Source organism: Gymnodraco acuticeps, unplaced genomic scaffold, assembly GCF_902827175.1.
Source record: "Gymnodraco acuticeps unplaced genomic scaffold, fGymAcu1.1, whole genome shotgun sequence".
Classification (NCBI taxonomy): Eukaryota; Metazoa; Chordata; class Actinopteri; order Perciformes; family Bathydraconidae; genus Gymnodraco; species Gymnodraco acuticeps.
The window spans coordinates 1-50,515 of record NW_022991360.1 but is presented as its reverse complement, the minus strand read 5'-3'; the positions used below and the strand labels follow the sequence as shown (position 1 = coordinate 50,515).

General features: G+C 40.6%; 1 protein-coding gene across 1 annotated transcript; it reads right to left on the bottom strand.

Moving 5' to 3' along the window:
* Nucleotides 1-3,813: 3,813 nt before the first annotated feature.
* Nucleotides 3,814-39,032, bottom strand: LOC117562796 (low-density lipoprotein receptor-related protein 1-like). The gene is made up of 6 exons (XM_034240694.1): nt 38,439-39,032; nt 21,617-21,739; nt 9,607-9,744; nt 4,969-5,088; nt 4,307-4,435; nt 3,814-4,196 (listed from the first exon to the last, which is right to left on the bottom strand). The coding sequence occupies exons 1-6, from the start codon at nt 38,533-38,535 to the stop codon at nt 3,829-3,831; spliced, it is 975 nt and encodes a 324-aa protein (XP_034096585.1). The 5' UTR covers nt 38,536-39,032; the 3' UTR covers nt 3,814-3,828.
* Nucleotides 39,033-50,515: the final 11,483 nt, after the last annotated feature.

Here is a 50,515-nt window from a genome sequence, read left to right as displayed (position 1 = left end):
AGAGAGAGAGAGAGAGAGAGAGAGAGAGCTGTTTGAGGCTGAGCAAAGTGTTGAATGGAGGAATGGAGAGAAGATTTGAAAATGTGCTGACTGGCTTGCCTTTTACCAGCACATGACCTCTTAAGGAGATTTCAGGCCAGTAGCTGTGCTAAGCAGCGCTCTGTAGCTCACTGTGCAAAGGGAGCAGGTACTGTAGCTCTCACAGTACAAGCAGGGGAGGAAGGCTTAGTGACAGCTCTGGGATCAGCCCTACTGTGCATAATGTGGAGCATCAGCATGTACAGTACTCCTGCGCTTAATCTATCTCCGTTTTATTTCCAAGTTTCACACCGGAAGAGCTCCAAGCACCCATTTCTAACTATGCCTGATGCAGTATCTATTAAGGCTGTTTGCCAAATAATACAATACACAGTTAATACAGAACATGATTAATGTAATAGAAAATGAAGAGGAAACGTTGTGAGGAAACGCAAATTACATAAACGCTTTATGTGCCAGATTCCCTCAACACATGTTTAAATGTATTGTGTTGAATAAAATCCAATTGAGCCTGTTCTTTAGCCATAGCTCGGACTATCGAATGGATTGCCATTTTATTTGTCCACGTTACCATCACGATGAATTGCAATGACTTTAGTAACCCCTCAAAATTGTATCTGTGTGATATAGTGACTGGTATAATGATAACAACACTGTCAAATATAGGATAGGATTCAGTGTATGTGTGTATCATGATATTTGGAAGAGGAAAGTGGGACCTAAGAAAGAGGGACAGTGTGAGAGCGGGTGGAGAAAGACACATCTGGACAACTCATCTGTGGAATACTGAGGTCATGAGTCACTCCAACCACATGCGCATCATTTCCTGTATGTTCACCCCTGCCATTGGTTACTGCTGGCCTCTGCCATGTTGACTGTAAACATAAACCTTCTCCTCCTTTTCTGTCACTCTCACGCTGGCTGTCCAAAAGAGCAACTCCGCTGTCAAGCCAGTCCCTCCAGATTATGGACTTGAACAAAAATCTCCCCTTTGCTATTGTATTTGTTTGTGCTGACGCTAAGAATCTGCAGTCAGATTTACATATTCCTGACATCATTTGTCATCATAAACATAAAGATTTATATTTTTTGTTTCATATCCAGCACCTATCTATGCCATATAAATGGTCCTATTAACAATACAAGTCCTTCAAAAAGCATCTCTGCTGCAATAAACAATTATTTTATATGCTGATTATTTTCTTTATAAACCTTATTTATTATAAAATGTAAACAAAAACAATTGAAAATGTCCATCCCAGTTACTCAAGTATCAAAGTGATGTTATTTGTGTCAGTCCAAAACCCAAGGGATTCAGTTAATATGAAAAGCAGGACATCTCCATATTGAAAAGGCTGTTTCTTTGTCATTGATGCATGCAAAAATTGCTTTGACCATTCATCGTTTGTTTTTTTTATAGTTAGGGCTTATTTTTCTGTTGGTCGACTAATCAATTTGTCATTTCAGATCTACAATATCTACTAATATTGTGACTCTGTATTTGCAGTGCCCCTTTCATTGCTTCCTGATTTCAGCAATTCACCCGTTATCCTTCATCATCAGTAATGCACTTCCTGTCCGTGCTCCACATGTGTGTATAAGGATGTGTGTGTATAAGGATGTGTGTGCTCGAGCGCTGCAGTGTGTATGTGCGCCGGGAGACAACCCAGCTGAAGCTGCTGGAATTTCCGGGAAATTCTTCTGGTCCTTAATGTCCGATCCAATGTGAGCTGAGGTTATGGTTAGAGCTGCATGGTTATAGAAACACATGTGGTTCCTAGTCTTTCAGTAATTCTGATCACAATTATTAAGCACAAATACATGTGTCTAATAGGAAATCTTCATATCAGGGTGGCACTGTTTCTGTTATTTTGAGGAAGGTGTTATGTCTTTTTTTTGGGAGCAATAGCCTTTATATTGTGCTAAGAACCGATGTGGGGTTAGCAAGGCGACGAGAGGTGCATCAGGTTTTATCTTCCTCTTATTGAGATGAGGGAAGTCGAAATGTCTCATGCATAATTATCATGGTTCGGAGCTTGCCTGATATCATCTGGTTTGAAATGAACATATTTCCAGATGACAGCCACACCGCGCTGAGCCAGCATGTGGAGGACACATTATTTGGCCTTTTCGCTTTCTATGATGGCCTGTGCTGAGAAAGTCATTTCTGTCATGTTAATACATTCTTTAGTCCCATGGAAAAGGGAAGTGAACGGAGGCGATCTGCTGCATAGCGAGTGGAAGTGATCGGTCACAAAGCATGCTTGCGAGCACAAATCAAAGATAGAGAAAGAACAACGCTGACCTAAATGATTCCATACAATTTAAGTGTGTCTGCATTTTTATAATTTACTTGTACAGATTAATAGTGGAGTGAATCTGAAGGGAATCAGGAAGGACAAGGCAGATAATATGAATAACTGATGTTGTTTTATTTCAAGGCAAAGTCCTTTGAATATTGTTTGCTGAAAAAGTATGACAATGCCAACTCTCTAAAATAATACATAGAGACAATGACAAATTCCTGCTGGCTTTGTGTGAATACATGTATTGTTTTTGTGACTAATTTCCCACTGATTTGCAGTGAAGACCAGCTGCCTGAAAACACAGCTAGGAACTGAAGGGAAAAAAGTGACAACCGGAGTGAGGAGAAGCGGGTGTGTGTGTGTGTGAAGGCTTTTGACCCGTAGGTTGTCTACACTGTGGAGCAAGCACGTACACAACGCAGGATTCTTCCTGAAACGAAACTCAAGCCATGGAAAAACACAGCTGTTATAAATAAGCTGCCACAATATCTCTGACTCACAGACTGTGTATAATCATGAAGGCATTGATGCTCATCACTTCAGTTTTGGCCACATTTCTGGAAATCTTTTCTCCACCTGTTTATATTTGACTTTAAAAGTAAAACACATTTGAATCATTCAGATCTAGAGGCCCAGCCAAAACGCCATCTGAAAATAATGTTAACCAGAAAAACAAAATAATTCAAGGTGAGGGTCAGCCAAGGCAAGTTTAGCCGAAGGTAAGGCTTTTCTATTGAGAGTATCGAAGGCCAAAGGTGAATCAGGATGATGTAATATTCAGATCCTTCAGATAATCGTTACAGGCAACTGATTCTAATTGCATTCATTTCCAGATAGGAATAAGACCAAAAACAACCTTGAGGCTTGGTGTGTTTGTTTTTGTGTGTGAGAAAACAAACTTTGATTCTTCAAGAGTTTCATGATCCACTTGCTTGAGGAGCTGTTGGCGATGTGGATGTCTGCAGTTCTATTTTTTTCTGTATTTCAGTTTTTTACGCATCTACTGTGCTAATAAGTAAGTGCTTTATTTTAGCCTGATCTGCATGAAAAATGGAATCAAACTTTCTGTCTAAAATTCTTCATAAATATATTCTTCATCCATTCTATATGAAGCAAGAGAACACATTTGTGATTGCTTTTCATACAGGATCCAAGCAGGATCTCCTTGGAACGAGACACGGGTTGTGAATTGTATTTCCAAACATATTTTTTGTAGAGTAGAGCAGGTCTGTATTTTTACACTGTGAGCCCACTACAAAACTAAAAAATGTATCTGCAAAAATGTATGAGAAGTCTGACAGATGGCCAGCAGCCACAGGTGGTGTTCACTGTTTCATCAGTTATTGCCACAGAAGCCGCAGTGAACATTCACCTTATATGTCGCCTCCGAAATATTTTTAAAAATCACAATACACACAAAAGGACAAACTTTTCCTTCTGCCATTGTGTGGAAACTTTTTCTGAGGTTGTATTATATGGTATGTTATGTGTGAATAACTTCACTGTGTGTACTCCGGCCTGTGCAGATCATGCTGTACTTTGTAAATGTACCAGGGGGAAGGGGCTTTTTGCTGCTGATGTACTCACGGTGCAGGCTGAGGGAGATGTTGATGATTCTCTCCTCTGTGAAGCTCTTCAGATTGGGGATCTTGGCACATTTGAGGTGTGTGGAGGAGGGGGCGTCTCCTACGTGGATCCAGCAGACACTCTCCTGGGCGTAGATGAAGTCCATGGCTGTGGTTTGTTTGGTGCTGGTGGACAGCAGGCTGTGGACCGTGGTGCCGCTCAGGGAGGTGGCTTGGATGTTCTGGGAGTTGGCAATCAGCAGGACAGGCAGCCGGTCTACTGGTACTGTAGAGTGACATGAACATAACTAATGTTTAACAGGAGGAACATGAACAGAACATCCACACAGTCTCAGTCAAAACTAGATTACATTCAGTCCTGCTGCTGTTACTTACCATTCTTGGCTTTGCATGAGCGGTTGTCTGGCTGGGACAAGTACCCCTCCACACAGGAGCAGGCGTAGGAGCCTTCAGTGTTGGTACAGGACTGACTGCAGGTCCCATACACACTGCACTCGTCAAAATCTGAATCACAGAAACCAAAAATAGTCTTATTAGGATTAGCAAATAAATTCAAGGTGAGAAATGAGTAGAAAAACAATCCTGTGTCTACCGCTCAGTTGTAGTCTGCCGGACTAAGTGCGTGATTCATTTAAGATGGCGTGTTGGACAAAACAACCATTACACCAGTCAGGTTACCAAGAGTTGCTCATTATGTGACTCCTCTATAATCCCAATGGCTGCTTGGATACAAATGTTTTTCTGGGAAATGCTCGGCACTCCAAGGGGCCTTGAACTACCCACTGTGTGTTCTCCACTTGATTCAGCTCCTCCAAAAGCTGAGTAAATACTGGATCAGCTTTGGACTGTAAGAGAACTTCTTAAGGCAAGCACATAAATGTACGTTTTTTGCTGATGCAACATAGTCATCACGTCATTTCTGTCCTTCTGACATTTTGGGGAGGAAAAAAATGATTTCAAAGCTCTACTATTTTTCCTGACACTTGAGCCACATGCTCAACAGCAGGTATCACAGACAGTTGCTTAGAGGAACTCACCTTTGCATGTCTTTCCATCCGGGCTGATCTCAAAACCACTTTTACAAAAACAAGCAGGGCCTGATGGAGTCACCGCACAGCTCTCCTGACAACCCTGGAGCGAACAGTTGGACACAAACACTGAGGGGAGACAAAGGAGGGAGGGAGGACAGAAGACAGGAGTAAGCTTTTGGAGTAATGTGCGTGGTAAAACAGGAAGACAACATTACATTGTGTAAAGAAGCGACTTAAGACTTAAGTTGTTGATTCATGTTTCTTTGCCGTTACTGACATTGTCATTAGGCTGAGAACACTGCATCAGTCATTCTAAAAGGAGGTGGATTTGTGCATAATTCTGTAATAATCCATTTAACATACCACTAAACCCACATATTATACTCTCATAACTCGTTTCATTCATCCTGCCAGGTACTGTTTATCAGAGGACCCAGACAGACGTGCCTGGAGGTGACTGCTGAAGCTGCTGTTTTACACTTTGTGGGGAATATTAACAGCTCAGCAGGGTGCTGAAGTGCATAAACACTTGATGTGACTGGCTTAATTGTTGAACTGCATTATGACTCGGGCCCTCCTCCTGACAATAAGGCACATATAATAAGAACAAAACACTCAGTCAGCTCAGTTTCCCATCAGCTCATCGGTATTACAATTGGCTAAGGGATGTTATCTACATTGTGGTTAAATGAAGAAGTGTGACCACTGTTCATGTCAGCGTTTCATACAAGGACTGCCTCTCATATGAGTGTATCTTCATCTGTCCCTGAAAACATAAAAACATCCATTAAACCTGAACGTCACAGATGAGAGGAATACATTGAGAATTAAAAGACACATTTAAGCCGGTATGCAACACTCAGCTCAGTACATAAGTAGCAGAAAGACAAAAGGACAACATCAAGTGCTGGTAATGTGAACAATCAAGCTAATGCATCATCACACTCATCAACAACGTTTTCCTTTCTAGAAACCATTTCCCCTAAATGTGTTTTTCATAATAAGAACTACTGGTCGACTTCAGCTCATCTGAAGGAATAACAAAAGCAATATTTGCCACTGTTAGTGCTTACTGCTGTACCAATTGGTAACTGATATTAAAGTGGGTCATGACTCAGTTGGACATTTGCATTTGCTAAATGTCATCATATTGCAAATATATTTGATTCTCATTTAACAACAAAATCCACTTTTCACTTTCATGTTTAGGTTAAGGTTGATAATTACTCTTAGTAAAACAATTATAAGATGTAAAACCTGTATATAGAAGGCCAGAGATGCAACAGAAATCTACAAATACTTGAGCCCTGCCATCACGATCAATACCTCCAGCCCAGACCATCTCCAAGGCGACACACACATCAAATATAGAAGGGCACAAACATGCAACTATCACACCTTCCAGTCAGCTGACCGATGCATAATGGAATCTCAACTGAGTTTCTAGCAGTGCACTGTACATCCTGGGAGATATAAATCAAGAGACAGTGAGTCATAGTCAAACACACACAGTCCTGTCAAACCAGGCTGAGATCTATCAGTCACAAGTGATTCACTTCACACTAGCATAACACCTCCGGAGAGCAAGAGGAGGGATCAAGAATCTCACCACACTTTCAAGATTAAAGAAAAAAAGCCCATGGGTTTGGTGCATTACTGTACTGTGCCTCTTGCATTGTGGCACTACATGAATTTTTCAAATCAATAACCAAGGTAAACATGAACAGCTTCAAACTGCTGAGCAAGAGAAACTAAACCATGCAAATCAGCAGATTTCTCTCACTGCATTTTCAGCAATTACTCCTCATTTTGAATCTTCTCTGCATGATAATAAACACCAGATGAGTTACTCCATATTACCAGTGGCCTCCTGCTATCTCAATACAATGCATTGAATATTACAGACACACACACAACTCTTCCTGCTGCTCTCCAGAGGCTTTCTGGGACAACCACAGTTCAAATTACAGACATGCCGGGAATTTTCCAAAACATGTCCAAGCATCGAACAACCAAGATGTGTTTATAAAACCAACATGGGCAACAATGTAAACAACCAACTGTGACACATACCACCAAATATTTAAGTAAAGAACACTTCTATATTTGGTTCAGAGTGCAAACCACTCATACCACTCATATGGGGTTTTTTAAATCAACACTTAAAACTCACTTTTTCTCTCTGGCTTTTGTTTAATTATTTATTTATTTATTCATTCATTTAGTTCTTTATTTTAATATTTATAACATAACATAGGATTTCATAAAGTATTTTTAAAATAGTTTATACATTATTCGAATATAGGAATATAGGATTACTTAAAATATAGTACCTTATATTTCATCTTTTTTCCCTTTAGACCCTTGCGGTTTATTCTTAAAAACCCTTACCCACCCCCCATTTTCCCTCTGCTGGTCTATGGCCTTGTAGAGGGTAACGAGGTACAGAGTCGCTTAGATACGCGGAGGAGTGCATCTGACGAAGAGATAGGTTGTTGTGCTCCCTATCTCTGTTTCTTATCCTATATCTAATAGAACTGCTCGGGTCTTGATATATTGAGTGGGGAAGTTCATGAGATCTTTCTAGAGGGTTATCAAGAATAACTTTTATCCAATGACCTTTTCCCTCTCTGTCTGTGTCTGTGTATTCTCTTGTTCCGATTAACCCAGCCAAATCTTTTTTCTTGTTTTGTATCTATATCTACGCCGGGATCCGGAGTCGAGGCTGATCCTCTTGCTGTAGTCCTGTGTCCTGGATCCTCTATCCTGAGTTCTGGATTAAGTCGTGGACTTCGGGTCGTGGCTGAACCTGTCTCTGCGGTCCTGCCTTGGGTCTCGTCATGCTGCTTCCCTGATGGCTTCCACAGGATTGTAGCTGACATCCTCGTGGATTCATCTTCTTATTACAGACACATGCATTTCCTAACATTCGGTCTATATGCTGTAAAATGTATTATCTCTTCGATGTACACACGGCATCTATTGCACGTCTGTCCGTCCTGGGAGAGGGATCCCTCCTCTGTTGCTCTCCCTGAGGTTTCTCCCATTTTTCCCTTTAAACTGTGGGTTTTCTCTGGAAGTTTTTCCTTGTACGATGTGAGGGTCTAAGGACAGAGGGTGTCATATTGTCATACTGATATTCTGAACAATGTGTGCTGTTGTATTTGCTGTAAAGTGTCTCTACTGTAGGCTATTTTTATTATATGTACAGCACTTTGGCTCGACCAAACATCGTTTATAAATGTGCTATATAAATAAAACTTGATTTGATATCAAGGATGACCCCTGAATCGAACACATAACCCCTAAGAAAAGAAAAATATATCAACGAGAGATATTTATGAAAACGACACAAATATTCACAACAACCTCCAACAGATTAACCTAATGCAAACCTTAAACCTAAAGTTAAACCAAGAAATAAGCAGCCATTTTGTCCCCAGAAAGAAGAAAAAAAAACCATTAGACATATATCTGCACACACACACACACACACACACACACACACACACACACACACACACACACACACACACACACACACACACACACACACACACACACACACACACACACACACACACACACACACACACACACACACACACACACACACACACACACACACACCACACACACACACACACACACACAACACACACACCACACACACACACACACACACACACACACACACACACACACACACACACACACACACACACACACACACACACACACCTCAAAGCACAGCCAGCCTGAAAGTGCATGAAAATGTAATGCCCTTCCCGGAGCCTCTTTCCATGTTTCTTTTATTAATAATTAATAATTTCTCATTTTCTTGACCGAAGGTGTAGAGTGGAGATGATTTATTTATTTATTTTTGAGAAAAGAGCGGAGGAAAATATAATGAGGCTAGATATTTCATTCTGCACACTGGGCCAGTCAAAACCTTGGAGGTGCCTTGGATAAAATAACTATTTCATATTTGGTTCAGATTCTTAGTTTTTTTATTTTGTAAAGGTTGCAGTTGAGACATTTTGGCTATTTCTATAGATTACTGATTGAGCAGTAATGATGCATGTTCCTCTACTTCCCTTTGGACCCTAGATGAGGAAGTCATCAGTTCCCTTTATACCTTTGTCATATCCTAAAAATCCATCAATACAGTAGAAATATGTTGGTCTTTTGCACAATCAAGCGTTATCATTACTCACCGTCGTCTACTTTTCGTCACATTCCTGTAAACTTTAAAGGACCTGACATTTTTAAGACTCATAATAAACTGCTTCCCAGTTTTAGGTTTCCAAATGACAACCTCCTTAATTTACGGTGATAAAAGAGGAAATAATGCCATTCTCAAGATGTCAAACTAAATTGGTTTTGTCTACTTGGCATAGAGAAACGCAACAAAAAAGACACACTATATTCTCATTACTATGGCAAATCAATCTGTTACTGTGACTTTCTGTGAGTATTTTGAGAACGAAAGATAAGATAGTCGACAAATAGAAATGAAATCGCACTCCCTACTCCCCATTCTTTAACACAGTCAGGACGCACTACCACAATAATTCTGTTATTTATCTGCACTCCACGTTGCATACACCAAAAAGCATGTGTGTGTGAGAGACAGTGGTATACCTCTGCAGTGTGGTCCCTCGTCCCAGCCGTCAGTACAGTCTGAAGCCCCGTTGCACAGTTTGCTCATGTGGATGCATAGCTCCGTCCCGCCACACTGGAACTCGTTAGGGGGGCACCGCGATACGGTACTGTGCGGACCTGAGGAAACACATACAATTTTGGTTTACTGAAAAGCAGAAAGATAATCGTTTGTAATTGATTGTAGTCTTTTTTTGCTACTCTATATCAAAATTCAGCCTAGTTCCAGGTCATGAAACCCTCAGCAACTCTACAAAAACAGTACATCTGAGACAATATATGTATATATTTGTGTATATTTTAATGTTTAACCTTTAAAAAGTCTACTTGAACATTGGTTCTGTTATTGTCTCCAATTCCCTCGAATTAGAGACAACATAAATAATAAGATAATCCAACATAAAAACATACACAGGCCTGCATGTAATTCCTGCAGAAGGTTTAGACCTAAATATATTAAATCAACCAAAACACCAAGATACACTGTAATGGTGACAACATTTAGGGTTCAATCAAACCATTAATGTAACCAAAATATAGTACTTCTCAGTTGCAATATTACCTTTTGATTCGTATATTGAATGTGTAATTCAATATCCCTCCATCAACTAAAGCCAAAATACTTATTATTGTTTTGCTTTGGTTTACAATAAGAAGCATTCTCATCAGGCCGAGACACAGGGGCAATGTCATGCAAAAACACCACTATTACTCTGCACCACCTTATCTTAGTACAGCAGTACATGCATTTCCTAAGATTGATCTAACTCTGGGATCTTTGTCATATGCCCTCTTCGTTTATCACTTTCATCAATTTTGTCTCAACTATAAACTGTTCAGTAAAGCAGAAACGCTTTCAAATCAATCTTTATAAAACACTGCCCTTTATTGCTGCCACTGGATGACAGATGTTCTAAAGGAGAGCGGACGTGTGTGTCTGAATGACATTGTATTTGTCAAACTCGAACAACACAGAAATGTTTCCCAACCATCTATCCCCCATTGAGTGCCCATCTATCCATCTGTTCCTTCATGTCTGGGGATGTTTCACAGCAATCAGGCTATGATTGCACAAAGAACAGATCTTCCAAAGATCCCTCATGCTCACCTGCATTCAAAAATAAATCTGCCACCTTTGTTCTGTCATAAGAACAAGAACAATCCTCAACTATTGTCAAACATTATGGAACAACACGGAACACCATGTGACAATCAAAGATGCTGCAGGTCTCAAAGCCCTTCATGTTCCACAGATGAACCTTGAGGGCCATATTAAATGAATGAGGCCTTCAATTCGTGACTAAATGCACAAATGATGTCAGGATCTGTGTGACTCAGCAAAATGTTTGAGCAATTACACTGATTGCACGCTTGCAGTAATTAATCAGAGCCCTGTTTCATAATGTTGGGACAAAAGAGAAAACTTTGTTCAAGTTAGGAAACACTTTGTGAGCTCCTCTTTTACCATTTCTGCAAGCATGTTTTTGAAACTAGTATGTTTTCATAAACCTACTCTGAAAGAACATTACAAAGGCAACTTAATCTCCGTGTCTCAGACCAAGTTCTTTGTTCAAGAATCTATTTTTGCCATAAGCTAGCTGTCTTGTTCCTTTACTATGTTTCCCAACACTTCAGCCTTACCCTTCTCATCCATCATGTATTTACATTTGTTTTCTCCTCCTGCCAACTTAGCAGACTCAACCACAAGGCAGACATTCAAAGAACCATTGTGGCAGCAAGAGATGGCCACGAGAGAAAACTAGCCGGAACTAGAAACACACCATTATCCCAGATGGAACTGGCCAAATGACTACCATCACTACATTTACACTGTACACACATCCATCCCAGAGGCAACACACCAACAATAAGCACACTGGCAGTAAAGTGACATGCAGGGCAGGCCTGTTATAGGAGCATGTGCTAAAAGAGGATTATGGGTTCCCTAGGAAAGAAAACATATTCGTCTGGAGTGCATATGAGTTTGGCCAAAGCTGCCTCCTTCACTAAATCTATGCAGCTTAACTTGATGTAGAGTTGTATGTTCTGCAAAAACAACTAGACAAGCAGCCAAGGCTTTTCTACTTAATGACCTTTCTTTTTACTGAACTCTTTTTCTTGGATGGTGTTTTTGCCTTGTGACTCTGACCAGTGTTTTATTTTCCCAACGAGAAAAAATTCTGTTTCTCAAGTCTAACAAGTCCATGTGTTGCCAACAACTTTGTCCATGGGCTGAACAAAAATATAAACGCAACACTTTTGTTTTTGCTCCCATTTTTCATGAGATGAACTCAAAGATCTAAAACATTTTCTATACAGTATACACAAAATAACCATTTATCTCAAATATTGTTCACAAATCTGAAAAAAAACAAAAAAACAGTCAGTATCTGGTGTGAGGGTAGGGGTAGGGGTAGGGTTAGGGTTAGGGTAATGTTGTGAATCGAGTGGCCTGTGTTCGTCGTCCATAACATACGCCTGCCCATACCATAACCCCACCACCACCATGGGCCACTCGATTCACAACATTACCCTAACCCTACCCCTCACACCAGATACTGACTGGTTTTCGGACCCCCCCCCCAGACCCCCCCAATAAAGCAAAACTGCACATCTCAGAGTGGCCTTTTATTGTGGCCAGCCTAAGGCACACCTGTGCAATAATCATGCTGTCTAATCAGCATCTTGATATGCCACACCTGTGAGGTGGGATGGATTATCTCGGCAAAGGAGAAGTGCTCACTATCACAGATTTTTCAGATTTGTGAAGAATATTTGAGAGAAATGGTTATTTTGTGTATATAGAACATGTTTTAGATCTTTGAGTTCATCTCATGAAAAATGGGAGCAAAAACAAAAGTGTTGCGTTTATATTTTTGTTCAGTGTATATTCCCTTCAGAGAGAGTGTCTGTATTTTTGCATAATAATTCAATCATGCAGTTATCTAGGTCCTATAATCTTCTTACAGTTCTTTCTAAATCTTGTTAATGAACAGATTGTTTCTCATGTATTTAATTAATGACCAAACTGAAATGTACAAAAAAGAACTTCTGTTTCTCTGATGGTCTAAACGCTTATTGATACAACTCTTTATTTTATTGTCCAACTGATTATTTAATAACAATTCAACAAAGATGCATGAACTTCTCTTTTCCTTTAATTTTCTATTTTTACGATGCACTATTTGAAACGGATCACTCCTCTTTAGGGCTCAGCGTATGTGCAAAGTCAAACACTTCCCACTCTCCTGCTTTTTACCATTTTTCTTCTTCAACATCTGTTGACCCATTTACAGTAAGTGTTTAAATGGGAGAGCAGTGAGTGGAAAACCAACAAAGTGAGGAATAATGATTACAAAAGAGAAAGTAGACAGTGAGGACCGAGGGGAGCACCTCATCCACAGGAAGTGGACAGAGCCCCACAAGGCCTCATTCTTGGGCGAGCTGGCAGCGGTCGGCGAGGCCACGGTGGAAAAGGCATTGCTAATTTGAATTAAACAGGGTCTATTATTCAACATTCCTCTGCTGCGAGTGAGCCAGGTTAACAGGCCCAAACTTTTTTCTTTGAGAAGTTTCTGTTTGCTCTGTTTAATAGTTTAGTAAAAAATCGACACAGGCTGGCTGGTACCGCTTCAACTACTATGTTCTGTAGCTCAATTAAGGCACCCAAGGAAAAGGAAAAATATCCTGGTGTTCCCATCATCGACCCATACAGACCTTGTGACAGGGCCAGAGGGTGAAAACCAAGGCTGGAGATTTGACAATTATGTTCCTATGGAGAGCTGGAGATTGTTCCGAGGCTTCACTTCACTGCCACAGACGCCACAGAGTCGTAAGCAGATACCATTACTGATTTCACTTCCTCCATAGGTCAACAAATGTGTCTAAGAAGCTAACGTCTTTAGCCTTGTTAAAAACTGGATTGCAATACCAGAATAGAAGCAATATTAACATGTGATACTTTTCCAAGTCACAAAGTCATAACGAAGCCTTTTTTCTTTAAGCATCTACCAAAACAAGAGTGCCACATGCTGGAATTTAGACACCGCATGCACGAGTGGAGTACTTAAGCCGCTACACATAGAGGTAGATCACATGCACTTTTTCAGTGCTAGGGAGGTCATAGAGGGTGGTGAAGGGGGGGTAGAAAACTAAGGCTATTGTTTGGATCACACAAATCGGCTGTGACCCCCGACAAAGCTGAGCCGCAGTGCTGTAAGCAGCGTCACGTGCTAAGCTTGATCTGAACTGTGGGGGGGTGGCAATGACCATGGAGACACAGTGGTGAAAGGGGAGCTGGCACTTCACAAATATGTGCTGTTTTTGGATACATATTTTAACACATTTATCTTGATAAGACTGCCAATAATCTTCAGTTTCTCCTTTTACAAGTTATTAGAATTAGAATAGATTATTCAACTAATCCATTAATCCACAAAGTGCTGTTCACAGCCTTTCAAATATGGATTTCCTGCTCTTCTACATTTTGTATCATAACAATAACTAACATTTGTTTGGGACTGACGAAACAAGACACCACCTTAAAGAGACATCACTTTGGACTTTAAATGACAGGGTTTTACTCAATTTTCTGACAATGTTGTATACCAGAAAAGTTTTTGGATCAATTGAGAAAAAGCAGACTAATAGATGATAAAGAATAATCTGTTTATTGCAGACCTTCAAGTAACAGGCTTGTAGAATTATTTTATTTAGAAATTGTCTCACAATCTGTGTTTGGTCTCCAGTGGTAGAAAAGAAGCCCAGCCGACTGAGAAGGAGTCCGGATCTGGGTCTGGATCAGGCTGTCCCCGAGCCCAAAGCTTGTTAGGCTTTGGGGATTTTCCATTCACTAGCTCATGCTTCCCCTTGGCATGCTATTCAACACAATGCTTATTCAACCAATAACAAACACACAAACAAATAATAAGCAGTGCTAAAAACATAAAAGGGACTTTATGTGGGCCAGAATGAGGCCAACAAGCAACAAGGCAGCCTTGAGTTTCTTATACATACTACAAACACTTCAGCTTGTGAAACAATGAAAAAAAACACACATAGGGCCTAGATACCCTTCTAACAAGTAAGATAATTAAAATATAATTGGGCTACTCTTCATGGACATCAACCGTCCCGATAAAGCTGAATAATTTAACATGTTGATTGATCCATAAATATAGCTCATGAATAAATAGTGTTGCACCAGTTTACTGCTAGCAGCTCGTGGTGACATACTAATACTAGGTTTCTCTGGCCACTAGTAGCCGTGTCCCCACAAACCGGATGGCCCTCCCTGTGATGCTCTTGGCCCTCATGACACATTCTTGGACGGAGCACCCTGATCTTGACCAAGCAGCCCCGAGGCACCCCTTAACCTCCCTCCTTCGTCTGCCCTGCCAAGGAAACAAAACTCCAAACATTTAGGACACGGCACCGAAAAACAAGACGCAACAACACCAGAGCTTCAGACTGAGGGAGGAATCAGACACAGGCTTGTCAAAGAAATCATGGGCAGAAAAAGTGCAGCAACAGCTAGCCACAGACTGCTGTGTGCAATAATACCACTGTTTATTTCTGACAGCTCTCCTCTAAACACTTCACTCTGCAGGTGAAAAACAACACATTATCTGCCACTCTAACTGTACCTGTGACTGCCTAACTAATACTAAAGCAAGTTTATTTTCAGCTACATGAATTTCCTTTGTCGAGGCAATCGCATATTTCAGTTTAACAATGTTTTTATATTGCAATTATTGTTATAACCACCCCTGTCTTCCAAGCTGTTGGCAGACAGTGTGCCCTCTCTGCACCCTGCACTTGATGGATGGATCTTTAGTGTCTGGCTGTGTCTCCTTACCGCTTACCTTGCAAGATATCAACTCCACATTTTAATTCCATCATGGGAGGGGGGGCTGGCAGAGCGACAAGCAAAGCAGGAAGGATAAATCCAGAAAGCACAACAAACTAAGCCTTCTCCAAACACCACTGCTCCTCAGGGCACAGAAACGACTAGGCAAACAGTTTTATCGGCAAAGTAAATTGCAATTCAGACAGGACAACACTACAACATACCCCATCCAAAGAAGTAGACTGAACCTCTATCGGAATCGGATATGAAAGAGTAAAAGTAAGCAAATACACACAAAGTAAATCAATGGTGAAACTTTGAGAAGTTATGTCATTCACTCGTTCACGCATTCACTTAAGCTTATGTATAAAAGGACAGATAATAGAAGTTCAAATCTTTCCCTTTTTTCTCTCCCAAACACAGAGAGGAAAGAATAAAAATAGATCTACTGCCCAGAGAATAAGGTTCTTACGTAGCGACTCTACTTCTGAGATTTAAAGGACTCATAATTTGATTCATTCGCGTCTTATTTCTTCACAGTGGACCTAAGATTAACTTAAAACTATTAGTATTGTGCAAGGCTTTCTTTCAAAGAGCACTGAGGGCCATACTGCTGCCCCAAAATGACTGAATATTTGAAATGCATTTGGTCTGTTTTTGGCTTAGAGTTCTTAAGCAAAATACTTGAATCATCCCATATTAAGCACCAAGCCTTTTCCACAGTCATTTCCATTTGTTGCGTTGAGCATTACGAAACTAATTCAAAGGACAGACGGCTAATTACCGTGTGGAAAAACATCTATGCAAATGACAGGAAAGACCCAAGGGGGTGGAAAGAAGGATCAGAGTAATCGTCACTGTAAGAGCCAAAAGACCCGAAGGGACCAAAGTTAAACAAACCAAAGCAGGAGCCGAGCTGTATGTTCAATAAGGTAATTTCATATACAGGATGTAGTCAGGTATTACCGCTACTAATCAGACACAAGGTAGTTTTCGGTACAGATAGAACAGCCACGAGGCAAAGCCAGATGTTGAGCATCTGTGAGTCCATACCTTCAAGTATCAGGTTATTAATGTATGGCTCTAATTCTCCTGCATTATAAACGCCCCGCTATCTCTCTTCTTGTCTCATGTTTGCTCTCTGTCCCCCTACCCCTCCCTAATGGGGGCTGCTGTCCTGCCCCACCTCCTTCTTCAGAGAGCCCTACTGAGATTACATAATGGTCTTTATAACATTTAAAACCCCTGACACGCTTTTCTTGTCCTTCTTCGAGGGGCCAGCTTTGCCCACTCTGCTGCCCAAGCCTCAAGTCCTCATGTAAAAATGGCCAACTGGTGGCCTGTGGATCACATCCGGCTCACCGCACCCTTAAATAGAGCATGTTTATATATATTATTTATGCAGTTTCTCTACATGTCTTTGCTGTTACTGTTGCACTAGCTCTGTGTGTAGTCACTAGTTGTGGGCCCTTTTTGAATCTTCAGCAAGCATGAGCATGTAAACATCATTATTGTAATCTACTCCTATCTTTGTAAGATGAAGTCATAAGTGACAAAAGATCTTACAAATATTTGAAACTAGATAATAAGGGGGCTTTGGATTTTTAGGTTGAGTAGTAAATCATCTTAATTATTCATCAATTAAGTGTTGTGCACTGTAATATCTGGGGTGACCTCAATAATCTAATAAACCAAAGTTAAACAATGGAAAAAAATAATTATGTGAAATGTCAAAGTGTTCCTCGAATGGATAAACCAACAGATTTATCCCCTGCAACTGCAACTCTATGGAGCATTTTAGCATTTTTAAGGTCATTGTTTGAATGATGATCATCACATTGCAGTTTATCTGCTTTCAGTAGTTTCTAGTCGTGACAGATAGCATGTCAAAGCTATAAGCTAGCTGCTAGTGAGCCAAATACTTCCCTCGGGTGTTGATGGTACGTTAGCAGAGCTAAAACGGGAGATAATGTGAAACAAAACACAAAAACCATGTAAATGTTTCCCTGCGTCTGCTGAATGTAAATAGGCAACTGTTTTGTAGCAAGGTGTCCCTATGCGATAATAGGTCAGATCACAGCTTACCCTCAAGAATAACAAATACATATATTTTTAGGTTGGAGGTTTTTGAATTGACTTGAAACATTCTGGGCTAAAAGACCACGTGTGCTTAGTGACTAGTGGGGAGCACCATTTTAAGAACACAATGTGAAGCATCTTTGAACTTATTTTAGAAAGGTTTGCTTTATTGTGTGCATGGAGGAATTAATTGTGGGTATGTGTGTAGAGGAGAGCAGATTGTCTCACACCTGCTGCAGGTAGGAACACGGTGCTGCAAGGCGACAGACTCTTTCATGTTGAGCAAACGCTGTTTCCCTTGACATGTTGATGGCTATCTGGACCGAGTGGTGGCTGCTTTTAGGAGACAGTAGCAGGATCAAACAGATTTCCTCCACATCTAAATCTGAACAATATAACACTTGGGTAAACTGCTTTGTAAATGACAAAATGTATCAAATAAACACCAAACAATAACCCCCTTATTGTGGTCTAGAATATTATAAATAAAATATTTCATTTATTTTCAAGACAGTCTTTCATTTATTTGTTAGGAGTCAGTGAGACGCACATTACATCATGAACTATTGTGTTTTCCATTCTGAAAGTGGCTGTTACAAAAGTGCTCCTTTTCCTAAAGAGCTAATTGCAGCCTAGGTGTGAACTGTCTGTAAAACTGCCCTTATTACAGGCCAGGGGCCGGGGACGTCATTTCAGCGTTACACACTTCCTGTGTTTGCAGGGCACACTCACTGCACGTGGGAATATTTTAGGAGCCCAATTAAGTCTACAACCTGAGTATATGATAGCTCTACGCGAGTCTCCTCCTTACCTGAAGGCTATCCAGACAAACAACATTCACATTTATCATCGTTGCATGTCTTTCAGTTGTTCACTGATTGGGGGAGCAGATCAAAGCTCTGTATAAAAAGGTCATATGCTCAGACAACCATTTTGTTTTTGTCTTAGTCTTTCGGTATCCCTCTATGCCAGTCTGACCCAGCACCCCGGGGTACAAAGAACAGCATTGTGGGGGTTACACAGCAGGGCAGCTGCACTGGACAGCGGCTGACTTCACTGGCAATAGCCAACACACTAACAAAGGCCACTGTGAAGCCCCATCCACATGAGTGAATACATAAACCTCTCTCGTGCATCTTTTCATCTAGAAGCATCTGCAAAAGCACCTTAACAAAGAACACATTTATCACAACAATTAAACCATAAATGCTACTCAGTGTACATGGTGAACATACGGTTTGGAATACATGCTCATAAAACATGACATTTCATTTTCAAATCTTGTGACAACTTCTATTTGTTCTATACACTATAAACATCTAACGAGCGACAAATTGTTAATCAGCCTTACAGTATTCAACTGGGCTGATATTCATTATGCTGCACAGCTTCGACACCTAACATCTGGTATGCACCAAACATTGACAACATTGAATTGAATGATGGATGTTGTGGTTACATTTAAGAGTACATGTTTGGAAATGTGTCACAAATATATACTTCAAAAAGTGTTACTCAAACAGGAGTAGATAAGGCATTTGTTGGGAACTCAGCCAATCACAGATGTGGTGCATTAGCAACTATTTAAGGGGTATGTGGGAATGACACAAACAAACAGCCCATGTTTCTCGTAACAAGAAATATGTCACCCACTTCAACTCTGTGGCTCATTGATGTACTTTCTTTTTACAACCTAAGAAGTCCGAACCTCTGTGGAATACATTAAATCAGATTTCCTGTCCTTGCTAATACAGCTCAGGATACATTTTTTGATGGTTTTGATCTTCATATGTTGTTTGACAAAAAGAAAACTACAGAACATCACCAACAAAAAGACAACTCCAAAAAGCCCCCTGACAGACTATTTAACCTTCTATTTTCTCTAAAGAAAATGGTACTTAAAGTAGCAGATAAAAGTGTTTATTTCAACCATAATGATGTACTTGTTCTTGCCACCAATATGACCTTAGACAAAAGACCTAAGAAGGGTTAAGATGAGAATGAGCAATTATTTTGTCTCTCTGAATCACTTTTTTCCACCATGACACTGTGAAAACTTGGGTCCTTCTGCAGCATAGATCCAATAACTGTTGTTGTTGAGAGAGTTTGGCATAAGCTAGAGGGAGTAGCAGGAGACAGAAGATGGAGTCACTGTTGTTTCTGTCCCAGATAGAGACACTGAAGGAGGCTGGCCCACAGATGAGAAGGGGGGAAAAGAGCAGGTTGTGAAAAACAGCAGGTTTCTCCATTGCTCTGGGCGAGTCTCTAATGACTTCCAGACCTGCGCTCATACAGTCTCTGCGTCTAGACTGCAGCTACAGCACTCTGGCCTGGCCTCACTCACTCTCTCCCAGGCCAAACGCCACTCAAAAAAGCAACATGCGCACACACAGACACACACACACACTCACACACACACTGTCCCCCCTCTCACCGAAAGCCCTCTGTCCTCTTAGAAATCTACAGGCGTTTCAGGCTGAGAGGCTGACCAAAAGGACACTGCTGCTTTCATTCCCCCCCCCTGGGATTCAGCCTCAAAGCATCTCCACTCCTAATGAAGACTTTGAAACGACGGCTGTCTTTTTTGAGCATTACTTTTGGTTTGTCTCATGACTGCATCCTCTGTGGCTCTGAATGCAAAAGGAAATCCCATCCATCAAAAAAAGACAAACTTTGTAAATCTCCTAATTGGGCACGACAGGACTGCTTAAAGGCAGAATGGCCTCTCTCACTCGCTGATAAAACATCACATTACTTTCTCCAGCTTGGCTACCTTTAGCCAAATAAATCAAATAGGCCAACAATCTCACTCTGTTAGACGACAACTTTTCAAATGTATCTGAAGGTATCAAATGCTACAGTGACAAATTAGCATACCTTTGCTGTTACAAATGTTTATTTTGAAGGGCAGCATAGCAGGTTTAAGATCCATTTCAGAGGTTTTTTAACAATTGGAGACTGCCTCTGTTGAACAGTATTCATGTCGAATCAATCTACATATTTCACACAATTTCCAAAAGAACATCTCCTGTACAGATAGGTTGAAAATGTTAGATAAATAGGATCATGGCAAACATAAAGGGTGTTTTTCTACACCCACTTCCACACAGTTAATAAACTTGAATGGACAAAAAGAAATACTTCATGATGTGAAAACAGTGTCCTCAACCAGGGGGGTCCAAACTTTTTTCACTGAGGGCCACATGAAAAACATACATAGGGCTGGGCTACGAAGTAGAGTTATGTTACCACATAAATTAAGTTATAAGTTAGCAAAATCAATCAAATGTAGGTCAATTATGCTTAATACTTTAATATGCTTTAAGAAAAAAAACAGCCTACATCATCTCTCCATAGGGTTTCATTTATTGTGTTACCCTAAGTGTTGGCAACTCATTCCTTAAAACAGAAGCCTCACCTTAGCCTCCATAAGAAGAAATATGATGGGTATATTTAAAGCTTGTTATGTAAATAAGTAATTGGACTTTTAGTTTCAAAGATTAGTTTGAAAATATTCTCAACTTTAATTGACTGAATTTATTTTTAAAAGTGGGCTTATATTAACACATGAATACTATACTGTGCAATATACAGCTCTAAAAAATGAAGAGACCACTCCAAAAAAAAAAAAATCTCTACATGTACAGTATGGCAGCCATTCCATTACAGTGTCTGTTGAATTCCAATATGGAAACATTTGGTCAGTAGTATAAAGAATACAATTTAAAACGGCTAATTTTACTCAAACACTACTTATAAATAGTAAAACCAGAGAAACTGATAAGGCTGCAGTGGTTTCTTAATTTTTTTCAGAGCTCTATTTTTACATATATATTTAAGAAGTCCAATATAAGACAAGCACAAGTTTCATGGTTCATATTCCATTATACTTTTAAAATTTGCTGCGGGGCAATTAAAAACGGGCCGTGGGCCGCAGTTGGAACCAACTTGGCAGGGGGTGCATTACATTATATAATACACACAGAGATCTTCATGAGCGGTAAAGCATTTCCTTATTGATATTATATATAGGATTTTTTAAACTCTGTATTTTTCCAGACTCACAAACATCAGGCTCCTCATCAGAGCCGTCGGGGCAGTCCTTCTCTCTGTCGCAGCGCCAGCCTTTAGAGATACACGTCACCCCGTCCTTGCACACAAACTGCTTCGGGCTGCAAGTCTTTGGAGCTGAAAAAAAGACAAAGGAAAAAGTGAATTAATTAAAAGATTCCTGAATGAAGCTCTTTTTGTGTCAGTGATCTTTATTTCCGAGGTCTCATTAGCAAGCGGGTCTGTTGTTCAGAGTCAATAGGGGCCCTCTCTGGTCCTAATTAGGTGCTGGAAAGATGCTACTTGATGGAGGGGTTAGAGAATGGATGCACAAAACCCAAACACACATTCAAGCAGGCTTTGGTAAACTTGCTGCTCATAAATATCCAGGTCAGTGTTCCCAGGCAAAAAGCAGTGATGCAACATGTCTGGAGGATGTCAAAGAACATCTTGTTCTGTGGGTTGCTCCCCTATCGTCCATTTCCCCTTCAATCCAACCTTCCAAAGCAAGAAAAAGCATCCCACTCCTGCCATGAACCCACAATAATTCAAGTCTTCTCAGAACATCACATAAACACTTTGACAACACACATACAAGCAACTAAGCTGAGTCACCCGGGGGCATTCAGGGGAAGCTCTGAGTTGATTCAACAACTGCTGTGCTGCTGAGTGGGAAATACATAGGGAAACATGAAAGGCAGTGGGGTACCTAACTATATGAGTATGCAACTAAAACATAAAAAAGGTTATATATCAGTATCTGGAATTTTACAAACTCTTTTTGAACATGTAAGAGCTGACCTCATTTTGAAGCAGTCTTTCTTACAGGGTTTTCAATCCGAAAACAAGAATTAATGAATTTACTTCTTGGATTGTGCTATTCATAATATCCTGGTTTCATAAACAAGCCTTCTATTTTCAGGCCCTCTATTACTTTGTACAAAATAATTAACTATGTTTAACAAGCTCTTGTTCAGTTCTAAATCAGTTTTATTATTTTCGGTGTTGGACAAGTTCCGTGTACGTTAAGGGAACAAAATCAGTCATTACATACATTTCTTAATTATTCATCAGCAACAAAAATAGAACGTAATGTCTAAGGTGCCAACAAATGCCTTTACAGATACACACAATGGGAATTTATTTTGGTTTATGACACATTCAAGTCATACTGTTTAAACTTGAACTAAGAACAGCCTCTCACTTATTATTAAGGGGCTAAGATATTACATTACATGTCATTCAATCCCCACAGGAGCAATTTGGGGTGAAGTGTTTTGCCCAGGGACACACGACATGCTGACTGCAGTGGGACTCGAACTTGCTATCCCCTGATTCGAAGTCCAGCACTCACCCCACTGAGCCACAGCGACCCCTTCACTTATCTTGAATTGTATGCACTGACAATATCTTCCATTGGTGGTGAAAAGACATAACTTGTCATCAAACTGTTGGCAAAATGGCTTATAATGCAGCAAAGTTGGCAATCACACTAAAACATCATCACTCAAAGAAACAATTCAGCTGATTTTAAAATGTTAAATATTTACCACCTGGCTTTGATTAAACTGATGTTTTGAATTATCTTGGCTCCTCTTTCTCTCTGAAAAGTCCTTTTATACGCATTGCCCTTTCATTTCTTTGAGCCACCATGTATAACATCAAGTGTGGTGACTGGACGTCAACATCAACCCTGCAGATACCTTTTCATCTGCTTTGCTCAGAATATAAAGCACCAATTGGAAACGGTGATGTTATGATGCCTCCGACTCCAGCGGTGAAGGGGATCTTGAAATGGAGCTCAACCTAAATACCATGAATTCAACCTGACATATTCAGTAGCGTGGCGTGGGGAAAAATGTAGGGGAAGCCCATTTTTTGGGTCGGGGGGCGGTCAATAACGTAACCAGATGAGTGATTACAGCGCCCGGTATCATTTTACACACATTTGTATCACACAGATGCAGGACTTGCACACGCCTGTTATCTAACCGACAGGTCCGCACGCACTCTCCAGCTGAAACTCTCTTCTTATTAATTTAAGCATTTTACTTATTAATGTATGCAGACAATCACACAATCTATGTGATTTTTGGATTTACCGTGCCTCTCAATTGCCCGTGACAGGTTGGCAAGGTCGATGAATCCTGAAGTTGCCCAAGGATTGTTCAGGGAGCACGAATCCTTGTCAAAAAGAAGACATGGCCAGCCAAATAGACGCTGAAGTTTAGCGCTTCCAGTTAGCCACTCCGTGCGGACATAATTGTCCTCATTGAACGTCCGATTCTCTCCCTTTTTCCTCTGTGTACACACAGCTCGAGTGCGGGCATTGGCCTGTCATCTGATTTAATTTTCAGTTGCTGCTGTAGCGGAAGTTTAGTAAAGTTATGTTTGATTAAGTACGCCAAATCTCCACCCTCCATAATGCTTCATTTGCTTGATAATTTCTAACGGCGGTGATGACAGTTACAGTATTAAAACTGATGTTGATGTGATTTGATTGGATGGCAGTGTCCAATCAAATCGCCAGCCGCCAGCCGCCCCTGAAGGGAAGCTAGAGGCGGCTGGCTTCCCTTGGCATGGCCCTGACCAATCACAGGTTGGCAGGGGCATCACGTGGGCCTCATCTGATTGGTCAATCCCTCCATTTTTTTTCACCAAAGGAAGCCAGATTCGGCTGGCCTCCTCTCGCAACAGAGAGTGCAATCTACTGTTTCACCATAACATCTAGAGGGGCGCTGTTTCACTCTTTGTAAAGTACTCAATGAGAATGGGGGAGAGCCGGCCGGCAGCAACACACAGCAAAGGAGAATTATCGAAACAAAACAAAGTGTTTTTATTTATTTATTTAAATTATAACTACAATCCGAAAAAACAGGGGAAGCCTGGCTTCCCTTGGCCTCCGGGAGAAAACGCCACTGGACATATTGCTTTGTCACCAATCCTGTTTGTAATATACATGGATCGGATTTCGAGGCGTAGTCATGGGGGAGGGGGTCTGCAGTTCGGTGGACTAAGGATTGCACCACTGCTTTTTGCAGATGATGTGGTTCTAATGGCTTCATCGGTCTGCGACCTTCAGCACTCACTGGATCGGTTCGCAACCGAGTGTGAAGCGGCTGGGATGAGGATCAGCACCTCCAAATCTGAGGCCATGGTTCTCAGCAGGAAACCGATGGACTGTCCACTTCAAGTAGGGAATGAGTCCTTACCCCAAGTGAAGGAGTTCAAGTATCTCGGGGTCTTGTTCTCGAGTGAGGGAACAATGGAGCGTGAGATGGGCCGGAGAATCGGAGCAGCGGGAGCGGTACTGCAGTCGCTTTACCGCACCGTTGTGACGAAAAGGGAGCTGAGCCAGAAGGAAAAGCTCTCTGTCTACCGGGCCATTTTCGTTCCTACCCTCACCTATGGTCATGAAGGATGGGTCATGACCGAAAGAACGAGATCGCGGATACAAGCGGCCGAGATGGGTTTTCTCCGCAGGGTGGCTGGTGTCTCCCTTAGGGATAAGGTGAGAAGTTCGGTCATCAGGGAGGGACTCGGAGTTGAGCCGCTCCTCCTTCGCGTCGAAAGGAGCCAGTTGAGGTGGTTCGGGCACCTAGTTAGGATGCCACCTGGGCGCCTCACTAGGGAGGTGTTCCAGGCACGTCCAGCTGGGAAGAGACCAAGGGGTAGACCTAGGACCAGGTGGAGGGATTATATCTCTTCGCTGGCCTGGGAGCGCCTTGGGATCCCCCAGTCAGAGCTGGTTGATGTCGCCAGGGAAAAGAAAGTTTGGGGCTCTCTGCTGGAACTGCTACCCCCGCGACCCGACCACGGATAAGCGGAAGAAGATGGATGGATGGATGGATATTGCTGCACACATTCACAGACACCGTGTGTGTGTGTGTGTGTGTGTGTGTGTGTGTGTGTGTGTGTGTGTGTGTGTGTGTGTGTGTGTGTGTGTGTGTGTGTGTGTGTGTGTGTGTGTGTGTGTGTGTGTGTGTGTGTGTGTGTGTGTGTGTGTGTGTGTGTGTGTGTGTGTGTGTGTGTGTGTGCATCTTCTTTCTCTCTCAGAACTTACAAGGGTTTGAATTATTCATGAAATACATCCAGGCTTGTGTTAAAGCGTTTCCTTTATGCTCCTCATCCCTTTTATTTTGTGCTTGTTTATTTGTTTAGAGGTGTCAACACAGCCATAGCAGGCAGCTAGTTGCAGTGTGTCTGTCATTGTTTATTAGACAAACTTAACTCCACTTGCTGTTAACCAGGCTTCCACTAATGGCTGTGGGACGAGATCACATCCGACGCAACCACAAGATGCTGCTGACAGAAACAGATCACAGGAAGTAGGTCAGGAGGTTAGTTAGCTGAGGGTGAAGGCAAGCAGCGATAAAGGTTACTGCTCCGCTAGATGGTTAGAAAGCAGAAAAGGGTGTGTAGACAAAGGCCAGCCAGTTTAAACATAAACTGCTAAAAAACTGAAAACTGCCCTACACTGTGTCGAGATCAGCTCAACTACATACACTGAATGCACACAATAATGATGTTTGTATAAACATACTTTTGTATGAATTCCTTTTTACATTTCATTGTATTGATATTCTGTGGTCGTGGCCACAGAATATCACAGAATATAGCCACTAAGCCATAAGGTTGCCGGTGACTGAATTAAAAAGAGATCAATAGATAGTACAAATCTAATTTTTGCTGGATTAGAAGACTCTACTGCAATTTTAGACTTAATTAATATGTATTTTATAAATAAAGGATCAAAGGAAAACATTCTGGAAAAATTAAGAAATTATGTTTTTTTTCATTTGTTAATCAGAATTAAAGTTAACACAGATCCAATAATTGAAACTCGATGGTCATAAAAATACAACATTTAAGTGGAAGTAATGCTATATATATATATACACATTAGCAACCGTATATTAATCCAGCTCCTTTTTGGTCTACTATCTTTTGTTTACCTGGTGAATGTAATTGGTTTGGGTAGGTGGTATGGAATATGGAAATATTGCATAAATAGTGAGTTTTAAGTTTTGAAACGAAAAAAAAGACGATATACAGATGGATATGAAACAGGATGTCATAAGAGAACAAGCTGCAGTTATGAGAGCAAAGAGAGAGGTAAGGATCTGAGTCTGAGTCAAAGGGGGGGGCGGGCTCTCACAGCTGGAGGCAGACCTAGAGGTCTGAAAACAGACTGAGCTGGGCTGGGATACTAAGATGAGATGGAGGAATGTCACACATGCTATCAATGAGCTGCCTGTGTGTTTACCAAAGCAGAGGCTGAGGGAAAATGCTTTGGGTCATCGCCATTTGGGCCGCATTACAATCCACTTCCCTCTGCCCCCGTTGCTGTCTGATGGTCCTCCAGGAAGAGTTCACTCTTGGGAGGAAGAGTCCTCGTCTTAGGCAAAGACAAGCCTAACCCCCAGCCATAGCCCCATTTCCTCCGACACCCACAGTGGTGCTATAAATAAGTTGGAGGACTGCCCTCTGAGATCAACCAGGGCACTACAAAGCTCCAGCAGACAGTGAGACTGCCGCCTCATCATGCACCACTCACCAGAGGTGGAGGTGAAGGCGGACCTAAGGGCTGTCAACAGTGGTACTGAAAGGGAGCTTGAGCAGTGTGGAGTCCATTCTTTAGTGCCGGCCATGTAATGTATTGCCCCCTTAACTGGACAGCTAAGTGCCCTTGAGCAAGACAATCTGCACTAGCTCCAGGGCTGCTGTTTTACTTTTCCAGTGCTCTGACCTCACGGGAGAGAAACAGCTTTCTGCCTCATTTTAGTTTAGCAGGTTAGAATGCTAACATTGGCAAGAGTACAGCTGAGGCTAATATGATTTGTTTTGCAGGTATTGGACAACCTAAAATATGACCTGATGGTGGTACTAAATATAAATTCAGGGAATAGCTTAAGCGTTTACAAGCCCTCCTGAGAGGAATAGCTCACACTAGTTATATATAGACATTTGACTTCATGACACAAATGTCAGCCTCATCGATCTGCTAAAGGAGAAGTAAGATAACCAACCCATGTACCAAAAGTGGAGGATAAGGCAACAAACCAACAGACAGACATTGCCATCAATATAACCGAGCTGCTATAGTTAAAAAAGATAATTCAATACTCTTTTGTAGTGTGTGCACTAGGGCTGTGCAATTAATCGTATTTTAATCGCGATTACGATTATGGCTTGCGACGATTATGAAAACAGCATAATTGACAAAATACGATTATTTTGCTGGGTGCGCTTTCGCCCCTCCCTAAAAGCCCACTCGGCCACGTGGGAGTTACATGTGTTGTGAGTGTTCAGCGCGAGCGAAGATGTCAGAACAAGAGCAGCAACTCGTTAAAAAGAAGGGTACAACTATTTCCACTATTTGCAAGTACTTTGCCATTACATTTCACATCGCTAAAGATATGTGCCCAGTTAGCACTGTTAGCAACCAGGGCTTTAAGCAACTTGTCAACACGTTGGACAAGCGTTACGCGATGCCGTCTCGGTATTATTTCAGCAGGTCTGCGCTGCCTGCGCTATGTGACAAATGCCGTGGGGAAGTTGAGAGAGATGTGGCTTCAGCTGACTACTTTGCGACCACAACAGACCTATGGTCTAGCCCAGGGGTGCCCAACCAGTCGATCGCGAGATGTGTCTAAAAATAGAACAACAATATTCTGTTTTATCGTTAATGTCCTGTAACATAATCTTCCTGTGTCAGAATAATGCACATGAACGCATCAAAGCTTTGTGATTGGCCGGCGTCACCCATGTGTCGGGGCGTGGCTGAGGGTCTTCAGTACAGGTGGCAATATCGTCACCTGCCTGCGCTCATCTCTGAAACCAGACCATGTAAACAGCCTGGTGTTTCTTGCTAAGCATCTTTAAGAGATGACATGAGCAGCCCAACCAGCATTTGCCATGGTGGCCAAAACATTTTTATTTGGTCTTAAATTGTAGTTCAACATTTATTTCCTGTTACTTCTGGACCATGACGGTTGGCCAGCCTTCAACGTTTAACTGAGTGGAATATGTTGAATATGTTTTACCAACATGTTGGCTATATGTTAAGGAGTTTTCAGTAGGTTGTGACATTGCACTGCATCATGTTTGATTTCATTTAGTTTGGTCTAATTTATTTTTATTTATCATATTAATAATATATGTTTAGTATTGTTTTGGAAGTGCGCTCCAACATATTTGTTGATCTTGTTTATTGGTAAAATATTATTTGTTTTAAAGTTCAATAAATGGTCAATGAATAATCGTCAAAATAATCGTGATATCAATTATTGACCAAATAATCGTGATTATGATTTTTGCCATAATCGCACAGCCCTAGTGTGCACTATGAAAGATCTGTTACCTTTGTTAAGTCTCATTTTATAACCCTGGAGTCTACCTAGCACTGTGAGATAACAAACATGCTTGAAATGAAGTTACTCACATGCATACCTTGAATATGTCAGTATGACTGTTAGAGATTGATAAGAATGGGAGTGGACGAAGGGAAGTGGAGAAATACAACATAGGCACAGAAATATTTGCATGTAGATAAAGTTAATTATTTTACATGCAGCTGCTTTCCTATATTACATGAATGAGGTGATCGTTCACTGATGCATCTGAATTAGAATAATAAAGCTGGCAGGTCTCAGAAAAAGTTCAACGTTGGTGTGTTATTGTTTCTTTACATATTACAGAGACGTTTGCAATGTTTTTTCTGGGAGAAAACACTTAGTCTACCAAAGATAGTGTGTACTCGGGAGAAGATGCTCCTGCTATCCCAAATACTTTTCACTGTTTGATATGATAACGCTTCACTATCTTTTCAGCTGTTTAGGAAAGGGAGGTTCATATGAGGTCAAGATAAACAACCCGAATTGTGTGTAATCAATCTTGACATTGACGCTGACTGGGCAAAACTTTTCTACGCACTTTGTTTTTTCAGAGTATCACAGATTGGAAACAAATGCAACATGACCAGTTTAACATTTACTGCTAAATGATCATAAGAGAATGCGAAAGATTAAAACATCAGATATGTTGCAGGAAGTGAATGATAAACAACTCAGACCATAAAGAATAACTTTTATAATAGTTATAAATTATCATTTTAATATTTTGTGTGCTGCGGGACCACAGCCATGAAAAACGTTCTTTTTAGATTTAGATGACACAAGACCAAGTCTGGCCGTTAATAAGACATCAAACCGGTACAAAAAAGCAGAAAAGGAAGACATATAGAAAGAGACTGACTGAGCAGAAAGCAAGAGGAGCAGGGGTCTATTTCTCTGAACTTTGGGCTGACCTGAGGGGGTTCTGCTAAGGGCCAAAAATGAGGTAAGTGTCTATATTGGCCTCTCTGCCTGCAGCCTGCCACCTCCTTATCCTCCTCCACAGCCCAGGCACAAACGCTTCAGGACTTTGTAATGGAAGAGAGTAAGGAAGAAACAAGGAAGAAGTAAGGAAAAGGGAGGGAAAAAAGTTTTCCAATTTGTCATGTTACAAAACAGAGAAAAAGAGGCCCCAGCTGTGCCTTTCTAAATAAACCTTTCCTGCAGGGTTTGGAGGAACTATGGAAGTCTAGCCAGTGGTGAACAAATTAACAACAGCTTAGACAGAATTTGGACAGAATTACCACACAAAATGGACGTCGAAGCGCATTTATGTTTATATTTACCATTATTATATCAATATTTTTGAAAGACAGCACCAGGATGGTTCCGCCTGCATGTGTTGCTGCTGTGGCTGAATGTCTAATTAAAGCATTGTGATATAATGTGTGTTTGTGAGTTTCTTAGACAGATTGCGTTTTTGCAAGTCTACCTAAGTGTGTGTTAAGCATGCACTTACAGCTAAGGAGAATTAACATCAGGAATGTGCTCATGTCGGGTGAAAGTTGCCAAGTTAAATGGGGCTCCTTTCATGCCGTACAACACCGTCCGACTCCTCCCTGCAACTGTTTGTCTTTTGCCGCTCTGAGCACAAACACGGTGAGAGGCAGAACCAATAAAGCCGAGCAGAGTAATCAAATGTGAACTTAATTAAGAACCATTTGGATGTCTGGCTGAGATTTCCCGTGTCTCAACCCCTGAGTGGTAATCAACCAAGACTGCCATTTGTACTAGAGTCAGTGTGGGAGCTGAGGGGGAGACGGCTAAGACCTCCTTCACTTCCACAGAAGGATTTAATCGATTTCAGCAGCAGCAGATGGGGAAGAACAAAAAAAAATCACAAGGTGTGATCCGCTAATGTCAAGTTAGTAAGTTTAGACAAATCCCTTTGCCACACCACCGCAAAAGCACACGCTGTACGTGGCGGCACAGGGAGAAAAATGACAATTAAGCCTACTTAGTATGCTGCCGAGGGAAACATATTACAGAAGATTATATGAAATTCTTTAGTGCCTTTTCATAAGGCCGGTACAAGTTTCAAGTCTCAGTGTGACGCATGAGCTCCAAGGAGCGAGACGAGATTTTCTAGAAGGTTCTCTCACATTCACTATGCATGTGCTGAAGTAACCTGAGTGCTAATGACACCTACAGCTGACAATCTCCATGAATTTGTGATATGAAAAACTAGAACAAGACATTTGCTAAGAAGCATAGTAAATCGGAATAACTGATCCTATAAATAATGATACACATATTTCACATTTTGAGCCGCTCAACTTTTTTTGGAGGTTTAAATTTCAAATAGCTCAAAAAGCTGGAAGCATAATTGGAAACAGCTAGCATGGCTATGGGGAAGGTTAACATAATCTGCCTAAAACAAAGGCTCTGAAGCTATATCATCAACCAATCATAACGTGTTTGTTTGTACAGTACAGAAATCGGAGTAAAAACTACAACTCTTCGTTTCCTGCAGAATAATGTGCTGTAAATTTTCTGAGCAGTTGCCAGGCAACCAGAAAGGAATAGTCAGGCCCATGACCCTCCATAAAACACTGACTTGTCCTCTTTATACACCAATTTTCTTAGTAAGGATTGAAAAAGACAAAACATAATGAATAATCTTTGCAGGTGCTGGCAGGAAGATGTTCACCATTGATATAGCCAGGCTAAATGAATCCCCCTGTTTCCAGTTGTTGTGCTAGGCTAAGCTATAAGCGTGGTATTCATCTCCTCATCTCTTCATCTCAGAATAAATATTTTTAACATATTTGTTACTTCAAGATATTTCAGCGATGTTAGTTAGTTAGGAAATCAGATCCAAACATTCCCCATGTTCGTAGTACCAAACTACTAATAAAGGATGTGCTCTTGTTTACGAATTGGTGTGTATTGGCTAAAAACAGTAGAGCAAACCTGCCAATTGTCTTCCCAGAAGCACAGAGGAGAGGACACACTACACACATGCAGTTGAATGCGGGAAATCCTCCACAGTACAGTAAATGTGATGATGTTTTCATATTAAAGAAAATGACCTTCGTGGACATTTAATGGATGCCATATTACCCTAAAATGTTGACCATAAACATCTCCGACCCTCGCGGTTTTTGCTCAGGCGGAAGGCAGAAATAATGATTGTGGGGCCAAGTGAGGAGATTTCTGCCACTAAGTGAAGGGTGAATGCCTGCTTGAGGGATTAGTGTTACAATTAGGCTTATGCTAAAGTTATGGTTGGGTACTTTGTGTTTGGGATTAGAAGTTTGGGAATAAATCTAAATCACGGTTGCATGAATAGTGACTTTGATGCTTAGCATGTGTGTATAAATATGTGTGGGTTAAGATTTATTTTTTGTATGTGTAACCAATGAAAATCTCAGTTGTTGGACTCCTAAAGAGAATGCATTTGTGAAGGTTACTGTACTTTATCAGGTACTGCAGAGAAAAAGGAGATCCGTTTGTTGGGAACATTTTCTTTCTACAGGGAGTGAATTGACAATTTATCTACGATAGGTGTGAGTCTGCTCTGTCACACTTTTGTCCCAAAAAACAATTGAAGTCAGAGAAGAAATTCCTGTAGCAGAGGCTTAAATGGCTGTGAATGGATGTATTTGTTGTGTGGGCTGATGCTGAAAATAGACTCCATTTGATCTGGTGGAGGAACCAAGATTTGAACAATTCTATGAACGAAAAATGACAACTTGTATCTGGAGCTGGGATTGAGACTCAGCAATGTCTGCAAAGTAATATGACGCTTTGGATTTTTCTCTTGCATTTATGATTGGAATAGATAGGCTTAATCTTATGGAGCAACAATAATTGACACAGCCATCAAAGTGACTTGCACAACAAAAAACAACAGTCCTTTCAGACTGACACAGTGGAGCAATTTATGCCCATGTACAGTATGCTGTTGGCGTAAACAAGTCACCGACCTGACCCTGGCACTGCCTGGCCTCAGAGTTAAATGGAAACATGGGTGCTCACTACCTAATTAACATTTTACATTATTAAATGTGTAAATACTGTAAAAATAAATACCATGACGTTGAACAATTGTTGTTGTCCTGAAAACTGACAGAATTGCACAATAAGTTAAGCTAACTCCAGTCTATGTGAATATGGTGGTGACCTGTTTTTCATTTTGACAAATGGGTTGTTGAAGAGGTCAACAGGGGCTCAAATGGTGCTCATTAGACAATACCTCAGACTTTTACACTGATCAAATTCACACCTAAAGAACAACGCTGAATGACAACTGCTAAGTGATAACAGCTTCATCATTAAGTTAATACAATTGTATGTCTCTCTCTTTCCTGAACACGCTGTGACTCATGCAGATACATCTACTTTATAATCAAGGGAGTATTATCTCTACATCATTCTTAGATGGATGACAGAGCTGTCACACTATGAAGATGAATGAAGATGTTGTTTCATGTGATAAAAAGTTTATGTATTTAAAGGGCTTTTCACATAAAGCTACTGTAAAGTGAGCTACAATTATAAAATGTGACGAATTACTTCGCTTTGGGTTTACTAGGTTAACTAAAGCGGCTGATGGACAACACTTTTCCTCAGTGTTTAAGACGGCTATCATCAATAGTTTTATATTGATAACGGATGACAGCACTACTTGGCCATCCACATCACTCTAAAAGAATGCTTATATTTCTCCATATCTGCTGGGTTTGTTTATAACAACTGTTTGCTAACAATTATGCCATATCAACTTAAAAGGTGGTAATATGTAGAATACACATCTGGTTCCTGTTGTACCAAGTTGGCCAAAAAAATACAATGATGAGATAATTGTCTTCCCCCCTTTTTTCTATGTTCAATATCATAACAATTGTTTTTTATAATCTATTCACAGGGTCTCCAAGCAAAATGGTATCTCTTTCTTGGTGTTAATTAATGGTAAACCTTCATTAATCTTGCAGGTTGGATATCATAATGTACCAAAAGAGCTAAAAACCGATGACCGTGATGTCAAAAGCTTCTGGCTTTATTGTACAGTGAAAACACGTTTGTGATAATATATCCCCTGGCAAGTTTATGATCATATATTTCCAGAGTGGTTTCTGAGACTGTGTTCTATCTCTGATCCTTAAATAGCTCCATCTAGATGTATCTCAAATCAGTGGGTCACTATTTTGAAGTAGGTCAAAGCGCTGCTCTGACAAGACTGGCCGCAGTTACTCTTCCACTTAGGGGATAAGATGTCCGTTTCTAAAGACTTGCTGCGTTTTCAGGCAAAACGTGTCTTTTGTATGAAGCTCTTTTATTTCTCTTCATCTTCCCACTTTCAGTTAAAAGATAGTCCAACATTTTTCAAAATAATCTTATTTGAGTTCTTGCTTGAAGTCCAAAGAGAAGATCAATACCACTCACATCAGGTTGTTCAGTCTGAAGCTGGAGCCTGGTAACAGCTAGCTTAGCTTAACATATAAACTGGAAACGGGGTAACCTTACCAGTGGCGTAGCCAGGAATTATTGTGTGGGTGGGCCTGGAGAAATGTAGGTGGGTCAGGGGGAGACTTATTAAGCGTGGGGTCTGAGCTGAAACTTCATTAATGATTTTAATAATTTTTGAATGCACTAATTGAACATAAGCATAAACTAGCAGTGAAAACAAAAACATAGGCACGGCGGCCTCAGAATGTGTGTAAAACTGACTTCCATATGACTGGCTCGGCGGCCATAGGTTTTTTATCCTTGACAGTCGCACAGTGGGCACACACTGGAAGTGTTTTCATATTCAGCAAATGTGTACACGCTTCACTGCAGACTTCACTCACGGCAAAACTTACTTTACTTACTAATTTACTCACGGTAAAAAAATGCACTCCCTATTCCATTGTCATGAAGGTGGAATCTTCTATATCCAGAATAAGTTTGATTGGATCCAGGGTAGAAACATGTTTATTTCTGCTGTAAAATTGGGCATTTTAACATGGGGGTCTATGGGAATTGCTCCTTTCTGCATCCATCCCCTGTCGGCCACTAGATGAACTGCAGTTTGTGGTACTTCCTTCTGGGCTATGACGCGCTGATTGGCTGTGGGTGGGCCCAGGCCTAAGCCACTGAACCTTACTCTGTTAGAAAGCAACAGAATCCATCCCCTAGCATATTTTGAACTCATCAGTTTGTCATGGTGTCCATCACTTGTTTAATCTGTAGAAAACCAAAGGGAAAAAATGTGTGGTTTACAAGGGGTTGAGTTTGGGACTAGTCCGTGGCCAAGAGCAGTGACTTCCCAGACTCTCCTCTGCTTGCATTTCGATACCTTCAGGGTTGCTGTTTCTAGTCTTTTCGGTCTTTATGCTCAGTAAGCTAACTGGCTGCTGGAAGGATACATACTGAAAAGACAGAGGAGAGTGGTATTGATCCTCTCATTTATATATTGGCTAGAAAGTAAATACACATCATTTACAAACTGTCATACTATTTATTTAAGCCTCAAATTAGCTTTCCTTAAATACAAATAAGAGGAGCTGTTATCAGTGCCGCAAATCATTTCATAAATGGATCAACTTTCTGTGAGCATGACAAATGAGTACCTTAAGGGCACTAAGATTTCACATCAGTTGTGAAGCAGTTGTATCAATTGTGTGCCAGTTGGAAATCTTTGGCTTTAGCAGAACAGAATTTCATTATTACTGTTCACCCACATAAACCGGGGTAATGATGTGACTGAACTTTACTTCGCCTGTGAGTTGTTTTTCCTCAGGAAAAGCTGCTGACCAAAGTACTGGATTTTATATCTGCTCAGTTATGCAGTGGTATTTAGGCAGCAACCAACACTCTAATAGTTACGCAACGATCCAAAACCATGTATTTATACTGTAGCTGTGTTAAATTAACTTTTTCTGCTTTTCTACATTCACTACTGAATGTTGCTTGTGTGAGTTAAGGTCAACAGTGACGAAGACCTAACAAATGTACTCCCTTTTCCATATTACCCTCAGCGGTAAATAAAACCATAAAATGGTAACCTTTTGGCCATGTGGATGTCATGGCACCCCATAATTGCCAAATGTTCCAGTTTTAAGGCCTACACCAAATGTTACAGCAGAGAAGTCCACAGGGGAAAAGTTAAAGAAAAAGAAAGGAGCCTGTGCTACTAAATGAATAACATTTAAGCGAGGGGAAAAAATGAGGAACCAGTCATTTCAGATACAGATGGCTAACTTCAACACATATTTAAATGGTTTTCTAAAACTATTTAAATGATTTAAGTTGGAATTTCAGCTGTCCTTAGTGACAGCGAAAACCATTGATCCATTGTTTTAGACTTTGGGGGACTGCACTGTCCATTTGTGAGGACCAGTGATCTCTTTTTGCAGTGAAACGATGTGAATTCTTTCATTAGGGCCTTTTCTACTAGGCTCCCAATTAGCAGTGCCTTCTGAACAATCTGAGACTGTTCGTGGTCTCCTCTGGGAAACAAAGAGCAGTTTAGACGCAATTAAACTCATGGTTTGTTGGTGGCCTAGGGCCTTTGCTCTGGCTACAGTACAGAGACAGTGAGAGAACATCTTTAGTGGTCTAGAAAATGGAAAAAGACGAGTTCCAGGCAAGACTGAAAAAATAACTTTACTAGTAACATATGTGGTTCAAAGGGCTTTAAAAATTAAAGAGGCAATCAAAGAGGTTTAAAAAGCAATTTATCTTTGCTTGAAAGGGAGTCTAGCTTACAACAAGTGACGTGTTGGCTAAGGTCTGGTGAGGTTGGCTTCAAAAAGTGTTAGAGTTACAAGAAACCCGTAAAGATCTGGATAATTCAGTAAATCTCAATAGCAGTCTGACTGATTAAAACAAACTTCAATATGTTTCCTTGATAGCACAGCAGCCTCTGCATCCCACTTGGTTTACACGTAAAGCTAAGGTTTGGCGATCTCCTCTGGTATACTGCACAAGGCTGACTCATCGAATCAAGGCATAAGGACTGAGAAGGAAGGAAAATTCCACTAAAACAATAACAGTGCGTCAAGGCAGAAAGTGTTTGTTTTAAGGCAGCTTTTCTCAGCTGTTGCTGTAGACCGAGCAGCAGGAAGAAACTGCAGGTGATTGTAGGCTATTCAAGTCTATCTTCGAGGTGGTAATTTATGTGGATTTTGCTTCCTAAGAACCTCAGAGCACTAGATTGCCAAGTGCAATGAGATGACTTCAAAGGCAGAGGGAAGCCTTTATGGCTTGATGATGAATCTCACAAAATGCAGCTAGTGTCAGCCAGGCATGTTAAAGTCCAACTGGATTTAATGAAATGTCAAATATAGAACCCTGATTATCTTAACAGCCACTGGTGCTCCTTTTCTTGCAGTTAAAGTATCCTGAAATGTTCTTAGCAATCATTCACAGGTTAAACATTCCCATGGTGAATGAGAAGCATTATACCTCTGCAAAGAAAATAAACCCACATTCCCTTTTCACCTGCAAAGAATTTAACAAATCTGTCTGCTCTAACTCCCCTTTGATAACGCCCTTTTCCTTTCTTACTTAAACAGAGGAGCGCGTGAGTGGGACTGAGGCTTAATAGTTTCCAGAAGTTGTTCCAGTCTGTGAAGGTGTGTGTTCACAGGGAAGTATGGGGGAGCTGTTTTTAAGCTGCTCAATGTCTGCCTGCAGATCACAACATGACTGTTAGCATTCAGAAGATCTTATCCTGAACCACACAGATACACATCAGTGATGCACTGCTACTCATGCTGGCAACATCTGATCATACAGTGGAAAACTTACTGTGATGGTTATGTATGTTCCACATAGACAGGTATATTGTTCTAAGAAAGCCTCCTTCACGCATTAAGAAAGCAAACAAAGATATTCTTTAATTCCCCATTGTAGTAAAATAAATGTTGTTTGATTGGGGAATATACACTGCTGTCATCACATCAACACTACACTCAGTAGCCTAAGATCTGGTGAACTGCCTGAAGCAAAGATACATACATTACAGCTCCACAGAAGCCTCCCACTGACATTTCCAAAGACATGACACCAAGTTTTACCTCTCCGTCACTTAAAACTAATGCATCTGTTTGCTCGTTTTTCAAAAGCATGCACGCATTGATCAGTAAACAAGTGGTTTAAGCAGGTACTGGGGCCTATGCTACCATTGCCATGACTGAATGTCAGTGTAAATGTGTGAGAGCGCCTGTATCCAGAGGAGGACAGGAGGAGATGTGCGATCGCTGCTGTGACATGGCAATATTCACATGTGGCACTGGGAGACAGAAACAAAAGATCGCTTTAATTGTCTCGCCTCGGTTTCATCTCCCTCCACGTTGCTCCACTCATTCCTTCAGGGCACAGTCTACTAGTCTCACACGCAGACACAAACACAATAAATGCAGTGATAATTAGCATGCACACACTTATATAGTTATTGGTTTTAGCATTTTTTTTTGCAAGACTGTGGAAACCCTTAAATCAGCTCTGCTTACCATCAATTGCCCTTGCCGGAGAGAATACTTCCAAACTGTGCAACAATCCCAAGAAAAGCAATCCTGTTGCCAACATGTTGGCCACGGTGCACAACATTGTTGCCTATCTTGAAAGATTATTAGTCATCAATCGCCTCTTGGTCCTGTCAAGCTGGAGGTTGCAGACAGGCGACGACGTGAAACCGTGCCCAGGCGAAGATGCTCCTCACTGGGAAGCCTCTTTCTGGGTGCGCACTAGAGCTGACAGGGATGCTGCTGTCTGCCCACTCGGAGAATGTTTTTTGCAGACTGTCAAGGCAAAAAAAAAAAAAAAGCCGAGGCTTCTCCCAGCCCGGGTTGTTTAGGGGCTCCTCGGATGCATGGACAGCCCTGCCACAAAGGCTAGCAGGCTGAACGGAGCATCAAGCTAGCCCGGCTCACAGTCGAGATGAGAGAGAGCTGGCGCCTCTTATCATGCAGCTGTCCGTCTTTTGTTCTTCCTGCCCCAGTGAAAGAAGCCACAGGAGGAATAAAGTATTGGATCAAATGTTCCTCTCCTCCCCACCACCTCTGCTGCTGGCCGCAGATTGAGCCTGAAGCCTGGAGCTCAGTCAGTCAGCGGGTGAGTGACGTCGGCTGGCCCTCCCCTCTGGAGCACCCGACACCCCTCCATCCACCTCCATCAAATCACACTCTGCTGTAATCTGCAACAATGCTCTGGGTCCTGTCTCACCCCCACACTCAATAATTTAGTGCGTAGCCATGATTGTCCTTTGTATATATATTTATTTATTATTCATTGTCTGTTAATCCAACGAGCAAGTGTTTACAACTTTGTATGTTGTGCTAATGTTGATGATGGTTGGCCTGCATGTATTATTGTAACCAAAACAACAACAATTTAGGTCTAATAATAATAACTAATGATGATTGCTTCTCCCCTCCTGAGCTTTGCTAATTGTTATAGACCAGCTAAGCAACTCTAATCAGTATTTAATTAGACACTAAAAAGGGAGAATAATGAAAGCACTTTGCACAAATGAAAAAAACAAGTAATCAAATGAGCTATTCATTAGAGTGGTCAATAAATATGTTCTTAAAAAACAATTATCTTAAAATACATACATTTTAACAGATGATATATGAATAACACAATACATCTACAAACAACAGCATATGGAAAAATAAAAGGTATAAGACTTGACTAAGTAAAACCTTTTGATTGAGATCAATCCTGAATAATTAAAGACATGCTCCCTAGGGAGTAATCTCACAAAAACTAAGAAATAGGAAAATATCTTCCTTTTTTCGAAAGCAATCTAAAAACACTTTTTAAAAATGAAATTATAGAATGTACATTTGTAGTTACCACACGGATCCCCATTGACATTTCCATTTGGTCTTACACCAGATGAATTAACAGACAATTGATAAGATGTAAAATGACAAACCAGCATAAGGAATGACTAATTTAGACAAATTCAGCCACCATGACAAATTGTCATCACCAGCATCTTTTCTCCATCACATCCCTATGGAAGAAGAAGCCAGCAAAAGTGTACGCAACAATTGACAGCAATGACCCTTTTGACTTTTCATCAAGACAGTGATACTACCACAAAGGCAACTTAGCCCTCACATTTATGTTGGGCCGAGTGCTGACTTGACTTTTATCTAGCCTTCAAAACCACATTGAAAATTCTCCCAAAAGACATTTCCAGAAATCTGTATGGTTGTAAAAACAGAGAAGCTTTTCCACTTTTCCAGCTATTACCATCATTGCTGCAGCACACTGTCAAGATTCCTGGCAGGAGTCTGCAGACACTTTAGGGCCTTAATGATATTATCATAGACTCACCCTCACTTACATTTATCCTGTACAAAGTACTTAATATATATGTTATCCATAAGTATACGTTGGGATGTGAGTTAAAGCCAAAAGCATTTTTTTGTTTACACATTAGGTCAAAGTGTGATCATATTTCTCTTGAATATAAGTAACATAATGTACTAAGAGACCTTTTAACACAATAATGAAAGTGTTGGCCAGCAGCTTGAAAGAAAAGGCCAGAGTGTCTCATTCTTGTAGTTTTTATCACAAACGGCAGACCATTATCCTTATGTTGAATTATTTGTAACATGTTATAAAACAGGGCTGTTCCATAAACATAAACAAACCATTTTTATATTTGCATATATTATATAATATGCCCATTGCATCGGATTCTATTGTTTTTTTGTAATTTTTAAGTGTGTACATCTTCACCAAGCCTCTAAACTTTCTAAATAAGTTGTTGGTCCTGCAACGATTATTACACCCTGGGCTTTGGGAGAGTATAAAGTAATGTAATGCTCGAATCATCAAGTTAATTCACAATGCAATAGTGTCAAGGTAAAGTAGAAAGACTATTATATTGTTTATGTCAGGTCTGAAATCATATCATTAGTGATTCCAGTTTGACTTGTAATCAGCTCACATAACTGAATGAATGAATGAGTCCAGTTTTTCACAGATTTTCATTTTCCTGATCAATTGTTCATTCCAGTCTACTTTTAGACTTGCCATTTCAGTTTGAAATATGTTTAGGAAACATAGTATAGCTAAATCTTATACATGTTTAATATGTTTAAGAAAGCACAAGTAAAACATGTTTATCTATTGAAGACAATACTACTCATACAGCAACACATATACATACAGAAAGCACTTTTATTAAATATCCCTATACCAAGTGCTGTACTTTAAACATGGCCATCAGCCACCTGGAGCTTTCTGATTAACGCTGCACGGCACTGACACCTAGTGGGTCTGCACTGCCAGTATTACATTTCAAAGAAAAATAGCTTCTTTGTGTAAAAAAGGAAGCCTTTATATAACATAGCACCAAGGTAACTTCAGAGGAGGGAGAAGTACTCTGATCTTGTGTAAAAGTAGAGTAGTGTTGGAATACTCAGTTACAAGTAAAAGTCCTGCATTCAAAAGGTTACTTGGGTAAATGTACTGTACAAAAGTATTAGAATCAAAATATACTTAAAGTACCAAAAGTAAAAGTACTCATTATGCAGATTGGCCCATATCCAATTGGCCAATTATATGTTTTGATTATAATTGTTGATGCATTAAAGTGTTATCAAAGCTGGTAAAGGTGCAGCTAGTTTTAATTACTTTGTACACTGCAGGCTGGCTTGTGAATTTACTCCAGGTGTAACTAAAATCTCATTGGAGTGTTGAGTATATTTCACATCATTCATCCACATATGTAAAGTAACTAAAGGTAAACAATAAATGTAGTGGAGTAAAAGAACACCATTTACTGAATGGGTGGAGTAGAAGTAAGAAGTAGCACAACAGGGAAATATGCAAGTAAAGCATAAGTATCTCAAGATTGTACTTAAGTACAGTACTTGAGTAAATGTAGGCTACTTATGCCCCGGCCACACGAGGACGAAAACGGCCGTTTGCGTTACTGTTTAGTGTCATATAGACCATTCGGCCTTACGAGGACGACCGAATACGACACTAAACGACTGAGGAAACGATAACGGGTCCCAAGGTGGATAGAACGGCATACGCAACGCTCTGGGGGGTCAAACGGCTCCGTGTGTACGCCCTATACGAACATGTTCTGATATTAGGCTTGTTTGAGACGTGTTGCGGCTCGCCTCGAAAGTAGACGAGAATAGCCGATCGCAGCCGGGGGAGGTCTCAAAAAGCTCGCCTGAAGTCGGACAGCTCGGAGTCGGCTTCGTCTTCTTCTTCTTCTTCTCTCCGTTTTTTGGCGGATTTCAAACAACTTTAAGGTGCATACCGCCACCTCCGGAGTCGGCTTGACTCGGTTTGCATTTATAAAGAATGCACACATGTGTTTAATCGTTAATGTCAGATATGTACTAAGAAAATACAGCTCAAGATTAGATTCAACTTTATTGTTATTGCACATATTACAGGTACTGAGACAACGAAATGCAGTTTAGCTTCTAACCATGTGCAACAAGCAGTAAAGTGAAAAGTAATGTACACAATAGACAGAATAAAATATAGAATGAATTGAATGATGAATAAACAGTGAGGGGTATGAATACACTAGATATACACAGCAGCTTGTGAGCAGTATGAACAGTGTGTATGAATATGCTAAGATATATAAAGTATGAAAACGGTAAGCAGTGCAAGTATAGTATAAAATATATAGATATTAATTTCATGATGATAAACATTGGAACAATGTGGAACAATGATGACAAATGTGAATGGAAGTGAAAACTGACACAAAAACAACAACAAACTTTTGCCGAGCCAATTGGAGAGTTTCATCAGCAGCACGGGGAAAAAACCCACCAATGAGCGCTCAGCTCGAGATACCAGCGAGTCGTTTCCCATCAAGCATTTCGCTTCCGCAGCCCGTGGAGAGGAACTGCGCTGCCTCGCCGCGCCTCGCTCTCAAGGCTGCGGGCGTCTTTGTCCCGCGAGATTTCAACGTCTCATGTAGACGAGCCTCCAGAGCAAGTCGGACAAAATGACTAACCATCATGCAACGCACTAGCAAGACGTTGATCGCAACTGCGCAGGTCTCGCTTGTCTCAAACAAGCCTAGTGATTGCGCAATAGCAATAGCCCCGCCTCTCCCCACCTCTTCTGCTCACCTCCGCTTACCCCGCGCCATTGCTGATGTGTTTCGCCACCAACAACAACAACAACAACAATGGCGGATCGCAGAGTTGCTATCGTGCTCCGGACGCTACTGACCATGCTACAGTTCTTTGTGCAACATCTACAGCAGACTTACACATCCGGGGGGGATCTTACTCGCTGCTTTTGTGGATATGTACTGCAGCTTCAGCGATCATTTTCTGATAATGATTGCGCAATAGCCCCGCCTCTCCCCACCTCTGCTGCTCACCCCCGCGTTAAAGTAAACTGCACACTGAATTCAGATTATTTATCTTTCTCTCGATATGGACATAAACGCGAGAGAAGTCTAATCTGACAGGACGGAGACACCTCTCAAACTACCTAAACTAGTTATAAATATGTTTATTTTTACTGTCGGCAGGGTCACTCATTACTGGATCAGCTGCTACATGAAACAGACAGTAGGCTTGTTTGAGACAAGCAAGACCTGCGCAGACCTGCGCAGTTGCGATCAACGTCTTGCTAGTGCGTTGCATGATGGTTAGTCATTTTGTCCGACTTGCTCTGGAGGCCCGCCCACATGAGACTTTGAAATTTCGCGGGACAAAGACGCCCGCAGCCTTGAGAGCGAGGCGAGGCGAGTTGGCGCAGTTGCTCTCCACGGGCTGCGGAAGCGAAATGCTTGATGGGAAACGGCTCGCTGGTATCTCGAGCTGAGCGCTCATTGGTGGTTTTTACCACGTGCTGGTGATGAAACTCTCCAATTGGCTGGCAAAATGTTGTTGTTGTTTTGTGTCAGTTTTACGTCGCCACTTCCATTCACATTTTTCATCATTGTTCCACAATATTTATCATCATGAAATGAATATCTATAGGCCTATATGTTATACTATACTTGCACTGCTTACCGTTTTCATACTTTATATATCTTAGCATATTCATACACACTGTTCATACTGCTCTCAGGCTGCTGTGTATATCTAGTGTATTCATAGCCCTCACTGTTTATTCATCATTCAATTCATTCTATATGTTATTCTGTAGATTGTGTACATTACTTTTCACTTTACTGCTTGTTGCACCTGGTTAGAAGCTAAACTGCATTTCGTTGTCTCAGTACCTGTAATATGTGCAATAACAATAAAGTTGAATCTAATCTGGAGCAGGAACAAATGTATTTACTTAGTACATATCTGACATTAACGATTAAACACATGTGTGCATTCTTTATAAATGCAAACCGAGTCAAGCCGACTCCGGAGGTGGCGGTATGCACCTTAAAGTTGTTTTCAATCCGCCAAAAAACCGAGAGAAGAAGAAGAAGACGAAGCCGACTCCGAGCATGGACTCCGAGCTGTCCGACTTCAGGCGAGCTTTTTGAGACCTCCCCCGGCTGCGATCGGCTATTCTCGTCTACTTTCGAGGCGAGCCGCAACGCGTCTCAAACAAGCCTACTGGCACTGTCCAAAGAGAGGGTGGAAAAAGAGAGGCTCCGTGTATTTTTATTATTATATTATATAGAGTCGTTATTCATTTGTTTTAAAGCTCAATAAATAACAAAGAAGACCTTTGACCGGCACTTTTATAATTTTGTCGGAAGGTTTAAACTTTAATACACGTTGACTGGCGAAAAACTGCCCGGTTCCCTCGGCCCCCACCGCGGAGAATAAACAGAAGGGCAACCATGACAACCATGCTTCTTCGCTGCTTTTGTGGAGGAAGTTACAGCGCCACGTACAGGCTCCTGCATATGTACTGCAGCTTCTCCAGCGGTTGGAGCTAAACGGAGCGGTCTCGTGTGGACAGACACTATCCGGATAACTATTGCGTTTTGATTGATTGATTGGAAAGTTTATTAACAGCTTGTATATTGGGTACAGTACAGTACAGCTCAAAACATACAATTGTTAAGGGGATGCAGACCAGAGAAAGACTTTCGTCTTGTTTACATCAGTGTGGACGGAAGCTTGTTTGCGATTGCGTTTGCGTTAATCCTATGCGTTTAGCCGTTTTCGTCCTCGTGTGGCCGGGGTCTTAGTTACTTCCCCCCTCTGGGTAACTTGTTGTCTTAAGTATTCTTTTCAGACACGCAGGCCAAATTAGAGGTACATTTTGGCTTGTGAGGAAGAAAAGGAGATGCATTTACAGTAACAAAGGAGGAATACCAGTTGTGATTACACCATCCAGAAAAACACTTTTCAGAGCTGTTCACAGAAAGAGAATGTCATTGCCACTTGTCAGTATAATCGCAACACTCTTGTCTTGATTTAAGGACCCACCATTAATTTGCAGACATCACAAAGAGAAAGTGCTTTTCATTTTCTGAAATGAGACTGGAACAGAGAAGACACTTTAAGCTTTGTTCTGTGTTAATCCAATTAATTAATTTCGTAATGTTTTATCCGCACTGAAATGATTGGAAAATCTTCAAGTGCTGAATTTCGTTTTTTTTTGTATGGCTTACATAGAAACAGTCAAACATCTTTTATTCTTGACCTGTCAAATGTTGAGTTAGTCCAAAAAAAAGTTTTTTAAATGCTTAACTAGAAAGAATAACTAGAAACAGACATTATGTGGAAGAAAGGGGAGGCCACAGAAACAATGATTAAGCAAATGCACAAAAGGAACCCAGTGGTTGTTCTTTACTTCTAAGAAATTGTTAAAGACACACACACACACACACACACACACACACACACACACACACACACACACACACACACACACACACACACACACACACACACACACAATTTGGAGAATTTGCATGGTTATTTTGGCCAGACTGAAAAGAAGAGAGGCATTATGGTGAAAATAGGGGAAGAAGTGAAATAAAGATCAGTGTCTATCCATCTGGCTGGGAACCCACACAACAGGTTGCACAATTAATAATTCAAATTAGAAGGTGTCACAGGATCTGTTACGGTTTACAATAATATATAGAAATCTCCTTGCTGGTCAAATACAGTTAATCTTTTACCTTTTCACATGAACAAATAATCAAATGAAACAAACCTGAGGTTTCACAGTGTGAAAGAGTCACAAGTAGAAAAGACTTCACATTATGAAGTTACTGTAAAGGTCAAAATAATACTGCCACCTAGTTGACCTCTGTAGTCAATAGCAGATATAAGACTACAATTCCCACGGCGCCGAGCCTAGACATATCAGGGAAATGTGTGTTGAAGACACCGACGAGACACAGTTCCCAACCGTCCAATTCTAACGTTTATCATCTGACAGAAACAGTCTTGATTCTCTTTTTTATTTGAGTTTTGCCTTTTTCGTTTTAATTAGTTTTGAATCTTAAAGAAACTTTTTCCTTTGCGTAATGTGCAACTTTATTTGTGTTGTATTGACCGCACGAGCAGCACAAGTCATCCCAACCGTGAGTAAAATTAATAAACTGTAAAATGAGATCTTAGAAATGTCAATTTGACAGGGCTATCGAGTGGATTATAAATCAAGTGAAAGAAGCTGCGACAGCGTTTGGAACAAATTGGAGGCAAAATATTATGGGAACCTCTGACTGAAATCTATATGTAGACTGTATCCAGACATAGAACAGATAACTGTTAACAGACAGATTAATTATAATATCATGCTCTGTTCCGCCAAATTTGGATCATTGAAAAAAAGGAAATGATTCGTGTCAAATCAGGCATGGTGTAGTGTTTGACACGAACTGCCAGCAGATGGAAGCATTACACAGGTGAAACACATCCGTCCACAACCTTTGCAAGAATCAATTTACATGTAATCTTGTTTCCAAAGGTCAGAACTCAGTTACTATTAAAAAATATATATAACCAATTAGTAATTATGTTTTCTTCATCTGTAAGAATGTTATCCCTTATATGCAATGTCTTCTGTCTATGACAATATTTTCTTTCATTTCTGCACATAACCTCTTCCCAATGAAAGCTGAAATGAAGCGTAAGTATTGTTGCAGACATAACAAGGAGAGAGAGGATTTCTAATGGCTTCTGCTTATATTTGACCCTGCAGTCATTAGAAAGTGACTCACTGATACTGTATGCATCTTTCATTGTTCTGACATTGTGCGCATCATTAATGCCTCTCCGCATCCATCTCTGAGAAAATGTCTCTTCCATCTGAAGCTCCGGTGTATTGATCTGTGCCTCTGCAGCCTCGTGTTGTAACGTCATACTCTGTCTGTTGAATGACTCATGTGTTACGCTGTAGTTTTGAAGGATTTAGACACCCTTCTCTGGGCCAAATTAATTGTCTTTGTCAGGATTACTGTCTCGATTGCCAGACTAGTCATTAGAGCCAGATTACTTTGCCTCATTTATCGCTAAAGACCCTTCAAATTATAATAACATAATAAATAAACACACCGAATAGCGAGATACAATTTGAAAGGTGAACAAAAGAACATTTCTATTTAAAGATTAAACCTTGATATTAGTTGCAACATGTTGGTAGTTCTCAATATCTTGCAAAACAAGATTTATTAAAGCAAGTGGCAACTTTATGCTTCAGCAAAGCATCTCTAAATCGTTTAAAAATCTCAAACAGATTTTTAGCTCATAGTTTTAATTATTAGGAAAACTGCTGGTAATTAGTCACCGGATATAAATATCACAGTTCCTTTCCAGGGCAATTTTATTATCGGAGTAAGTGAAAACACCATTCATCTGGTTTGTGTCTTGACTGTAGCAAGTATTTTTTTTTCATCCACAGCTACGGCCCATGATGCACCTCTGCCCAGTTTCTGCATCTGATGGAGGTTGAAGCTCAGATAGTGGAAACAGGTCAGTGATGGTTCTCACACTGCGTTACTGTTCACATACAATCATTTCTAATAAACACATTTACCAAGTATGGATAGTTTAATGAACTGTTTTAAATATATATCTTCAGATAAAACTCATTTACACACACATACACTCATATCTCCCTACAGTCATAAATCTCTAAACTGCCTCATGATTTGGACCTCCATCATCACTCATCTTCCACACTCCCTTTCTCCCTCCCTTCCTCTGTGCTCTCGTCCTCCCCTCCCTTGATTCAGAGCCAGATGAATTACCTCATCAATCAAAGTTCCCAGAATCACATCCTGTGTGTGTGTGTCCCAGTAATGCAGTGTCTCCATTCAGTAGGAAAACGGTGTGAGGTACTCACTGCAGCCATTTTGTAATGACAAAAAAAAAATGATATTCCAAGTAATTACTTTATCATTCCTCTCTATTCATCCACTTATTCTCACACACACACACTCACACACACACACACACACACACACACACACACACACACACCACACACACACACACACACACACACACACACACACACCACACACACACACACACACACACACACACACACACACACACACACACACACACACACACACACACACACAGGAAACTGCTAATCCTGCCCATGCATGCCTCTTTAACGCTGTTTGAGAAAATTGCATTATCAAAATGTCTGGGGTGCCTTGACACATTACAGATGTCAGTAACCCTTTACTGTTGCTTTAAATGACACACAAGAAGAAGTCTCAAATCTAAAATGATTTAAACCATCACTTTGCAAGTAGGAAGATCAGGAAAGTAAAAGTTAATTTCTAACAATTAAAAGATGCAGGTACGTTTTTGTAAGTTCATGTCCAGCCATAAGAAGTTGTAAATAGAAATAATAGTTTTTACTTAGACTTTTTAAATTTAAAGTAAATATGATGTCAGTTATATCACCAAATACAGTTATAATAAAAGTATTTTTTAAACATATTTCCAATTATGATTTCCCACAACAATGATGCAAAAAAGAGTAAAGTAAAAAATTGCTGTATCAGGGTTCGAATATCTTGCTGCCCCCTTTTAGGTTTCCTGACATAGAGGAAGCTTTACAATCTTGTACAGTCTCTGTATTTAGTTTCCTCCTCGAAAGGAACAATTATGGAGCGGGCAATGCTGATAACACCTAAGGAATTTGAGGCATGCACAAACAGCCCTTCCCCCATCCGCTCAGCTCTCTCTCCCCTTCCCCCTGCCCTCGTCCCCTTCTTCCCTCCCACTCCATCACCAGGCCTGCTTTCTGCCTCTTTACACTCAAATCTGTTGCTCAGATTACTTCCAGCTGGAACATAGAGTAAATAGCCCACTCAAGAGATGCTTGAGAAGTCATTTACAAAAACAAAAACAAAAAACTGGCTTAAAAATGGTTTTCCAATCAGGTTCTGCAGATGTTGAAATATTTGTGTCTTTGTGCCAGATAAGGCGTTACAGCCAGGATAGTTGTGCCTTGTATACAATTACACAATTACTTTGTGATGAATTCATACAATTCTGCATTGTCTAGTTTCACAGACACTCCATGAATATTAGTTTTTGAAGAGGAACCTTAACAGAATTAATTTATAAAGAGATTATTCAATTCAACTAAATATATCAACTTTATAAAGGTAGGCTCTTTAGGTTCAGTCTTAATTTGGTAGCCTATGGCGAGTATAAATAAAAAAAGGGCGAGGGTATTGCAGTCAGGCGTCCGATGATTGTGTTTGCCCCCAAACCTCTTTTGTTTAGTTTGGAGTGAACCTCAATGTAAAGAAGACGTGGGATAGACATTATCGTCCTACACATGTATTAACATTCACCCACAAAAATGCAAGAAGGAATCATCTATGTGCACGTAGTCTTTTCCTCTTACGCCTTTCTCACCAAAACTTCCTTTCCTTTCACACTCTCCCTCAAAAACACATTCCAACCACAGGGAATGCCTGACTGATTGTCTGAGTGTGTGAGGGTGTGTGGTCTGTTCAGCAAACGAGTAAAGTAACTTCTCTCACGTGAAGCAAACAAATACATCCATCTGTTTGTGTGTGCTGTTCAACATGTGTTCTTTAATTGTTTCTTATTTACTACAACAGGATATAAATAGAGCTCAAATATTGTGCTGGTTTCCATCTAGGGCAGAAGCTCAATTACAAGTGAACATATGGAGCGCATTTAGTTAGTTAGTAATACAAGTGCAACTAGAGTAAATGTTATGCTTCTTTTCTGAGTGTGATATGTGGTATTTTAAGTTTGTTTACTTACTATATGCTTATTACCCTGACAACTTGTTTATCTTGAAATTCACGTCATTATTTCTGTCGAGCTCTGCAAACCAAAACTTCTGCTGCCGGATGAATTATGTGAACCTTATAGATTGTTTCTGTGTAATGATAACACGGATAAACATACAAAAATAAAGTTTGTTTCTGTTTGTAATCTAGATTGGACCAGTTTCTGAAGGAGTCCAGATCCCCTGGGTTTTAGGTTTCACCCCAAACAAGTATGCGCTATATACCATTTATCCAAATGTAAAGTTTAAAACTGAACATTTCCCTTTGTCCTCTTTTTCGCTGACTCCCTTAGGTTCAACCACTGTTTGCTGTTCTTCCCCCCCGTTAGCCATTCTGACCTTGAACCCCACACTGGCCGAGCCC

Bases quoted from the DNA above. Each gene is read 5' to 3' on its own strand.
- LOC117562796 (XM_034240694.1), bottom strand. From the start codon at position 38,535: ATGTTGTGCACCGTGGCCAACATGTTGGCAACAGGATTGCTTTTCTTG. The intron at 4,436-4,968 runs GTGAGTTCCTCT...TCTGTGATTCAG, and splicing joins GGATGGAAAGACATGCAAAG to ATTTTGACGAGTGCAGTGTG. The intron at 4,197-4,306 runs GTAAGTAACAGC...GTCACTCTACAG, and splicing joins CTCATGCAAAGCCAAGAATG to TACCAGTAGACCGGCTGCCT.